The sequence below is a fragment of the Juglans regia genome, chromosome 2 (genome assembly GCF_001411555.2).
Source record: "Juglans regia cultivar Chandler chromosome 2, Walnut 2.0, whole genome shotgun sequence".
Classification (NCBI taxonomy): domain Eukaryota; kingdom Viridiplantae; phylum Streptophyta; class Magnoliopsida; order Fagales; family Juglandaceae; genus Juglans; species Juglans regia.
This window is the reverse complement of record NC_049902.1, coordinates 2333998-2406086: the sequence shown is the minus strand read 5'-3', so window position 1 is coordinate 2406086 and position 72089 is coordinate 2333998. Positions and strand designations below refer to the sequence as shown.

At 35.1% G+C, this 72089-nt stretch overlaps 5 protein-coding genes and 1 pseudogene across 6 annotated transcripts; 1 reads left to right on the top strand and 5 right to left on the bottom strand.

Annotated features, from left to right (window-relative positions):
- Positions 1 to 2258: 2258 nt before the first annotated feature.
- LOC109003843 (probable polyamine aminopropyl transferase) lies at positions 2259 to 3444 on the bottom strand. Its single transcript, XM_018982156.2, has one exon. It carries the CDS (start codon positions 3400 to 3402, stop codon positions 2371 to 2373), a length of 1032 nt encoding a protein of 343 aa, XP_018837701.2. The 5' UTR covers positions 3403 to 3444; the 3' UTR covers positions 2259 to 2370.
- Positions 3445 to 5496: 2052 nt separating this feature from the next.
- LOC109003842 (histone deacetylase 6-like) lies at positions 5497 to 9223 on the bottom strand. Its single transcript, XM_018982155.2, has 6 exons — positions 8622 to 9223; positions 7691 to 8131; positions 7440 to 7582; positions 6752 to 6842; positions 6540 to 6655; positions 5497 to 5858 (listed from the first exon to the last, which is right to left on the bottom strand). The coding sequence occupies exons 1-6, from the start codon at positions 9165 to 9167 to the stop codon at positions 5804 to 5806; spliced, it is 1392 nt and encodes a 463-aa protein (XP_018837700.1). The 5' UTR covers positions 9168 to 9223; the 3' UTR covers positions 5497 to 5803.
- A 25840-nt stretch (positions 9224 to 35063) lies between these two features.
- Positions 35064 to 36886, top strand: LOC108979273 (transcription factor MYB86-like). The gene is made up of 3 exons (XM_018949924.2): positions 35064 to 35431; positions 35539 to 35668; positions 35792 to 36886. Exons 1-3 carry the CDS (start codon positions 35299 to 35301, stop codon positions 36639 to 36641), a joined length of 1113 nt encoding a protein of 370 aa, XP_018805469.2. The 5' UTR covers positions 35064 to 35298; the 3' UTR covers positions 36642 to 36886.
- A 12074-nt stretch (positions 36887 to 48960) lies between these two features.
- On the bottom strand, positions 48961 to 51198 carry LOC109020632. Its single transcript, XM_019003139.2, has one exon. The coding sequence runs from the start codon at positions 51097 to 51099 to the stop codon at positions 49234 to 49236; it is 1866 nt and encodes a 621-aa protein (XP_018858684.2). The 5' UTR covers positions 51100 to 51198; the 3' UTR covers positions 48961 to 49233.
- Positions 51199 to 52295: 1097 nt separating this feature from the next.
- LOC109020720 lies at positions 52296 to 59675 on the bottom strand (annotated as a pseudogene).
- A 9550-nt stretch (positions 59676 to 69225) lies between these two features.
- Positions 69226 to 71466, bottom strand: LOC108982168 (U-box domain-containing protein 54-like). 2 transcript variants are annotated; one of them, XM_018953463.2, is made up of 5 exons: positions 71348 to 71466; positions 70937 to 71252; positions 69980 to 70098; positions 69741 to 69862; positions 69226 to 69612 (listed from the first exon to the last, which is right to left on the bottom strand). In XM_018953463.2, exons 2-5 carry the CDS (start codon positions 71211 to 71213, stop codon positions 69372 to 69374), a joined length of 759 nt encoding a protein of 252 aa, XP_018809008.1. In that variant the 5' UTR covers positions 71214 to 71252; positions 71348 to 71466; the 3' UTR covers positions 69226 to 69371. The 2 variants fall into 2 exon arrangements, with proteins under 2 accessions (XP_018809008.1, XP_018809007.1); XM_018953462.2 differs by lacking the exon at positions 71348 to 71466 and having other exon boundaries at positions 69230 to 69612; positions 70937 to 71340.
- Positions 71467 to 72089: the final 623 nt, after the last annotated feature.

Here is a 72089-nt window from a genome sequence, read left to right as displayed (position 1 = left end):
GCACCTCAAATGAAGGAGGAATGACACTACAGGAATTTTGCCTTATCGCAGGGAGTGAGATCGCTGCATTTCCCCTGTTTTCTTGCAGAAACAATTCACAAACTACGATTTTCACTATTCGCTAATCGGTCGAAAATAAAGCGTCTGCTCAGAGGAATTTCGGTGATAAATCATAGGCCCCCGCAATTGTTGCAGCTAACTCAGCGGACATTTCTCGCAGCAAAATCGCCTAGGCAATTTGGTCTGAAAGGCAATTACGGTGAGGAGACGTCGCAAATTTGGGTAATTTACGGCGATTTTGCAGCTCCATAAAATCCTAATATTCGGCAATTTATGAGGTTGGTCGTAAGAAGCTTTGTCCCCATTTGCGGTGAATTCATAGACGCCACAAACTCAAACTCTTCATATGGTGATTTTGGGCCTGGCGGTAAGAAGCTTTGTTCCCATTTACGGTGAATTCATAGACGCCACAATTTTAGACTCTTCATACGGTGAATTCGTAGATGTCGCAATTTCAAAGATTCGGTGAATTCCTAGACGCCTCAATTTCAAAGATTCAGTGAATTCCTAGACGCCGCAATTTCTTCTATTCTACAGGCGGTGAGGATGTATGGCGCACGAAATGCCAAAACCACCACTTTCTAAAATTTAGAGTTATTGGGTTGGATATGTGGTGAATAAATGAAGAAACCCACTTGATGAATTAAATCTATGGGTTTTTCGAACGCTGGCTTCAAACAATAATTGAGCAAATTTATGGGTTTCTTGGAATGTTGCGTAGCAACGTTAACGTTATTTGAAAGCTCATTTTTTGAACCCAGGTACGTTTGCAAATCAATCGATATATGCAATTAATTGAAATAACATGATCTATCGTAATTCCCCTGGATATCATCTTGGCATATTGATTCTCCCCCAAGCATAACTTAAATGTTTAAAATATTGATTATTTGCCAATCTAGCCGCCCAGTATATGTTTCATGAATTAATGACCAGTCATAAAAAATTGCTGGCAAGCAAATGATCATTTCAAAAACATTAATATGCTCATCAGGAAATTAGATAGATGTCGATGCATCTAATTTAATTGAACCCAATAGCTCAGTACGTCCTCTATGTTCATCATGAGTGCCTTATAGCTACCTAGCTCAGTACACTTCTGATTACATGCGGTGATAAACATGTCGCCGCATTAAGAAATAACTTGCTATTTTTGCATCTTACAGGGCAATATTATTTGTGAAGAGACTCAGTCGCCGCAAAAGATATCGTGTCGTCGCAAAAAATATGTTTTATGGCGACTTTCACAGTCGCCACTACAAAAACGCGACTACAGTAAGATATGGTCTGTTGCGGCCAAAAATTACTCTCCCCTTTAGTTTTTGGCAGCAAAAGCTGCTTTTTCTTGTAGTGTGAGAGGAAGATCAAGAAGCAGGAACATGCATCAAAACGAAGGAGAAGGAAATTGAAGAGTAGAGTGATATAGCTTTTTTTCTCTCAGTGACCAGGGGGAATTCTCTTTGGTGGGTTTTTTCTTTTCTGCTACACACTATTTCAACACTAGTTACTTAACGTTGTATTTCACTAAACACGATAAATGTCGTGCACGAGGCTACACCGTTGTGCCTGTGTTTAGAGTTAAGACGCATTGGGCAATGAAAGACATTTGAGAGCAGATTCAAATACTATCAGTACAGGTGTCTCAATTATGCGTGTATAGAAAAATCATTCAAGTGGCTGATTGGCATGCGTTGGGTAAAAGCGATTTTTGGAAAAAAAGTGCAGCAAGGAACAATATAGATCTTTCGAGTGTAGATTGCACAAATTAGCCATCCCACATAAATGTTCTAGCTAGAGTGAAATTTGGCAATTAGTGATGATTAGTTTATATCCACTGCGCAATATCTGTCTTAAAAGTTATGCCTAAGGACTACTAACTCATCAACGTAAAACCTTGGTTACCATATCAAATGGCATTTTAATGGATATTTAAACCTTCCAAATGATTCAGTAAGATTCTGTGGTGCTTAGTTGTTATGCCTCCTTTAAAGTCAAGTAAAAAGGCTCAATTTGAATAAATCTCAAAGTCCCAATATTTTTTAAAGCCATATTAATCATATTCATGCATTCCAATGCTCTATCAGAATCACATGATTGGTATACAGCTAATCCTGATATTTCATAGTTTGCCAAAAGAAGGCATTCTATAGCTCAACTTCATGAATAATCTTTCCTGCTATGAGTTCCCATTTCCTACAAATAGCTAAACAAGATGCCATAAATAAATATTTTAATTCCGCAACTTTGTGAAGCTTGTCTACATACACAAAAGCCATAAGCCAAACACAAACAGTGCCAGCACATACCATATTAACTATGAAATGCTGTCCACATATCAACATAGCACCTCAAAGAACGAGGAAGCGATGTCTTCCAAGCATCAAGATCCGGCAACTCACCGGTGAGAGCTATGGAGCTATCGTCCTTCCGATTCCCAAGATTCATAACGTAAAGCTTGTCGCCGAAAACCAGCCGCATTGCCTTCAAAGACTCTTCCATGACTACCTTCCCATCTCTCCGCGAATCCTCAGCTTCCACACAACTACCCCCAACATTAACCATAACTCTCCCGCCTTTTCTCAAACACTTGGTCAGCAGCCGCCAAGTATTCGGATCCTGAAGTTCTGGAATCAAACTACCTTTACTAAACAAATCAACAAAGATTCCAGAAAACCCATTTGGAACTGTAGCTTTCAATGCATTACCAACGTAGACAAAAAGCCTTTGTTTGTATTGTCTCTCGAGCTTTGCCAGGCCAAAATACTCTCTCCCCACAGCAATCACAGACGGGTCAAGCTCCCATCCGTGGATAACCAATTCCGGGTACAACTCAAGGCACAAACGAGCAGCCGAACCCGCTCCGAACCCGAGAATTCCCAAAGGCCCGGGCGGCAAGATCGGCGGCAAGGTGGCGAAGACATCAAAGTAAGTGTTGGTGAGCGATTGGTTGAATAGGAACGAGATGCTGTGGATGTTTCCAGGGCCATCGAGGAGCAGGAGCCTAGAGCCGGCAAAAGGGTGGTCAGCTTTTCTGGAAACTTGGAGAACGCGAATGTAATTGTGCCTGGACTTGAACTTGACGAGAATCTTGACGTCTTCAATGGGAATGCCGTCGTCTTGGGTCTTGGTTATGGGGGAGGAGGAGTGGTTGTTTTGTTGGGATTTGGGTGTTGCTAATTGCTTGTGGGAGAGAATGAGATTTGGATAAGTGAATCGGAGAAGATGAGGAGGGTTGGATGTTTGAAATGGGGGGCTGTAGCAGATTAAGGAAGGGAATTGGTGGGAAATTAGGCCGAATAATGAAATTTGCTGAGTATAGAGCAGAGTTGGCACCGAAGCCATTCGGGCATTCGCTAGTTCGTTCCTTTGTAGACACGCTTTATATACTTGACAGCCATGGAGATAAAAGATGAATGTTTCGTCAAAATTATAAATAAGTAAATAAATTATTCAGTTCTATTTTATAATTTGTTCTTGATTTTATACGACAAGTTACAAGTTTTTTAGTACAAGGTCAATATGAGTTTAAAATTTTTCTAGATTGAATATTTTTAATTTTTTTAATATAATTTTGTGAGTAGTGATATTTGAATATTTGTATATCACATATTATCCATATGACATAATTTAATCTGTCAGATTTAAATTTTAAAATTTATCTTCTAAATTAAATTATACCATGTGGATGGTGTGTGATGTAAATGTTTTTAAATATAATTTTTTTAATACCACATCATTTCTTTAAATTTCTTTTTAAAGTGGGTTTACGTGCCTTGGGTAAAATCCCTCAAAATTAAACAAAAAATGCCCTTCCAACTTCTTGAAGAAAAAGTCGTGTAACTATTTAAAACGAAGTCAGGAGCTAGGGTTCACAGTTAAAAGTGCTTAGTTCTTCAAAGGAGCCAAGAAAAACCTAAGCAAGAGAGGATGTTCTAACACGAGAACAAAATAAATTATGGAAGCATATTTGGATGCAAACAATCTCTAACAAAATCAATATACTCGCGTGGAGGGTGTGCAAGAAGATTGTTAGGAACAGATTTACCTGACTGTGATTTACTATTCTTAAGTCACTATTCACCCCCACTCCACACTTCACAATTTTTTTTTTTTTTTTTTTCTTCGATGTAAAATTTGAGGTGAATAGTGACTTATGAAAAGAATTATTCTACCTGAGGAAAGACAACAATTGGAGAATGAAAATGGTGAGAATTTAGAGTTCTTTCTTACCATTGCACGAGGGATTTGGAACAGAATAAATCATTATTTTCATAATCGATTCATAAATCATTATTGAGAGGTGAGTTGAGGTCATCTAAACTCATCTCACTATTATTTACTACTATTCACAAATTTTAACTCACAAATCTTACTACTATTCACAAATCATCTCATATTTCTGAATCCAAACGGAAAATGATCTGAGAAAGACATCTGAAGGGGAGATGCACTTTCTTCTTCTTCTTCTTCTTCTTTATTTATTTTTTTTATTTTTTATTTTTATTATTTTGAAGGAATTAATGGAGCTTTGTGCATTAAAAAACAAAAGAAACTCAGATCTGATGGTGGCTATATCATGGAATCCACCTCTAATAGGAGTTTTTAAGCTAAATTTTGATGGAGCCTTTTTTGAAGAGCATGTAAAAGCAAGGATAGGAGCAATTGTTGGAAATTATAAGCTCAGTGCAATCATGGTTATGAGCAAAAATGAGATGTTATTGAATGATGCAGGTGAATCCAAATGGCCAAAAACATTGATTTAGGTATATTATTATTATTAATTTTTTTTTTATAAGTTGATTTAGGCATATCATTATTAATGAGATTCTCACATTCTGGATGAAGTAAAGCAGATAAAATTGTCTCAACTGTTTTGTATATGCAGATAAATACAGTACTCTACAAGTTATCTAGAAATATCAAACTCAATGATAGTATGAAGAGGTGGAGCAGATAATTTGCAACCTTTGTTAAGATCTAACCCCTACGATTGTGATAAGTATCCTATTTCCTTGACCAATTTTGCATGATCAATGCAATGTATTATGATAAATGCACCAAGCAATAAATCACATGTATAATTTTCGAAGAAGGAACTTTGTTCTTATTAAGCCACCTGTCCAGTCTTGCATATTTAAATGACCATGAATTTGGTCATTCAAGTTTAAAACAATTTGAATGATCAAGTCAATAAATATTAGGAAATATAAAAATTTAAAAGCTAGGAATATTTCATGTTCTATCATAACATTTCGGCTTCTTTCCACTATATCTAATTTATTACTGTTAGTAATTAAACAAGGCTACATTCTAGAAAACTTTACAGTCATCTTATATATAAAGTTGAAAAATTAAAAATCTCCCGTGCATCGCAGGCGCACGACTAGTCTAGATAATATAATTATGCACATAACAAGGGTCCTAGACAAAGTAGCATGGGTAATCAAAAAAATATATATTGAGTTATCCTCAAGATGAATGTCATATGATTATGCACAGTGCAAGTATTCAACCTAATAACTGTGACTCTGATACAATTTTTTTTTTTAATAAGTAAACTGACTCTGATACATTGAAATTCCCAAAACAAAAATGGTAGAGGAGCAAGAAGAAAAGGGAGGGTGGGGCAGGGACTTCACCATTTGTACAGTGCCATTTCCAATGCTTCATGCCCAAATGATACGATCTCAGCTAAATCACCCAAAGGCAACAGAAATATAGAAGCTATGAAAGTTCATCAATGTCAAGATGGTGGATGCCCTTCCCTTTTATCTTCATCCATTTCATCAACTACATCTCTGCAGACACATTCACATAACATTAGCATAAGGGGACAGTCAGACCAGCCAACTCAATAAATTTTCTTACTATTTTTTTCTTTTTTGTTATGGAATAAGAGAGAAGGTTGAATATCCACCTCGTGCTTCTTCACATCTGCATGGGCCACAAACAACCCCTACACCTTTCCTCTCTCCCTCTCTGTGTATGTGGAGGTGTCTGTTCTAGGGCTCAGCCACAAGGCCAACCTCCAAAAATAAACCTTAAGCTGATAATGGAACTCTACTTTTTAGTTGAACTTGTATACTACCTGTTTGTATCTTGGCAACTAACGCTAACCTGCATAGAGAGAGATCTATGCTTGCATAGGTACAGCTACTTCTTTCCACTACCAACATTTTTTTTTTTTTTTTTGTAAGTAAACAATAATGTTATTAATAAAGATAGGCTTCTTTCCACTACCAACATGAGGGCATCAGTTGGTGAGGTTTCAAAAGGTACCACTTAAACTATTATAAGATCTGAGTTTCATTATGCCTGACACTAGGAAAGGAATTCAAGTTTCAAATAAACTACTAGAGGTTGGCATAGCTATCCTAATCAAAAGGTGCAAATCAAAATGGCGTTCCAAACAGGGTCATAATTTCATGGACAAAAGAGAATACGAAATCTCACACAGTATGATGAGAAATCAAGCTTACCTCATCTCAGAATTTGGTTCAGTATGCCGAGGCTTCTCGTCTTCATCAGGATCAGAGTCATAGTCCTCACCATTCCATATGCGACATTTTGGTCTCCGATCCATGTCTTCCTCCACCTGCGTCCAACCAGACCTCCAGTTATATCAAAACAAGGAGATAGTGAAGAGTAAGACTGAGAAATATAATTGAAAGATTTGCTAAAGGCTGCCAACCTCTTCTGGAACTTGTGTGGTGGGTGGTGTTGTCTGGAAAGGTACACTAGGTACATGTGGTATTCTGGAAAGTTGCTCTAGCAGCATATTCCTGAAAACTTACAAAGATCAAATACTTGCCAAACAAAGGGGTATACGAAAGCAGAGCATAGACACACAAATAACGGCAATGTCAGACTGAAACCAGTACAAAATACTGGACAATCGATAACCTTACAGAAAGATGATCCATCAGAAACAGACACACACCCATGCATGAATGCACGCAAAAACACAAACACATATTTTTATTGATTGGCACTGGGTGTCCAGGAACAGCGTCCCGACTAATCCCGAGGTGCACAGGCCCTCGGCAAAGAGTTTCCTGCAAATGCACCTCGGCTAATTCAAGGGAAAAATCCCTCAGTCCAATGGCCCCTATAGATTGTTTGCACCCAAGGGGATTTGAACATTAGACCTAGGGGGGAGCATACCCCCAAGCCCAAGACCTTTACCACATAAGCATACCCCCAAACACATATTATTCCAGTCAAAAGTATGACTTTTATTAATTGGTGCCACCACCCAAAGGTTTAACTTCAACTGTAAAAAAAATTCTATGAATTCAATCACTAGCACCAGCTACAGCCGGGCGAGTAAGCAAAGGGCTTATTTTGGTCTAAAAGCAAATAACACTACATAAACACACCTAATTTTCTCCATATCTTTGGGAGTATTTAGATTCTCCATGTTGCATGGTTCTATGTGAAGAGTATAATCTGGACCAAAATACTCATAATATTCGTTGTAAGGCAATTTATTATCAGGCTCCACTCCAACTGCAACTGCTGTCTGTGACAAAGCAACAAAGTAACTGATAAAGACGTTGCATATCACCTATAGAGTTTTTAACGAGTGTGCCATCAAGGTAGAGAGATAGATGGAAATGCAGAGGAAAACCTCGTAGCACCAGCAACGGGCAACATTGCGGATTGTATACCCTCCCCCACCCAGGACCATCAGAGGCACATTAAAAGATCTAAGAAAACGAAGACAATCTGCATGGCCCTTCACAGACAAGTTGAAGCACCCCAACCTGTCACCAGACAGTGAATCCGCTCCACATTGAAGAACAACTGCATCCGGCTGGTAAACCTCCATTACTTTCTGAATGATGGGCCTAAACAGACCACGAAAACTCTCATCATCCATTCCATCGTTTAATGGGACATTCAGGGCATAGTTCTTCCCAGGCCCCCATCCTGTATCTTTAATGTGCCCGGTACCCGGAAAGAAATCCCCAAATTTATGGAACGACACAGTCATGACTCTGTCTGTGGCATAAAATGCCTCCTCAACCCCATCTCCATGGTGGACATCGATATCAACATAAAGAACACGCTGTCAGATAACAACAAATAGAGTGTTCAAAAAAATATAACATATAAGTCCAGTAACATTAAAATCTAATGCCCAAACGGCAATTAAGATCGAAATTCGAAACACAACAGGAAAATGGAAACAACAAGAAAATGTTTTCAAGGAATGTCTACGTGCGAGAAACTACACCTAAAAGTCAAAGTAAAAGGGAGCACGATTCATACTGCTTGATCACAATATCAAAAGCTCTACACAGAAACCAATCAAGCTCAGAACTTTTTTTTTAACGGTAAATATTTATTTATTTATTTTTGATAATTTTATAGGTAAATAAATTTTTATTGATCAAAAGAATAGGATCAAGCCCAAAACATGATCACAACTACCTCCAAAATTTCAAATAAGAACACGCAGCTCAAAATCTGAAGTAAATGTAACCCAGCGCACATATAACACGTAGCTCAACAATGATTAGTAGTAAAAACTACTAGAACAGAGAAGCAAAATATACCCTGTGAACTTTGAGAAGCTCAAGAATACCGAGCACGATATCATTGACGTAGCAGAAACCGGAGGCTTCGGACTTCTTGGCGTGGTGGAGACCACCGGCCCAATTAAGGGCGATATCGGCGTCGCCGCGGTTGAGCTTGACGGCGGCGCCGATGGATCCACCGGCGGAGGCTTGACAGAATCCAAAGAGGCCGTCGAAGACAGGGCAGTCCTCGCCGACATTGAAGCGTTTGGTGTGGCGGGAGAAGGCGTTCTCGGAGAGGGTATCAGGAGTGACGGAGGCAAGGAAGTCGACATAATCTTCGGAGTGGAAGCGGCGAATGTCAGCGGGACCGGCGGGGAAGGGACGGTTGATCTCCATACGACGATGGAGGGAGTAGTGGACGATGAGATTGTGAGCCATGCGGATGCGGTGGGGCTTCATGGGGTGGCCCTGACCGTAGTAGTAGTCACCGATGCTGGGCTCGTAGAAGTAGGTTACTCGCCGCCTCCTAGCGTCTGGCCCCGCCGCGGCTGGGAGCGACACGCCCTCTATGCTATCCCCCATAGCCCTCTCTCCGGGGATCGACTGCGAATGGATGGGACAGGGATGGGCAAATTGAATTTTTTTAGAATATTGAGCTTAATTCATTAGTTTTTTTTAAAACAAGCTTAATTCATTAATTAATTGAATTAAAAGAAAGTAAAATTATTTTTTAAAAAAAAAGAAAGAAAGTAAAATTCTACATTTTTATTATATTTTATTTCATAAAAATAAATAAAGAAAAAGATTACTTTGCTCATTCTATTTACCTCTTCATTTTGACACATCATGTATTTTAATTTTTTTTAATTTTTTTCTTTGTTTAATAGTTAAAGAAGTGATTCTTAGTGTAAAAAACAGCAAAGTAGCACCGCTCATAAATAAATTGTCTTTAGTTTTAGGTTTCATGTAATTTAGGAGTGTGGATCGCAACCCTAGACGGGGTGCCCCTGACCCGACCCCCTGCCCTCGCAAGGGCGAGGGATAAGGGTGTACAGGAACAGGCTGGACCGACCTTCATTGATGAAGACCGGCCGCCAGATTCAGAACCGACCAAAACCAGTGGAGAACCGGTTGGCCAATGGGAGAAAATTAACAAAACTGACATCGGCCTGTTCAATCCTGGTTTAATTCATTAGTTTTTTTTAAAACAAGCTTAATTCATTAATTAATTGAATTAAAAGAAAGTAAAATTATTTTTTTAAAAAAAAGAAAGAAAGTAAAATTCTACATTCTTATTATATTTTATTTTATAAAAATAAATAAAGAAAAATATTACTTTGCTCATTCTATTTGCCTCTTCATTTTGACACATCATGTATTTTAATTTTTTTTCTTTGTTTAATAGTTAAAGAAGTGATTCTTAGTGTAAAAAACAGCAAAGTAGCACCGCTCATAAATAAATTGTCTTTAGTTTTAGGTTTCATGTAATTTAGGAGTGTGGATCGCATCCCTATACGGGGTGCCCCTGACCCGACCCCCTGCCCCTGCAAGGGCGAGGGATAAGGGTGTATAGGAACAGGCCGGACCGACCTTCATTGATGAAGACCGGCCGCTAGATTCAGAACTAACCAAAACCAGTGGAGAACCGGTTGCCCAATGGGAGAAAATTAACAAAACTGACGTCGGCCAGTTCAATCCTGGTTTAAATTTGGTTCAAACCGCCAAACCGACCAATATAATATATATTTCTTATACAAAACGACGTTGTTTCATGTGAAACGGTGTCATTTTATTCTCAACCCTATGAAAAGAAAATTAAACAAAACAACGCTAAACGGCGTCGTTTCTTGGCTAGGGTTAAGAATCGTTTAATTCCCCCCCCCCCCTTCTTCCTTCTTCGTCGTTTCACAATTCACTCTCATATCCCTCTCCCTCTTGTGACCTCGTCTCATCTCACTCTCAGACTCTCTCATCTCTCATTGTCGACGACTCCCACACCCCACGGTGGCCGTGGCATGGCCAACGCCTCTCTCCTCTCTCAGACTCCCCAGTTGGCCAGTTCTCCCATCTCCGTCTCCCCCCCGCATCTGACGTCGTGGAACGCCGGTTCCCAAATCCCCACTATGAGTTTTCTTTGTATTTTATGTTTTTGCTAGGTCCTATTTTAGTTAAATGTTAATTTCTTTACTGGCCAGTTCTCCCGTCTTATACTTGGGATTCTTTTTTCTTATAAAGAAGTCCCAGTTCTTCCATGTTTATATATCTCTATGTATATGAATTCGATCTTTTCCTTTGCTTTGATGAGCACTGGTTTTATTGATTAACATTTGAGATTTACTTAGGAGTATGTTCTTATGCATTTTTTATGAGCACTGGTTTTATTGATTAAGACCAAAATCAACTTTTCTTTGAAAATTCAAAATATGCAGTAAATGAGATTGAGATGAATGAAAAATTAATGCTAATTTTTTATGGTACTAGCTCATGAATTATACCCTATTATATAAACTATCTGGGTTTGGGATATTTTACTATTTTTGAATTTTAAGATAGATTTATTTTATAACAGGAGTTATGTAAACGAAAGAAAAAGCTTCATGAATTCTTGATTTTTGCATAAATTACAAGAAGCATGCTACTCCTACATACATTCATATTGTGTGTGATAATTTGTGTGAAATAATATGATATAAATTGAGAAAAGATGAGTGAACTAAACCTAGATTAGAGCCTTAGACTTGTGATGTTTGTCATGTTACAAACTAGTTGTTGTGTAATTATAATGTGTTATGCACTATGTATAATGTACATGTAATATTTATGTTTTGTTTTATAAATTAGATGGATTCTTCATCGACTTCGATTGATATTAATTCAAATGAACAAACCATTAACTTGAGAGATGATTTAAGGGAGACCTAAACATCAAAACCCCCTAGTGTCCTTACTGGTAGTACTTGTCCACTACCTAAGAAATGGAAAGGGAATAATCAATCGATTGTTTGAGACCATTTTACGAAACTGGAAGGATGTCCTGTAAATGATCTGAAAGGTAAATGTAATTATTGTGACAAGATGTACGTTTGCCACTCAAAGAGAAATGAAACTTCAACAATGCAAAACCTTTTACCTTCATGTCCTAAAAATTTTCATAAACGTGGGCATTTGGATAGGTACCAAAAAACATTGATAGGTAAAGCAATACCTGAGGAGGGAGTTGGAGAGAGTGATGGTGGTATATTAAGGAGTCATGTAGCCCACAAATATAGTGAAGAGGCTGTGAGGTTAGCAATTGCAGAGATACTAACTATCAATGAGATATCATTTAGAGTTGTTGAATGACAAGGATTTAGGAAAGTGTGTTGGTCTCTTGAACCTCAGTTTAAAGTGTCATGTCGTGTCACAGTTGCAAGAGATTGTTTAAAATTGTATGAATTAGAAAAGGGGAAACTTAAAAAAGTGTTTAAAGATGGTGGCATAAGGATTTCGTTGACGACCAATACATGGACATTGGTACAGAATTTGAATTATATGTGTTTAACTACACACTTCATTGATAAGGATTGGAAATTGCAAAAAAAAAAAATATTAATTTTTGTTTAATCCTTAATCATCGAGGAGATATTATTGGCAGATATGTTGAGTCATGATTGATTGATTGGAGCATTGATAGAATATATACTGTGACTATTGATAATATAAATTTAAATGATACTGCAATCAATTTCATTTTTGAAACAGTTTTTGGCTGAGAATTTGTTATGGGGTAAGTATATGCACATGAGATATTGCGCTCATATATTGAATCTTATTATAAATGAGAGTTTGAATGAGTGCAATGACACCATCACAATGATTAGAAATGTAGTTAAATATGTGTGTTCATCCCCAACAAGATTAGAAAAGTTTAAGAGATGTACAGAAAAAAAATTGATTGTAAGAAATGTTATGTCTTGATGTACATACACGAATGAACTCAACTTATATGATGTTGGAGGCGCTGAGAAGTTTGAGAAGGCTTTCAAGCGGATGGAGAGTAGAGATTATAATTAATTCTCTTACTTTGATGATGGTCTTGGGCCTGGGCATATGGGGCCTCCTAAAGCTAGGGAGTGGGAGACAGTACGGGTGTCTGTTAAGTTTTTTGAGAATGTTTTATGATACTACTGATAGATTTTATGGGTCTTTATACGTGACAATCAACACCAGTTTTCTAGAGATTTTTATCTCCAAAATGAGTTGATTATGTTGAGTAAGAGTACTAATAGTTGCTTGAGGAGTATGACCATAAACATGATAACAAAATATGATAAGTATTGGGGGTTATTAGACAGAATGAACTTGTTAATGTTAATTGCAGTTGTGTTTGATCCACGAATCAAGTTAGGAACTTCTTACTTTCTACCTAAAGAAAGTTCATGATGAGTTTCATGCTAAGGAGTTGGTGTCGAGTGTGACGCCCCGACCCCCACGTACGGCAACGTGAATCGTGACATCGAGATGATGACAACACGGGTTACACATTTCAAAGATAAGTGCCAAGTGTGTGTACATGCAAAAAGTGTACAATAGAAACATAGCGGATAATTTAAAAGTAGTCAACTAAGTACCATAATTGTTTAATACAAATATTCAAAATAAATTGCTTTCAAAACGTTATACAATTATCCGTAAAATAAAGTAGAAAGCTAAATACATATACAAAAGGGAAACAAATCCCATAATCCAAAAGCAACCACATGTCATTCCCTTCACAAGCGGGACTCTACCACCATCCTTGCTTACTATCATCCCTATCGCGTGCACCATAGGCCGGAATCACAGGCGAGACTCTACCCCCATCCCTGCTTACCAGCATCCCTACAGTCTCTTTGCTTTCTCATATGAAAATCTAATTTTCAATAAACACATGAACATGAATGCAATTACACAAAAAACCCAATTTCTATTTACAAACATGAACATGCGTGTAAACATGCAATGTACAAGACATGATATCAATATCCAACAACCAACAAATCCCAATACAAACCAATCACACAAACAACTCCTTCCACCAATCCAACCAACCCCCTTACTCCTCGGACTCAGTCCGGCATAACGAACCAATCATAGTAAATAAATGAGTTAGCACAAAAATACATTTAAATCTGAAAAGTTATTTGGAAAAATACTTACAGTGCTATAATATATTTTTTGAAGGATCACGGAGGTGCAAGAGGTGGCGGCATAGCAAGGTAACAGTGCAAAATGCACTATGGCCGTGGGTTTCAAAATGCAAGATTTTGAATGGGAACAAACGAAGACTTGAGATTACAAGGAAATGGCTTAGGGATATCGGTGAAGCTAATGGTGGTGGTGGTTGGCTGTGGGTGGCGGCGTAAAGGACGGTTGAAAGCCAAAATGCTCAAAACGAAAATGGAGTTGGTGGAGCTTCACCAGTGGCGGATCGAAGCTGGGGATGGGTGGTTTAGGTTGCTAGGAGGTCAATGAAGATGTGGGGAAAAGATGGTGGCTTGAGGTGGCGCGACGGCGGCGCTAGAGCGAAGAGAAGGTTGTGGCTTCAAGCCGTGCGTGGAGGAGAATGGGAGTGAGGGAGGAGCTGAAAACCGGAAGGGGAGGTCGCCGGCCGGAGAGGAAGAGAATGGGTGGGGCGGTGAGGCACACGGCGGCGCATGGCGGCAATGGCTAGAGGACGACGCACAGAGAGGGAGGGCATCGCGCGCGGGAGAGAGAGAGAGAGAGAGAGAGAGAGAGAGAGAGGTGAGAAAGAAAAATGAAGGAAAAAGAAAAGAAAAGAAGAAAAGAAAAATACAAAAAAGAAAATGGATGGAAAGAAATGAGGTCCAATCCTCACATCTTGGGTCACAAAAACGATCCAACGAAAAAGATTTCAAAATAGCAAGTCAATTAAAATAATTTAAACATAGTGCTTAAATGAAAATAAAATAATTAAATCCAATAATAACTAATTTAAAATAAAGAGCAATTTAAATAATGAACAATAATTAATAACAAGAAAACACATTGAATAAATAATTAAAATAATCTTAAAATAATATAATGTAAATCATCTAAAATTTAAAACAAGAAAGCTCATAATCTTAATAAATGTAATAATTTACTTAGTTAAAATAAACGTAAATACAGGGTATCAAATCCTCCCCCCTTAGAAACAAATTTCGTCCTCAAAATTTGTAAGGTCAAACATTAACGCCAAAGTAGGATACAAGATACCACTCAGAACACGCTCGAGACAAACATACCATCAAAATCTCTCGAACAGGCATGAGTAATACCCTCTCAAGTTTACTCCCATAGGCATTCCATCATACTCGCATTAGTCTCCCAATGGCACCTCAGGTCTAGTTCTCCTAGGGCAGCCACGCAATCCATAATCTTCATTTTCCACAAGAACCTTAATACAACCTCTAGTAATTTATAATGATTAATAGCTCCATATAATAATCTATGCCAACCTCAATCGACTCCTATGCTATAACTTCCAAACCTTCCTTGTATTCTACAAGTTGATAACCTATTAGCCACTTCCAAAGTTAACCATCAATAAGCATTTCCATCATCCAGACCTATTCCCTCAAAATCAACAAGAATCATATCCTAAATCTGCACTACCAAAAGTTTAATCTCTAATTACAAGTATCATCTCAACTTTTCAAATCACCACTAATTCCTTAAGATCAACACAAGATTTGAATCCTTAATTATATCACAACATAACACTATTGAGTACGAGGTAGCTCAACACCTACTAACCAGAAAACTCTCACCACGTTTGGTAGAGAATTCTTGATCTCTCAAAACCATGAACTATTACACACTTTCCACAAACTCACCAAGAATTCATTCCTGAATCTGCACCAACTATTATCCTTAAATCTGATATGGATCAAATCCCAAAACCTGCCTCTAAAACCTTGAACTAATAACAATTATTTCCCCAATTCGAACCAAATCTTCAATCCTCATAGAAATACACGAACTAAATTAATACATTCAATCCCCAAAGAAATATTCTCCTTGAAAATCCATATATCAACAACTCAACTATGATTAACCCCATTTAATGGTCACAGACTAATCAGTCTCCAAAATAAATCAAGCTAGCACACCAAGTCTGCAGAATTAAAAACTTAAATCTTATTACAAATCAGTCTTTCAAATCTGCAATTCTAAAACCTTAAATTATATAAGACTCATTTTCCAAAATCTATAAGATCGATGAACTTATATCCAATAATAAAACAATCGACTCCCGAAACTTTCAAAATCTAAAACATTAAATGATAACAAATCATTTCCTAAAGTTTGCAAAACCTTAAACCTTTGGTGAAATTCACGTAAATCTATCCTTAAAAGTTTGTTCAACTTACAACCTCCTATTCTAAACCCTCATGTCATATCTTCACGAAATCTAAAACCTCAATTATCCTACTCCCCAAGAGATCACCCAAACCAAGCCGTTCCCTTCCTGCCACAAGATTACAAAAGCAAACAAAGTCGATAAAAGTTCAAGCCTACTACATTAATATTTATACCTAACAATGACATTCTTGATCGTACCATCTTCCTGCCATAGTGTAATCCTTAATCCCACTTTCAACTCAAAACAAATTAAAATATAACTATAACAAAATAAATTTTAAGATACAACGAGATAACATGAAATAAAATAAAATAAAACCAACAAAACATAAAAACATATAATAAATTAAACCATTAAAATAACATACTTCAAACAAAATAATTTCAAATCACAACTTTAAAACTTTATGGTACTGCACCTATGAGACATGTGGTTTTACCCAGAGTCGAACTGCTCTGATACCACCTGTGAAGCTTAGACCCCCTCATACGGCAACGCGGGAATCATCACGTCGGGATAATGACAACACGGGTCATAAATCCCAACAATAAGTGACAAGTGTGTGTACATGCAGAAAGTGTACAACAGAAACGCATCGGATAATTTAAAAGTAGTCAACTAAGTACCATAATTGTTTAATACAAATATTCAAAATAAATTACCTTCAAAAAGTTATACAGTTATTCTTAAAATAAAGTAGAAAGCTGAATACATAAACAAAAGGGAAACAAATCCCATAATCCCTTAGGCTCTTCGTCCTCATATGCATCAAAATCTACGATACCATAAAACGGTACTGCAGGTAAGTAATAATCTAAATAACCCACGAGATAAAAGTGCATTAATGCAACCAACATGCATGCATATGATTAAATATGCATTAGACCCAAATTATCATTTCTCCAAAAATGAATGTTTTCCAACACACGCCAAAATCTCAATTTGACCCAAAAATATAATCCCTCATTTTCCCAGAAAATGATTCACACAAAATCCAACCATTTATCGGACACTGTAGGTGGGAATCGCAGGCGAGACTATACCACCATCCCAACCGCGTGCACCGTAGGCGGGAATCACAGGCGGGACTCTATCACCATCCCTACAGTTCCTTTCCACACAATGAGTACATATCAAAGCACTATAGGCTGGAATCACAAGCGAGACTATACCACCATCCCTACCGCATGCACCGTAGGCGAGAATCACAAGCGGGACTCTACCACCATCCATACTTACCACCATCCCTACCACGTGCACCGAAGACAGGAATCACAGGCGAGACTCTACCACCATCCTTGCTTACCACCATCCCTACAGTCTCTTTCCTTTCTCTCACATGAAAATTCAATTTTCAATAAACACGTGAATATGAATGCAATTACACGAAAACCCAGTTTCTATTTACAAATATGAACATGCATGCAAACATGCAATGTACAAGACACGACATCAATATCCAACAACCAACAAATTCCAATATAAACCAATCACACAAAAAACTCCATCCACCAATCCAACCGACCCCCTTACTACTCAGACTCAGTCTGGCATAACCAACCAATCACAGTAAATAAATAAGTTAGCACAAAAATACATTTAAATCTCAAAACATATTTGGAAAAATACTTACAGTGTTATAATATACTTTTCGAATGATCATGGAGGTGCAAGAGGTGGCAGCACAACAACGTAACAGTGCAAAATGCACTATGGTCGTAGGTCTCAAAATGCAATATTCTGAACGGGGACAAACGAAGACTTGAGATTATAAGGGAATGACTTAGGGATGTCGGTAAAGCTAATGGTGGTAGTGGTTGGCCGTGGGTGGCGGCATAGAGGACGGTTGAAGGTCAAAATGCTCAAAACGGAAATGGAGTTGGTGGAGCTTCACCGGTGGCGAATTGGAGCTGGAGATGGGTGGTTTAGGTTGCTAGGAGGTCAAGGAAGATGTGGTGAAAAGATGGTGGCCTGAGGTGGCGCGACGGCGGCGCTGGAGCGAAGAGAAAGCTGCTGCTTCAAGCCGTGCGTGGAGGAGAATGGCGGCGAGGGAGGAGCTGAAAACTAGAGGGGGGGTTGCCGGCCGGAGAGGAAGAGAATGGGTGGGGCGGTGAGGCACACGGTGGCAATGGCTGGAGGACGATGCATGGAGAGAAAGGAGAGGGAGGGCGTCTCGCGCGGGAGAGAGAGAGAGAGAGAGGTGAGAAAGAAAAATGAAGGAAAAAGAAAAGAGAAGAAGAAATGAAAAAGAGGAAAAAGAAAAATGGAGGGAAAGAAATAAGATCCAATCCTCACATCTTGGGTCACAAAAATGATCCAGCAAAGAAGATTTTAAAACAGCAAATCAATTAAAATAATTTAAACGTAGTGCTTAAATGAAAATAAAATAATTAAATCCAACAATAACTAATTTAAAATAAAAAGCAATTTAAATAATGAATAATAATTAATAACAATAACACACATTGAATAAACAATTAAAATAATCTTAAAATAATATAACGTAAATCATCTAAAATTTAAAACAAGAAAGCTCATAATCTTAATAAATGTAATAATTTACTTAGTCAAAATATACGTAAATATGGGGTATCAAATTGAGTGTGAGACAGGTATTGACAGATATTTATGCGGAATTCGGTTCCACCACGAGTACCAAAGAACATGAGCCCCCTCCTGCATCTAAAACCATGAATGATGGTGATGACAAACATGAGACCAAATGGTTGTACGAGTGGTATAAAACATCTTCTGCCATGAGATCTACTATTGCCAAAACAGAAGATGATCGATATTTATCAAATGGTTGTGAGACACTCAGTACATCGTTTGACTTATTGACTAGGTGAAAAATTAATGAGCCTAACTATATTATACTCGCGAGGATTGCAAGAGACTTATTAGACATGCTTGTTTCCACGGTTGCGTTTGAGTTAGCATTTAGTACAAGAGGTCGTGCGCTTGATTCTTTTCAAAGTTTGTTGGCTCCAAAAATCGTTGAGGTACTTATTTGTAATCAAAATTGGTTAAAACATCCAGCAACAACTATTGATATCCGGGAGGCTATGGATAATGGGGAGAGTCTCATAGTAGAATCAGATAATATGTTCTTTGTTTTTATTGTAATTTAATGTTAGTATTTTTTATAATCTAAATTTACTAACATTTGATATTGTATTCTTATTATTAATAGTTATTAATGTTTGTATATAGAGTTGGGCGTTCAATCACACGTGACAACTATTGAAGATTGAAGGTTGAAGCAGTAAATATGAAGATCACTCCTAATTTGTTGTCATTTATCAATGTTATATATATATATATATATATATATATATTGCATTGTTGCTATGTTTAAGACAATTTATTTTTATTTATTTATGTTATGTTTTTTAGTTGCGTTTTGCTATGCTTAAGACAATTTTTTTTTTTTTTTTTGTCATATGTATTATGTAATACTAAACATCTAGTGAAGTTATTTTTATTTATTTTTAATTATATAATAAGTAGTAAGTAATATAGTTAGTGATAGTAGAAATTTATAAATGACATTAAAATTAAAATGAAATTAACTATTAAAATGAAATCAATTAAAAAAAAGCTCAAAAAGAACTTAGATAATGAATTGAGAATAAAAACAAAAACCCAAAAAATGGCCCAAACCGACCAGTAACTGGCCAGAACTGATCCGGCCGATTTCACTCCCCTACACTGGCCTATTTCGGCCTATTTCTAGGCATAAAATGCATCGGTTGGTCGGTCTCGATTTTGGACCAACACCGAACCGTTTTCATCCCTAGTGGGGGATAGTTTGGACTCCCGTAGGCAGTTGTCCCCGTCCGGACATTGGGAGATGGATTGGCCCCATGACTGTCTGCCCCACCCTGCTCACCACCACCCACAATGAATTAAACAACTGGAAAACATCAAAAATATCCAAAACAACAAAAAAACAAGAATAAATTCACAAAATCACAAATCCATCCTCAACAAATTGAAAAAAAAAAAAGAAAAAAATTCAAAACAACAAAAAATCTGAGCAAAGAACCACAACTACAAATGGTCGTGGGTCTCTTTGCAAACCCACAACCACACTTCAAGAAGAAGAATAAGAAAAAGTGGCGGAGGAGGAGGAGAAGAAGAGGAGAGGAGTCTCAGAAGAGAATGGGGGCACTATCGCACCGATGGGAGGGAGACAAAGGCAGCAATGAGAGAGAGAGAGAGAGAGGGGGGGAGGTTTAGGTTTTACGTTAAACCTAATTCTAAAATGATGTCATTTACGTCATTTTGTTTAAAAAATAATAAAATTTAAGATAAAATGATTTTTTTATTAAAGAAAATTATTTTTTTAATATATATATGTTTATATATATGGGCTGGGTCGGGCGGATGGGATAAACCTCGGGTGGGATTGGGCCTAGCTTCTGCCCTAGCCTCAGCCGCCGCGACACCCAGTTGCATGCAAGCATTCACCCGCACGCTCCCCGTCTACGAACATTAAAATTGCAACATTCAAAACATAAGCATATTTGTTATTGTTGATATTGTAATTTTGTAGGTATGCTCATATTTGTTATTGATGAGTTTGTAATACTGGTTTTATTATATGTTAAAATCTGAAAAATATTGATACTTATTGTTAGTAGGTAGTCTTATTATTATTTGTTTTTGAAATATTGTGATTTTAACTTTTATATAAAATTATATTTATCATGTCAAATGGGTTACGCAGGTTAGTTCAACTTATTTACATTAAACGGATTAAAACGGATTGAAATGAGTTATGTTATGTTAATATATTTCTAATTAATTAATAACAAGTCACGTTATGTCACCCATTATTTAAATGGGTTATGTTAGGATTTGAAGGTCTGATCTGTTTAGCTTAATACGTTTTTTCGTGTTAACCCATATAATCGAATGTCCATAACTTGACCTAACACAAAAATGACCTGACACAAATTGCCACCCCTAACATAGAGAAGATAGAATCATTATATTATAAACGACTACTTCAAAATCCCAAACAAACCGCTTAAGAGGAAAAAGAAAAGGAAAATGATTTACACAATATTTTTCACAATACTTTACACAACTATATTTTAAATGGAAGTATTTTATAAAACATTTTATAAAAGTAACATCATTTTATAAAAATACTCTTATTTTATAATATTATTGTATAATGTATTATATAATGTATTGTGTGTATATCATTGATGAAAAAAAAATATAATTGAAAAATCATTGGAGGAAAGTAATGTTATTTTCTTAGTTAAATGTTGCTTATCAAATGGATCTTTGCGCTTTTACGAAAAAGATGAACTCCTAATTTGCAAAGGAAAACAACATTAGATGAAATCTTGATTTAATGGTGTTAAAAAAATCTTGCTTGTAAGTCAGTGTAGAAGGCATACATCTCATATTGCTTACGTATTATAATTTGATTTGTAAGAAAAATTATAAAATTTAAAATTTTGCAAAATGAAATATTATCATGTAAAGAGAAAAAAAAATTGAATAAAAATATTATTTTTGTAAAATATTATCATTATAATATTATTTTTTTAATATTATTTTTATTTTGAGATTTAAAAAAATTAAATTATCTTTTATATTTTGTTTGGAAGTTGAAAAAATTATAATAATTAGATAAAAAATTTAAAAATTTAAAATTAAAAAATATATATTTATGATATATATTTAGATATTAAAATGAGATAGGATAAAAAGATATGAGTTAGGAAGGCTTTAGTATCCAAACCATACCTTGTAGTTTTATCCTACCAATTTTGTAGGCCCAAGACGTGACAAACCTGGTAAACCTAGCAAAAGAGAGCACTAGTTCGAGCCCCACTAGAGCATTGTTGGGTACAGATTGGGCCCTTTCAATGTTAAATTCAGATAAAATAGAAGAGAATTATAAAGTGTAAGCTAAAAAACCAAAAGTTTGAAAGACATGAGACCTTTTGTCATTTAATAGCATCTTTAATGGATTAATTAAAAGTTAAATTTATTGAAGATTTAGCTATTAGAATATAAAATGACATTATAATAGATTAGTTAAATTCTAAATAATTGAAATTTAGTTACAGTCACTTTTAAAATAATTTCTAAATTTGAAAATAATTATTCATACATCAAATACATTTTATATAAATTATTTATCTCTTCCTTTTAAATAACAATTGAAAAAATATAATTAGAATATGATTACTAATTAATATATAATATTATGAATAGTAACATATGATAAAATAAAATAAATTCATAAATTAAAAATATTAAAATATTTTTGAAATTATTAATTACTTATTACAACATAATGAATAAATGGATAATCTAATGTAGAGGTTTGATGCAAAACCAAATTCATCTTATATTATTTTATTGTCATATAATGAAAAAATGACTATTATAATGTAGAGACTTATGTGAATAGAATAGCCATGAGTTAAATTCATCTTACATTCATAAAAAATATACTTTAATTTTAACTAATTCATTGAGAGTGCTCTTAAAGCAAGCATTCCAACATTATCCAACACCAAAAATATCAACTGAGCATTGCTACACAACCTCCACCACACTCCACACTCCACACTTTTTTAAATTTTTAATATTTTTTCTAAATTTTTTTTAAGTTTATTCTTTTTAAATTATTTATTCATTATTCATATAATAAATATTTAATAAAAGAAAAAAATAATAAAAATTAAAAATAATGTGGAGTGTAGAGTGTTAGGAGGTTGTGAAGATTTTTTGTTGTTTCCTACCCAGAATTGACTATTCTATCTGCCAGAGCTTTGATCAATCAAAATCTCTTCTCAAACTGTACAAGCTTTTTCTAAAGCATACGATTTTATGGATGTAGACGATGATATCTAGGGCTGCAACCCGACCAAACCGCCTAACGTATTGGGCCGACCCGACCCTACCCGCATAAGCATCAGAAACACCGCAACTCGACCTGACCTAATATCGGGTCACTCGTTTTTATATATGCGATGAATATGCCTAGCATAATGGATCGCTCTCAGAGTCAAAAGCAGCTAACCATATCCCTAACCTTCTCAGCCGCTTGCTCTTCTCCTTTTCTATTCGTATTGGCCTTTGGCGAAGAGTTGGTCGAACAGGCACGGTCCTGATCGATGTTATCGTCAACCACAGGAGCCAACGACTGTAAGAGTCTATGGACCCGTTGGTTGGGATCTCAGGCACCGGGATCGTCTTCCCGAAGAGCTTGATCGCATCATCAGGTCGAGTCCGAGGGACCAACGCGATGATCTTGGGCTTTTTCCACCCGACTTCGATCTTCGGTAGTTTGTGTGGATCTGTGTTTTTTTCCATGCCTTCTTTATTTGCAAAAGTAGAAGTGGAAGACTAGTTAATTTTGAGTGACATTGCGGGTTGCTGAGATTTAGCGGGTTGGACGGGTCGAATTCGTGCATCATTCAAACCCATGTTTTTCGGTGCGGGTCAATTCGGGTCAACGGACGGATCAGGTTAGGCTGTTTCTTGCACAGGCCTAATGATATCTATACAAATGGGAGGGGTGACCCCCCGCGAACCCACACCATCATCATTCCTTGACTCATCAAGAGAAGGTGGTAATAACGATCCTAGTTTGTTTCCTTATGGAAATACGTAACTCAACAAAGAAAAATATAAGAGAAGATGGGAAAAAAAAGAAGAAAACATTCTCTATCCAATTTATAATCAACAAAGAAATCTAGGTAAGCAAGACCTGATTTTACCATCTACATTAATCTGGCCTTTTTCATGTTTTTTCCTATGTTAATTTATTGTTAATAGGGAAATGCTAGCATGATGTTTTTTTTTTTCAACACTCAATACATTAGTGTGCAGCGGTTATAGGCTGATGCAAATATTTTTCCTTGTTAATATTTTGTAAAGCTGCCTATAAAAGACAAACCCAATACAATTTGTATTAATTTGAACATAAGCCCATGAATAAAAACTCTCATGGGTTAGTAAGAATAGTAGTCATAAGTCCAAAGCCCAGTCAAAAACGCCCGAAGCTTGACTTTGTGCTATATGATCATGAACCCATTGAGTTCGGAGAGACGCTGATCATTACTTCGGTTCGGAAACTGAGCTGAACAATTAAGGTCCCCTTTGGTTTCGAAAATTTTATCATCTCCTCTCATCATTATAATTTTTCTAAATTCTCACATAAAATATAATAAATAATTCAACTTTTAAAAATCTCAATTCAACTTTTTCAAATCTCAAAATAATAATAATATTAAAAAATAATATTCTAACAATATTTTTTTTCACTTTCATATTTCTTCTAAAACTATCTCATCTAATCTCTGAATTAGAACAAGCCCTAAAATTAGTAGCACCATGGGGGCATGCAATAAAAATAGAAAGAAATTCTTCATATTTGCTATGTATATTCTTGATTATAATTTTGGCTTATTTTGTTTGTTTCAACAAGCTAGGAATATATATATATATATATATATATATATATATATGTAACTATATATGAGTAGAATTATGACTCTTAAATCACGATCCAATTATATATAGAAGAAAGTTAGAGATCTCCCAAATTTCAAGCGTATATACCAACCCCCTCTCCCCCCAGTAAAAAGAAAACTTGTTAAACAAATATCATGGTGGTTGTTGCAGACTTAATTGTAGTAGGCAATCTTTGACTTTGAATATAGAGCTGAAGAAAAAATGAAACACCAATTTGAAGATAGATTGAATTCTACGTACAAAATGGTACACAACTACTAGATGATGGAATTTCAAAAAAAAAAATCTTGGTTTTCATTCACATGTTGGTTGAGCGCGCAAGACATGGAGGTCATGCAGAATCAAACTTTTCCAGACAACAAAATATTCTGATATCACTATCTAAGGCTGCAATGATCGACCCACTAAAGGAGTAGTTTTTCGTGGGAAAGCGATGTCGGTCATGTGTATTCTCATTAATTATACCAGTTTTTTTCTTTTTCTTCCCTCCCCTCCTCAGATTATAAAGTTATCATAATGAACCCTTTCGTCCGTCATTATAAGAAAATTATTTATTTATAATCAGTTATTTTTCTTATAATTATCGTTATAAATAATACATCGTAAATGTTTATTTTTCTTATTGTGCATTAATTTTGTGTCTTTCAAGGGTCCCTTCCAACGTTAAACCATGAAAATATTTTAAACCTTCTCCAACTTTATATGACTTTTGATGTCGGCTAGTAATCGTATCAGTAGTATTTTTTCGATCTGCAACAAAAGGTGAGATCATCGATTACAGAGTAGGAGAATGAGGACTAGAGTTGGATAAGAAATAATGGTACATAATTAATTATATATGGAGTTTAATTTACATTGGTGTCAAATCAAACTTTGTTATCAATTGCAGACATGAAACTTTAATCAGGGTTATCCCTTTAGCTTTATGATTAGACATGGAAGGTGTTTTGTTCTCAAGGCATTTTAATTGCAACTTTTGACTTGATTACTAGTGGATTGGGTGCATGGATATGGACTCAAGAGGGACCAAGGAATCTCGACACTTTCTGTACTGTACACAGCTCAGTAGCTAGAGGAGGGGTTGAGACAAGTTAATGACCCCATTTTGAAGTTAACTTGGGGCAATTATGTTTGATAAATATATTCCACCAAAGCAACCTGGCAAAGGAGATTAACGTGCCGGTTATTAAATTCATCTCAACTCATCATTATAATTTTTTTAAATTTTAATACAAAATATAATAAATAATTTAACTTTTTTAAATATTAAAATAATAATAATATTAAAAAATAATATTTTATCATCTCATCTCAACTTAACTCAACTCAGTTCAACATCTAAATACAACGATCCAAATATATAAAATGACCTTCTGATGCATGCTTCTTTTTTTTCTTTTTTTTTCTTCATCATGTCACTCATATCATGTTGTTGCTTTTTTTGGTTTTCAAGGATCGATTCCCAAAATGGTAAAATAGTCTCATGTAACTCTGCATGCTGCATGCATGCCTGAGATTTACTGATCTTCCAACTTTTCCTAATTCACATGATAAGTGCCATATATTTCCAACAGCCCATATGCATCTTCCGACTTCTTGGCTCCATGTGTCATTGTATGACAGAGGTAGTAGGAGAGTTCCATGCCCTTGGTCGTTAAGGAAGTAATTATCATGGCGACAAGAAATGTTCTTTCTTGTTTTCTATGTAGACAAACAAAAGTTTCAGACCCAGGCAAAGGGCCTAATCATTAGGGGGAAGGATGAAGGAAAAGAAATGGGGGTTTCCAAAGCTTTACTTTCACTATCATTTTGTGATCATCATCTCTTGAAAAGGAAGCTTTATTGTTGGTTGATTGAGACTGCTCGAAAAGGACATTAATGCCTTTAGAGGAAAATACCAGTAGTTTCCCTACCTTATATATAAAACTCATGTACATGTCATACGGCCATTTGTATAGAATCCACGTACATCATAAAAATACAAATTAATCACGAGATTATTCCAATTCATTAACATGGCTGATCTTTTTGAGTAAAGGCATTTGAGTATATGCTTACGTAGATATTGCCACTGCCTGGATATATATATGCATTTGAGTATCATCAGACAGACAATAAGCCCGAAGGAAAGCCACACCAGATCATGAAATCGATCGATGATCTGCAGAATATTTTATATTCTAGATGATGCCAGACAACACCTGAAAAGAAGAAAAACACGTAAATAATGCATGCAGCTTGTTTAAGGAATCAGAGTTCATATATTATAATTTGATATCAATCAATTAAAGCTTGTTTAGTACTGATCACGTTTCTTTATCTTTATCTTTTCTTTTCTTTTTTCTGAGGTATCTGATATTCTATATTATTTCTCGTGTGAAGTTGGACGGAAAGATAGATCTCTTTTTCTTACTTTTCAAACTGCTGTTTCGAAATTTAAGTTTAGAACACGTTGTTTTGGCACTGATTCAAAGGAGAAAGTTAAAAACAGATGGGGCGGGCATAGAAGTACTACTGCTCCGTGATCTAAATAAGTCCCTACATGAATAGCTATTTATAGATCAAAAAGTTCTGCATAATCTTTTTTTTGCTTATTTTATACTCTGCCAAAAACACATAATATCCATAAATCTCTAGTGAGTTGTATTCTGATCAGGTCTATTTGGGTGGCTTGGACTCATGCCTTTTTTTGGGTAGAAAAAATCAGTTTTGAATGCTTTTCCAAATGACATTAGTACTACACCTGGGTCCTGTTCATGATCATCTTCCATCGATGCAGTGTTTGGACGACCAGGCCTCGTTAATTTGCCTTCCACCAATTCTTGTATTTTTCTTTGTGCAGAGAGAGAGAGAGAGAGAGATGGCCAGGTTGGGTGGGTGTGGGCCATGAGGGAGATGGAGCATGTCTGGGACATCATGGTGACGTAGCCACACGATCGAGGACTGACTTTAGGTGGCTTCAACATGGAACAGTAACTGCAGTATGGCCTTCCCGAGGATTAGGAGTGTAAACTCAAATCAAAAAATTAGAAAATTGATCCGAACAGATTGAATTAGATCGATTCTTATTTCCATTTTAAGATTTTTTAAACCGGTCCGGATCCGTTGATTAAAAAAAAATAAAAAATAATATTTTTATATATAATTTTTATATATATAAAATATTAATATATATAAATTTTATATATAATGTATAATTATAAATTTTTATGTGAAATTTTTATATATAATATAATTATATATATTCATATATGAAATAATTTCTTATTATAATTTATAAATTATTATATAAAATGTTAATATTAAATCACTAAAAATTTATAACTAATATTAATATATAACTTATAACTATACCAATAGTCTAATATTAATATTATTATATAGGCTAATATATTAAAAAATATAAAATCATTTTTTTTTATAAACAAATTTTTAATGACAAATTGTGGAACTTACATTTAAAAAAAATCAAAAAATCGGACCGGACCGAACCGGAAACCGGTAAAACCGGAAGTACCAGTTTGAGAGGGTAACCGGTGCGTAATCGGTTTTGAAAAATATAAAACCGATACATACCGGTTCAATCCTAGATTTTATCTAAAATCAGACCGGACCGGTTACACTCCTAACGGGCATAAATAGAACATGTTGGACATCAAACATGACACACATACGATCGAGGACTTGTACGTGCATAGATATAGTTTTGGGGGGTTCAAAATTTTTAAAATTTGATAAAAATTAAGTTTTAGATTGTATTTTTATAAAATAGATTATAAAAATTAATATTTAGTTACTTGAAATTATTTTTTCTTAACTTAGCTCTCAAACTAGATCATTTTCTGATTCCTCCCCTGTGACTATCTATATTTTTTGTTGTCATTTGAAATATATAAAAAATAAATGAATTATCGCTTTATTTTGTTCTTTTATTTTGACTGCTCATATATTTAATTTTTTTTTACTTAATACTGATTAAAGAAGTGACTATTAGTATATTTGTGTATTTTTTTATTTTTAAAAAATATTGAAATATGTTTTAAAAAATTAATGTAAAAAAAAAGAAAAAAATTAAAATAAAAAATGAAATTTATACTAGTGGGCACGCCAAGAGGTCAAAGTTGGGCGCGCTACAAGAAAAAGAGGCTTTTGTGGCCATTTAATTGTAGTGAAAAGATTATTTGTGACCAAAACAGACTCATTTTAGCTGTAAATAGTCATTTCGCTGGAATTAATTGACCATAAATAAGCAGTTTTCTTGTAGTGACGGCATACTAGAGCACTACCAAAAATAGTTGCATGAAGAATTAATTTAATGTACTGATACACATGTCAGATTATAAAATTATTTTTATTTATATATAATAAATTAAATATAGTCAATTTGTTTTTATAATTGCAGTATTTCTAATAAAAAAAAAATATCAAGCATGCTTGCAATTAATATTACGTACAAATTATCATGTCTAGATGATCAGTACGTAAATGGTTTGGTCGATCGTTGTATAATATTCTCATGAATCATTAATTTAGAGCCAATTAAACGTAAAGTTCAAGTTATGATTTAATTAATCCTAGCTACTTGCCAAACAAATTTTGAAAGAAACAGGTTTGGAATTACTTTGATCATCATCAAATTGAATAATGGGTATGCATGGATGGTCGTTTTCTGCCTTTTTCTTGACTGATCTTATATTGTGAACAAAATCCTACTCTATATATAATCGTCTTAATTAATAAAGCAAATTACATGAAGAACAAGAAAAATCCCATCCATTCCTATCAGGCTAGCTAGCTAGCTAGGAGGCATCAGCTCGTTAATCCAGTCTCCACTAGTTCCATATATATATATACATATACATGACCTGATGATGATCTGGCAGAAAGTGATCGTGGGACACATGAATAGACCTGATCAATTTATAAAGACAATTAATCCTTCCTAGGAAGTTATAATAGAGATCATATACATATATATATATGTATGCCATACACACAATGACATGCACAAGGCTACAAAAGTCAAATGCTAATCAATTAATTAAGCGAATGTAAATGCAAATTAACATGAGTTTCATAAACATGCATGTGGGAAAATTGTCATTTACTAAAATATCCAAATTATTAAAGAACAATGATTTATGAAGAGGACCTAAAAGAACTGATCGATGATCTTACGTTTCCTAGCTAGCTACTTAATTGTTTTTTGAAGGAAATTATATAGAGTAAATTCGTCATTTCAAAATCTTTTAACCCCGGCCAATGGTCTTGGAGTTTGGTGCATGCGTTGAAAAACTTGCAAAAGCAGATCAAAATGAGTAATGCGAAGGAATTAATTTAAGAAAAGAAGTCTCTAATGTAGTCCGTTTGGATAAAATGAAAGCGTTTCATCTTATCTCATCGTTATAATTTTTTTAAATTTTTATAAAAAATTTAATAAATAATTTAATTTTTTTAAATTTTAAAATAATATTATAATAATATTTTATTTAATTTTAACTCAACTCATTATCCAAACCATATCTTAATGGTTTTGATTAGACTTTACTAACACCCTTCAAACAAGAGATTATTAAAAGCGGATTATTATTATTATGTAATTATGTTAAGAGATACCAAGTACTTGATCGGCCTATTCCTCACGAACATCTCTACTCTCCAACTATAATATTTTTGTCAATCATATTATATATATATATATATATATAAGCTTTCTTTCAAATCAAACAATGATCAACTAGATAACATTAATTAATGTATTGTAGAAATGACAACTACTCATCGCCATGAATTAATATTAATTTAATTTCCATTTTAAATTAATTAGCCAATATTATTGCCGACGGTCGATAGGATGTTTTCTTTCACACCCCGACAAGTTAGTTTTCACGTGCGATACAAGATCTTCATGGCCCAACAGTGTTTGTTGTATGGTAATATATTTCCAAATAATAATAATACAAATATATAGTTTAATAAGCAGCTCCCTCCAGTCCTCGATCCATAATTTGGTCAAATAAGCAATCTCAGCCGTGCAACTCAAGTCTTGATGATCCCCTCGAACTTTCATTGGCATCGAACAACCATACGCCAGACGTCAAATCAGTTGAAATCAAAGCCAATGATGCATGCATGAGGACTGAGAAGGCAAATAAATTCATTAACTAAAAAAATATTATTCAGAATTTGATTGAGTATATTAATTGATCTTATAGCTGTCAGCTCCCTGCATTAATAATCTTTCTTTTTTATTTTTTTAAATCTTGTTTAAATTTAAAAATAAATTAAAATAATTTTATATGAGTTAAATAAAATATTAATTTAATATTATTATTATTTAAAAATTTAAAAATTTAAAAAATTAAATTATTTATTATATTTTATGTAAAAATTTAAAAAAATGTAATAATTAATTGATATGAATTAAGGTGAATTATAATCTTTTACATTACAACTTTAAAGGAAAACTTATAATTTAATAATTACTTTTATATATGTATATAGATCATACTAGTGGGCTGCCTAGCCTTTAACGCTAAGTATATCGCTAGTTATAACTGTTAATAAATATATTTTTATTAACATTTTTATTAAGGTTGTATTTATATGTTAAGTTAGTTGAGTTACGATGATAAAATATTATTAAAATATTATTTTTTAATATTATTATTATTTTAAAATTTTAAAAAATTAAATTATTTATTATATTTTATATTAAAATTTAAAAAAATTATAATAATAAAATAAAATAAATTAACATAAATTTAAAAAGCAAACGAAGCCTAACTCTCCTTCTCCAAACTCTCATATCTTAATAAAAACTAGAAAATTATAGAAAATCCAGATAGGTTGGCGGTGTGCCAGAATACAGTATGTGTATATATATATATATATATATATATATATATATATATATATATTATATGATATTGGGATTATAAAAATTAAAAAGACAGACAAAAAATGTTAGCCAAGAACTGTACGAATTGGACGTATGTGGAGGTGGGGGGGTGTGATTTGGCATGTCAAGCTGGCGGCGTATTTTCCAAGACTATTCTGCATTTAATGACAGCCTACGTGTAACTGTCGGTTCTTCAGTTCTCTGGTTACGTCCATCAAAACCCTCCAATCATTGACACTTCATTCATTTTTGGGGTTTAACCAGAAATTCATTATTTACTACTCACAGATGACAATGGGGGGAATGTGTTCGCCCACGTGCTACCAAGCACTTAGGTTACATTATTCATTAATAGAATATATATATATATATATTTTTTTAAAAATAAGTTTATTTTAATGATTGATCATAGGTCCCCATGACCCATGTCTAGATAAAAATATATAAATAATCTTTAAATATCTCAATATGGATCTTAATCGATATGTATATATAGTGAGATAATGATATTGAAAAGGTGATCAATCAGCAATCGAATTTAAACTAATTAGATATTAAATAATAAACAAATACTTTATCTACAAAGGAATATACAAAATTAAAACCTTAAAGTGACGTATTTTGATATGATATATTAGATTGTAAGATTATTTTTTATCGTAAAGTAGATATAACAGATTACATGAAATTACGTCACTTTATAAGTTTATTTTTATATAATTCATTTGTGTCTATAATACTTCTCTAAATAATATAATATTTATGAGCAATATTTTTTTTATTAGAATAAATAATTTTTTGTCTAATAATTTTTACAAAAAATTACTTCTTTTGTAAATAAGAACTCTATGTATGTTGAATATAAAAACTAATAAGTAAATTTCTTTCTTTTTTGTGACGGATTATTTATGATAATAATGATTATTTGTGACAAAAACAGACTACTTTTAATAGAAAATAATAATTTTTGTAAGATCATTTTCTTGTAGTAACGCTTGGATGTCCATGGACAGCTCTCTCAAAATAGTCATTTCCTTTTAAATTTTTTATCTCATCCTACTTGAATAAAAAATAATAAAAAAGGTCCCAAATCTTCAAATCGAACGTTGAGGTTTTCAAAGAAAAGAACACTCGATCATGAACTACTTAAAAATGAGTACTTAGTAATATTTTGACGTTGCAACCTAACCTTCATTTTACATTCAATGAAACATTAAGTTTGGAGCTCGTATTTATATATATGGTACTTGAGAGTAGCTAGGTAGCTAGCTAGCATGCAGCTCGATTTGAGTTGTAGATCAGATAGGTGGTGGACAACTTATTGTTTATGTTGATGATGACTTGGTGGAAATTTTAGGAATTAAGGTTTAAGCAACATTTAAGAGCATTTCAGACTTATATATGGTCCTGTCTTCGAGCATTCATGATCTGCTCGATTCAAACCTATATATTCCACGTCAATTCAAAATGCAGTTGCAAAATCATCTTACAAAAGTTGTTATGGACTACGGAGTCATTTAATTAAATATGTAAAATGTAGAGTCAGAGTTCGAATTCAGTACATTTACTTCGATAACATGTGAAATCATCACTAATCTTAAAAATTTAAACTGACATGCAAGAAAAATTAGATTTACTCATTTATATTTGCATTAACATGGAGATCAGCCCATCCTTTGAGAAAAGCTAAATCAACCCAATACATGCATTAAGTTTATATTTGGTATAATCTATTCCTTTCTTATCGTGTTTAAGAAAAACATTATTTATAATTATTTTAATTATCATCGTCTCAATCTCTCTTAATATGACATTAAATTATTGATAGATAAGTGAACATAACAAATAGTTTTCTAATTATTTAATATCACATTAAAAAATAATAAATAAAAGAACGATGATCAGTAACATTACTATGAAACTAATGATCATAGAGTACTACTCGTGCAATGCACATAAGAACAATTAAAATTATTTAATTGAAGTAAGTTATTTAATAAAGTCTCGTCATGTTCTTAAAAGTATATATTTTTTCAACCCTATGATAAGATGATGATCTCTTTTAGAGTGCCACTTCGTACTTGGTTTAACATTAATTACATATATATATATATATATGATTATGATTATCTTTAATCATTTTATAAACACGTTTAGCCACATGATCATGTTATAAGGAAACTAATCTGTTAAAGTGAGAAGTAGAACCAACCAACTATTTTATGGTACTCGATCCCAAAAGGAAAGTACCAAAAACAGAAAACAAAAGCTTTCCAATCCTCTCTTTATTTAGTTTCCTCTCTCTTCCCATTAAATATTTTTTTGTATTTTTCAATGGAACCTTAAGGTCGCACAGGCAGTCGTAGTCCTAGCTAGCTCCTTATCTTAATTAAAGAGTCAAAACATATATGCATGCATGGAGCCCACACGCTCTTCGTCGACGTCGCACTATGTCGGTCGACCCTGTACTTGCTTTTGATTAGGAAAATTAATCTGTAGCAGAGAAAACTCTACGTTTAATACTATCATTTTATTTTTATTTTATTAAATAAGTTATGGACATATTTTTTATTATTAAATGATTATTTATTACATCTTTATTTATTATTTAATGATAATAAATATAATTAATATGATTAAAATATGATGAAAGTGTGGTGTAAAGTATTATTTTAATAATATATATCCGTTGCATTTTGTACAGTGCATGGCTGCCAAGCGAAGGCATGAAACACACTATACTTGTATTATACGCCGCCCCAACAACTCGTGGAAAATAAAAAAATATGGTCGTTACCTCTCAAAACGAGTGATTTTTTTCTTTCTGTCCGTTCACTTTGGAGTAAACTTCACCCGACATCAAGATTCTTTCAAGTTTTTTTAATTGTGTCTTAAACGAAAGAGATATATAGACATAAAAAAAAATTATATAAAGTAAATTCATAAATTGATGTGGTTTTATAGAATATATTAGATCTACTTTATAATAAAAATAATTTTATAATCTGACATATCACATCAAGCTATATCAGTTTGTGAGTTTACTTTTATCTAATTTGTTAAAATATTTTCTTAATAATATTGGTCCAAGAGTTTATACCGACAACAATAAATACTATAACGCTTTGTTCATGTAGCTATCTCTTTTTACTTTAGTTGGCAAGTTTACTTTGAGAGATACTACCAGCCATCGAAGAAGATTCATGGCGAGGCTAACTAATTTAGAGGTTCTTATATATAAAGAAATATTAATAGGGGGCATGCATGATTAAATTAATTTTTTAGAATTATTTTGACTTAAGTGATGAAGGGGTAAATTTCTCCGACCTAAGATATATAAAAAGTTAAAGAAAGATGGGTTCCATATATGCCAGATGACCCCATGCATGAATCACAGAGCTTTTTTTTTATTGAAAATAGTGCTAACACAACGACAACAGGGAGAAAAAAGGTGCTATATTTTTTTGTTTAGTTCCAAATACAAGAGACCTGTACTGTTTAATTTAATAGTTTATATTATCAATTAATGTTAAAAAAATAAACATATAACTGTATTCTTACTCATAAGTACACGTTTATGGAGTTGTTTTTGTTTTATTATCACCTTTTTATTAATTTTCTAGAGATAGAGATATCTTAAAAACCAATCCAGTCCAATGCAAAAGCAGCACCGGATTTGCTTAAAACCCACTTGATTACTTCACCTTCCTCAGCTCTCTCTCTCTCTCCATAACTTGAACTCTAAGTATGATTTATTCCTGTTCCCTTTAAATCATCAGAAATTAGTCCTGGTTTTCCCACTCTTACAACATAGACATATATTCTCGTCCACCTCTCAAACATTCCATGTCCGAGTGATCACGCTTGCAGCTGCATAATATACCATTGTCCCTCACAATAGCCTTTGCAGAATGGGACGTCATTCGTGCTGTTTAAAGCAGAAATTAAGGAAAGGTTTATGGTCTCCTGAAGAAGATGAGAAACTGTACAATTACATAACGAGGTTTGGTGTTGGCTGCTGGAGTTCAGTTCCTAAACTAGCTGGTATATATATCCATCACTGTTTGTAATTTCTTTTTGAGAGTACTAGTGCCATATCATGTCAAGGTTCATGGTATCCACAAATTTTTAAGTGTTTTTGATTCTTGCAGGATTGCAAAGGTGTGGGAAGAGCTGCAGATTGAGATGGATAAACTATTTGAGACCCGATTTAAAGAGAGGAATGTTCTCACAAAAGGAGGAGGATCTCATTATCAGCCTTCATGAAGTTCTTGGCAACAGGTAATGATCATAATTTCATTAAGGCAATATATCGGAATTTTGATCTTTGATTTGAAAATGGAAATGAATATTCATTGGGCTCGAGTTGATCTGATCTTTTTCCTTCATTTGTCTAAATCTCAGGTGGGCTCAAATTGCTGCACAGTTACCGGGTAGAACAGACAATGAGATTAAAAACTTCTGGAATTCATGTTTGAAGAAGAAGCTGATGAAGCAAGGAATTGACCCAACTACCCACAAGCTACTAAGCGAAATTGAACCAAAAGATGAGAAAAAATGTACAGAAATGGCATCTTTGCACATACCAGAGTCTCAAGAATTTCCAACAATATCATCAGCCTTGGCTTCTCAGGGTCCAACATTTTTAGTTGAAGACATGAATTACTATGATGGTGAAGTAACAGATGCTTCAAGAGAGCTTCTCATGTACAAGCCTGCCTTTGATCCAATGGCCTACTTTGAGTTCCAAGCGGGTAGTGTCGGATCAAACGGCTATAATTCAAGTTTCCTACTTCAGAATCAGACAACTATCAAAACCCCAAATGATCAAAGCCATTTCCAGACGAATTCCAACTATGGATTCGCTTCAATGCCAAGTCTGACCAATTCTGATCATGGAAACTTGTCCGGGACAGAGTTCTCTGATAATTCAGCTTCGAGAATGAGCTCCTTTTTCTTGAATGAGGTGAAGGAAAGTTCAAGCAACAGCTCAAACATGAGTAGCTACGCCGGTTTCCAGATGAACAACATGGTAGAAAATGCAGCCTTTTCATGGGATGCCGACAACAAGTTAGAATCTTTGTTTCAGTTTCAGGTAAACGGGATAAAATCCGATGAACCAAAGCCAAGTTCCTGGCAACATGAACAGGGTCAGCTTCATGCTCGCAGTTCAGTAGATTTCAGTAGCTATCCGTTGACGTCGCTATCAGAAGATCTAACGGGAGCAAATTTTGATGTCTTCCAGCAGATATGAACTGTAAATTCCCCTTTTTTTTTTGAATTATTTTCTCTCTTCATAAACGAATACAGAGATGTTGATAGTACAGGGAATTTCAACTGAACGTTTGAGATGAATTCCTTATTTTCTTTTTGGTTTCCTAGCCGGTAATAACAATTTAGCTAATCTTTGTTTGAGCTTTGATTTGTATTTTCCCCTTCTTCTTTCTTTCTTTTGTATTTGTTTCCAGAAAGTTGAAATAATGTATTTCTGAAATTAATTAACTTTGTGGTCCTAATCTTTCCAAGCTGTCTAACTAATTATCATTATTAGATGCAGTTGTAGTGCTCTTTTCATGCCTTTTTATTTGTTTTTCCTGCTTAACCTAAACCACCTTTAAGAGCCGACAAAACATATCTGAAAGAAACAAAGTCCTCCATTGGCAATTTTCTTTTCCAGTGAATTCAACCTTAAACCTTCCCATGATCTGAATTTGATCACTGTTATTTTAAACAAACTACAGTATGTCTGTCTTATGTACAAAATAAATATGTTAAGATAAATGGGATAGGTTCAGATTGTGATCTATTGATCAAGCGCTGGCAGAGCTTTAATAAGAAGATTACCGGGACCTACAGTATATAAGAGATGCTGATTTCCTAACATATGATCCAGCTGCGGGCTCCAGCCTCATCCATGCATTTCTGAGTCACTCCAAAAGGCCAAATTTTGGTTGTCCTCTGCATTATTGGCCAGAGAGAGAGAGATTCCAGGGGTCATCCTCTCCCAGTCCATGTCCTGGCAACAATGCTTTAGGTTCAGGTTTCCAAAACTTGGTGTCCTTTTTCTTTCTTTTACTTTTTTGTGGGTGCAAAGATATCCAAGACAGAAAGATTGGAGGGGGTATCAGATCGTGTTAGCGGGTCGTGTTAAGACATGTATATTATATTATATAGATTAATCAGAATACGATTCGTTAAGCTTATCGTATTAAAATCTTAAATCCTAACACAACCTATTAACATAACGGGTTGACACGTAACAACCCATTAGTAAATATTACGAAATAGGTTAACACAATATGACCTGTTTCAACCCGTTTATGTAAATAGATTGAACAGACTCAAAATTAACTCGTTTGACCTGATTAAATTTAGAATAATTTTATATAAATGTTAAAATCACAATATCTATAAAAAATATAAAACTATCTACAAATCTAAAATTACAATCTAAATAATAAAAATATTAAAATTAAAATTTCAATAATTTTACTTTTAGGTATAATGGTATAATTGTGTAACTTTAACTGCTTTCTTAACGGGTCATAATAGATTGACCTATTATCAATCCGTTAAGTAATCGTGTCTTAACGAATTAATCCATTTTGACCCAAACTCATCAAGACTAAACTCAAATCCACAATTATCATATCGTGTTCGTATTGGATTAACAAGTCATGTCATGTATTACCACGCTTAAAAACGGACTAAAACATATTTAGAACCAAAAACGACACTCTCAACCTTCATCACGGGTAACTTCTATTTAGTAGCTATAGACCCAATTACCTAGTTTTGAGTCGGTGCGAGTGACAAAAGGCAGCCAACATTTCGCACCCAAGACGTCCAAAAACTTGGAACAACCAACTAAATTTACAGGTTGTAGTCTTCCAATGCTCCTAATTACCTTGTGCTCAAGACCATCAACAGCTCCCTAACCATTTTCTTAATACCAAGTTATCGTCATTAGCAACTCATTTTAGAGAACTTACACGCATGCCGACTTACTATAAAGCAAGGTCTAGCATAATTATGGTTACAAAAAAAAAAAAAATTAAGGAAAAGATACAAAGAGGAGCAAGCAATCTGCTACCCTTCTTTGGTCAAAGTGACGGTGTCCCACAAGTGACTGCATTTGCCATGGATTTTCCTAATGATAGGTCTCCCTCTGAGAAAGTCAGACTATATATATATATATATATATATATACACACACACACACGCACATCTCTTCACCGACAGGGCGGCTGGTATTACATTCAAGGTATTGACAAGGAATAAGGCTCAGTAAATATAATTATCAAGTAAAAATGAGGGAAAACAGCGATGATGAAGGTATGTGCCTGGCATTCATGCCTCTTAACTGGCCCACTTATATATGAAACAAATCTTGTGTTACTTACATCCAAGCCCTACAAAAAGCTTTGCCTTTGACTCTCATCAGGAAAGTTTCAATTAGCTCTTATGGTGCCAAAGCTTGTGAAAACATGAGAAGATATCCCCACCTGAGTACTGAAATATATTCTAACATGATGATCTCGATCCAAAGGTGTTAATTTTCATGAAAGTTGATGTTTAAACAGCGAGATATATATCGGTTGAGCAAACATCCCACGAGATGATGTTAGGTAGTAATTACTTAAAGGTCAGAAGGAAAAAGGCTTTGCTACTCATTAGATTTGATGTGGACCTAAATCTGAGGAATAATGGATGTGAATATAATTGGACCAACACTGCAAAGTTCAAGCACGCTAGTTATGGTTTAGACTTTAGAGCCCTGAATAGCAAGTATCATGTACATGTACCAGCTTTGGTATATTCGGTCAAAGTTATACCGACATACCAAACTGAGTCCTAGGTTTCAAAAGTAGCTTGTAATTAGGAATGATTTTAGTACTGCATACTGTCCAAATTTCCAAGATAGGAAGGACTACATGACCTATGGTTTTAGGGTCCCTACAAAAGCAGTCTCTACCAGATTTGCAGATTGACAATTTGGGTTTGGAGTAATGATGAGCTTAAACGTGAAAGTGCAGAGAAACTTCGAGTACTTAAAATTAATAGGATCTTTCTTAGGTTGAAAGTTTTATTATAGCGTCTCATTAAAGATAAGTTACTTAGTGTGACAACTCAGGAAAAGTGCTTTCATGTCTTAATCGATTGATTTCCTCTATCGTCATCTCAGCAGAAAAAACTACTGATTACTTAGTTAGTGTTTGTCTGCTCTGCATTGTTAACAGTTGGGATTCGTTTTCTGCTCCATTGCACGTCTACTTTATTACTTGGTTTAACGAAGTTAGGTGGGATGGGACTGTGCTTCCAATTTTCAATAGCTCTGTTCCTAGGCCCTTGCTTATGGTTGAGGCATGCGCAGAACACTGAAAAAGCCTCCAAATTAGCAATAGGAAAATTCATTTCAACGTAGATTCTAAGTTTTCAGCAATGGATCTAACCTCTATGCATCTCTTTAAATTCTATAATATGAATGGTTCCAGCAATGGATAATACTGGGAGATAAACAAATTGCTTTTAAACTCTACAATCTCCATAGCTTCCCTGCAGCCAGGATTGCCATTTAAAATGAACCCCAGCCACAGAATTCCACAAGAATATGAAACGCAACATAGCATGAGAAAAACAAATTGAGTTTTGTGGGAAGATTGTCAACAAAAATTGTACTAGTTTTAGCTTTTGAATATTTTCTATAGAAGCTGCACTATCTAAAACTCACATCAGTATTACCCAACAGTAACTCCATTCTGCAGCTTGCACACCCATGATGACAGCCTTTGTTGCTTCCTAACAAGTAGAAACTAAATGCTCATTGAATGGCATCCCACGTATATATCTCTCTGCAGCTTTAGTTTTCAAGATTTTCTTGATCTTTTTTCTTTATCGGCCTTCTCTTTCTTTAGTTAGGTGTATCGATCTGATGTTTTACATAATGCCTTCGTTTCTTTTTCTTGATCATTAATAAAACTGATAGAAAAAGTTGGCTACAAACAGAAGCGGGGTCGTGCTCCGGGCTGAAGGTCTCCTCCAAATCAAATTCTTAGAGAACGGAGACGTACGCCTCTTCAACCCCAACTGTAACACTCAAGGATTGATTACATAACGGAAAGATTATACAAGGATGGTTTATATATACATGGTTAAGTAAAAACACTATGTCATGTCTAATGAGTGATACTATGATGGTTTGAGAAGTTAAGCTTATTCAAGGAACGCAATTGAGGCATGCCCATGATGCTCAAGTTAAAATGCTACGTTTTTCTCAAATAAATTTCATGATATATGCGCACATGACATGATGTTAAATGTGTTGTATGTCAAAGAAATCCAGGTTTACCACATATGTTCCGCGCCTATTATGTATTCAACTCATTTTGTGTTTTTATGTTTTAAACTGTGTCCTAGGTTACGATGAGGACGACGAATCTATAGGCCAAAGTCGAAGAAAAGATACTGACTTTGCGAGGAAATTATATTTTTGGGATTTTAATTAGACTTATTTATGACATTATGTTTTAATTTCATTAAGTCAGGATATATTGGATTTTCTTGCATTAATTTACTATTTTAAGGTTTACTAAAGTGACAGTGGTTTTGTAATGTATATGGTGAGTGTGAACTGTGAAGCAACATTCCTAGACTCACTGGGAAGTTCTGTGATTTTACAACAAGATTTAAGATTTTGTATAATTTATGCTGACTATCTATCAACCCCCCAAACCCAACTATTCTGGGCTTAGAACCAGCTACCGAAATGTTAGTCATGGACAGGCCTGCATTGACCTTTGATATAAAGGATGAGCCTAGTCTGCCTTTCCTACACTCTTAAATTTGCCTGCTCTGTGGCTAACTCAATCCTAAGCTTCCTAGGCCTAGCAAACAACAGAATCCAGAGGAGACGAGGTTGGAAATGTTTAATTTACTCAACTTTAAATTTCGAGTCAGGGTATGATGGTTACAAGATCATTGAATTGAAGTTCATAGTCATTCTGACTCGCTTTATCTTCAGATTACAGATTTTTCTTTTTTCTTTTTTTTCCCCCTTTTTTTTTTTACTTTTCTCTGTAAATTAGATGGTTCTTCTACTTGGCCTCAAATGAGTAGCATGACTTGCACTGGTCCCTGGGCAAAATCCATGAATCAGGAACTCCAATGTAGATTTCATAGAACCTTTTTTCTATAGCCATGCTGCATGAAACTAAAGACTTCCCCCCCCCCTGGCCCCCCCGGGTGCCGGGCACATCACCGAAAGCAAGAGAGAGAAAACTTCGAGCTGAATCCACATAAGGCGTGACTAGGGTTGATCAAACCGGCTTTCTTTGAGCTGGTCAGTGAAATTACAAGATAATGACAAATCATTTTTTTTTAAGATATATAATGTATGACAAAATATTTACAAGTCCAGAAGGAAAAAGAAGAACCTTGGCGAATAAGGATAGCCTCCATCAGTGTAAGTATTCTTCTGATGAAGGCCTAGTTTATTTTCATAACTCTTCTTAACTCATCTAATCATTACAATTTTTTTAAATTTTTATACAAAATAAAATAAACAATTCAATTTTTTTCAAATCCTAAAACAAAAATAATATTAAAAAATATATTCTAATAATATTTTATTCAACTTTTAACTTTAATCTCAAGCCAACTCATCTCATCTGAAACAAACAAGGCCTTAAAGTTGGATAGTGTAAATGAAGCCAAACAAGCTATATTGGGCTCTGCTTGCTGACGTGGCCTCGTTTTTCGATCGCTTTCTCCTTTTGTGTGGTTAGCCGCATGGCTGCTCAAGAGGACCCGTCGGATTCTCAAGCGCCGACGGGACGCCATTTGTTTGCTAACATTGTTGTGGAATCCCCGAAACCTCTTCCTGAAGTTGCAATTCCTATGCGTCGCCCAGGTTTTAAAGATCTAGAAATGTTTTTCCACTTCTCAAAAGAGGAAATCGATCGGTCTGCCTCTCCTTTCCGATTCACCATTGTTATGAAATTCTTGCGAAAACGTCCATCTCTTAATCTGATTTGAAAATTTATCAAACAAAGATGGGGTTTGAAGGTGCAACCAGTGGTGGGTGGGATGAGGAAATCGGCCAATGTTATGGTTCGCTTGACAAATGAGGATGCTTTTTGCACGGCTATGGCAAGAGAATTTTTTGACATCGAAGGTGTGCCCTATCGCATTTTTCATTAGTCTCCTGATTTTGATGAAAATATTGAACCTGTGAATGCCCTGGTGTGGTTGTTTTTACCGGGGTTACCCCCAAAGTTTTATCACATCTCCATGTTGAAGATTCTAACTGGAGCTTATGGAAGATTTTTTAGGAGAGACAACCCCACTACGTATGTTTCACGTCCGAAAGGAGCAAGATGTTGTATTGAAATGGACATCTCTCAACCTCTGTGGAAACGGTTCTGGATTGGGTCCCCTGGTGAACCTAGTAGCTGATTCCAGGAGGTCGTTTTTTAGACCCTGTTGCATTTTGTCATCACTATCATGTTCAAGGACACACTGATAAAATTTGTTTATTACGGAGGAAAGAAATTAAGGGAGGAGAGAATATAGTGAATTCAAAACTGAAAGCTTTAAAAAAGGTATGGTGTCATGTTGAGCAGCGAAAAAAAAAAAAAGATTCTTAATAAGATCTAGGAGAGGCAAAATTTTAGTGAGAAAGATGATCGGGTTCTTTATGTTTCTAGAGAAGGTATTATGAGGAATATAGAGGAGTATAATAGGCAGAGTCCTTTTGTGAAATCTGACAATTTAGTGAATCTAGATGAGAAATTTGTGGAGGAGTTAGAGGAGATTGTTACTCCTTGTGAAGCTTATCTGAATCTAGTTGTAAATTTGCATTCTCCATGTAGTTCTTTAAAGATGGTGGATGAAATTTCGGAGTATGAATTGAGATGTGTAGCGCAACATGTTATTGACGGTATGGAGAGGGAAAATGAAGAGGAGACAAATGTGATTAAGAGGCAGAGTGTTGTTGTTGTGTCGGATTCTAAAAGGTTGTTAGAGGTTGAAACCATTGCTAGAAAGGATTATGAATCTGATCCGAAGATGGGTCTTACAATTCAGGAAATTTTGGATTAAAAAAAAATGAATTTTGGGGGTGATTTGCAAAGTCACCACTTGCTCCAAAACACATCATTAATTATGTTTAACATCCTTAGTGGAATATTAGGGGTGTGCGTACTTCTCGTAGTCGGTTATTTCGTATTATGAAGAATTTTAAATCACGTATTGTTGTGATCATGGAGCCTTTCTTAGATGACAATAATATGTAGTTTTGGGCACGGCAATTAAAACTCCACAATTTTGTTTCGAATTCGGAAGAGGGTGGAAAAGTTTGGCTTTTTTAGAATGATGATATACGATTTCATCAAGTTTGTCTACAAATCAACTCTTATCGAGTTGGTTCTCGCATGGTGATGATAGAATATTTGTTACTTTTGTTTATGCCAGTTATTTTAGGCGGGTGCGGTTGGAGTTGTGGGATGATATTAGAAGTTTAGATAGTGAATGAAAGCCATGGTTCTTGGTGGGTGATTTTAATATTATTCGGGATGACGGTGAAAAGGTGGGGGGGTGTTCATCGGGCTGCTAGGGCAAAGCAGGATTTTTATAATTTCATTCATGATTGTGGTTTACTAGAGGATCCTTTTAAGGGATCTAAATTTTTTTTTGTGTAATGGTCAAAATGGACGTCGTCGAATTTGGGCTAGATTGGATAGGATTCTTGTTAATCCATCGTTTGTGAGCAGATTTCAGCATGTAAAAATGAACTATCTTCCTCGTACTTCATTTGATCATAGTCCAATGTGCCCTGAGTTATTGTAGGATAGAAGTTTTTCAGGTCCAAGTCAATTTCGTTTCCAAAGAATATGGACATCTCATGACGATTTCCTTCCTCTACTAAGTAGAGTATGAGACTCTAATATGAATTGCAATGCTTTGAATATGGTGGCCAAAAAAATTATATAAGCTCAAATCAACTCTTAAATTGTGGAATGTTTCAACTTTTGGTCATGTAGAGAATGAGTTACAATTGGTGGAGGATCAATTGATTGGTTTGGAGAAAGAGGTGGCTGGAAATTATTCTGAGATGGCAGAAAATAAAATGTTACAGCTTAAGACGAAGCATCAGTTATGGTTGGACAGAGAGGAGATTTTGTGGAAAAAAAAATCGTGCATTCAATGGTTGAAGGAGGGTGATGCGAATACTCGATTCTTCCATGTGAGTATCATGAACAAAACGAGAAGAAATATTCTAACTTCTTTAACCTTGCAAAATGGGTCTTCTTTAAAGTCTCTTGAGGAGATTTATGTTGGAGCTATTAATTTTTATTAGAAGCTTTTGTCCTCTGAACAAGTTGTTAGAGATGAAGATGTATTTTCTCTCATTCCTAAGTTGGTTTCGGAGGAGGAAAATGCGGCTCTTCTTCAGCCTCCATCTTTGAAGGAAGTTAAAGAAGCTCTTGATTCAATTCCAGATGATAGTTGTCCTGGACTAGATGGGTTTTCTGCAGCTTTTTTCAAAGTTGCTTAGAATATTGTTCAAGATGATGTGTGCGGCGATGGATTTCTTTAATGGTTATCCTTTACCCACTTTTTATGGTGCTACAAACTTAGTCCTTATTCCAAAAGTGGATAAACCAGATAGTTTCACTAAATTCAAGCCTATTAGTTTGTGTTGTGTGGTATATAAGATTTTCTCCAAGATTATGGTGAATCGTTTGGCTCGTATTTTAGGTAAGTTGATCTCACCTGCTCAATTAGCTTTTGTAAGCAATTGTAACATTTTTTAAAATATCTCAATTACTCAAGAACTGGTCACTGGATTGGATATAAAAGTTCATGGAGGGAATGTGATTTGTAAGATTGATATGGAGAAGGCATATGATCGTGTTAATTGTTGTTTTCTTCTTTGAGTTTGAAGGGATTCAGCTTCTCCATAGGCTGGTGTGACATTATTCTTCAGTGTATCTCCTCTCCTTCCTTTTCGATTATGCTGAATGGAATATCTAAAAGATTCTTCAAGGCTTCGCGTGGGATAAGGCAAGGTGATCCTCTTTCACCTTATCTTCTTATTTTATTGGAAGATATCCTTTCTAGATTACTGGATTCAAAATTTGCTTTGGGCACTATTAAGTCATATAATTTTTTGAATTCTTGTTTGAGGATTTTGCAGCTTCTCTATGTGGATGATTTGCTGATTTTCTCAAGAGGAGATAAGCGATCCATGTGGGGTCTTTTGAAAACTTTGAAAATATATGAATCTATTTTGGGACAAAGGATTACTGCAAAAAAAAATAAAGTTTATTTTGCCAAAAAATAAAATAAAATAATATATACTAGAAAACAAAAGATGCTAGAGGTTTCGGGATTTATTGTGGGTAAATTTCCTTGACTTACCTTGGTGTGCTGCTACATACTAGTATACTTATATCTTTTATGTTAAAGCCGCTTGTTGAGAAAATCAGGAAGAAAGTTGCTGGTTGGAAAATAAGTCTTCTTTCTTCCAATGAAAGATTGGTGTTATTGAAGCATATCCTTAATAGAGTGCTGATTCATGTTCTATCTATGCTAAAAATTCTTCTGATAGTGTTTAGAGATATTCAACGTATGCTATCAGAAATTTGTGGGGTTCCAAGGAAGGGAGAAAGAAAAAAGCCTGGGTTTTATGGAGGAAAGTTTGCTGACCGATTCAAGAAGATGGTTTGGGGGTGGGGTACCTTAAGGAAGTGCATAATTCGTTTTTACTAAAGTTTGCATGGAAATTGATTGGGAGTGATTCTCTTTGGGAAATTTTTTTTAAGAGCCAATATTTGAGGAATATGTCACCTTTAGAAGCTGCTTAGTCTCCTCGTGGTCTGGAGAAGTGTGCTTGATAGAGTTCCTTTGATTTTCAAACATGGTTTATGGAAGATATGGGAAGGTAAGGTAAATTTTTGGTTTGAGCTTTGGCTTCCATCTGGTGTGCTAGCTAATCGGATTCAAGAGATTGACTCTCATTTGCTCTAGATTTGTGATTTGCTATATTCAGTCGGTTGGAATATTCCTTGTCTTTCAACTTTGGTCGGGGAAGATTTATATAATGAAATTCTGCAATCTAATATTCGGTTGAAGCAATGTCCAGATATTTTCATTTGGGCACCTTCGTCTAATGGTAAATTTTCGACTAATGGGACATGAAATATTTTAAGGCTTCAATCGGAACCTCCCCCATTGGGCAAAATGGACCTGGTTTAGAGGTATTTTTAGTAAAATCTCTTATATTAGTTGGAAATTCTAGAATCATGCGCTGCCTGTTGATGCGAATGTTAAAAAAATTGGTATTCATTTACCATCTCGCTGCTATTGTTGTGTGGATAAAGGTGCTATTGAAATGGAATAACATTTGTTTGGGAATGGTTTTCTAGCTGAAAAAAATTTAGAAATTTTTTTCCAACAGGTTAGAGGTGAGATATAGAAGAGGTCAAAGTATTTTTTATTGTGCTTTACTTTGGTGGTCGAAAGCCAAAAGTTCTTCTCAGCAGGGGATAGTGCGTGGCCTTATTCTGACTATAATTATTTGGGAACTTTGGTTTTTTCAGTGTAAGATTTGCATGGAGGATAGCAAATTCACTTGGGAGCATATTGTGTAAGCTATTCTGATGCAGATTCAGAATGTGTTTGTGATGCCTATGAAGTTCAAATCTTGTTCTGTTTGGGACCAAGAGATGCTGCGGAGCATTAGATGTCTTGTCCTTATGCTGCAGTGTACTAAAGCTAGAGCTTTTGCTTGGCAACTTCCAGATCGTGGTTATTGGAAGTTAAATATAGATGGTTGTTTGCTTGGTAATCATGGCTTATCTGGTGGAGGTGGTGTGATTCGAGATCATATATGAGATTTATTTGCAGGTTTTTCTCATCACTATCAAATCCAGACTAATATTGTAGTTGAATTTTGGACTTTAAGAGATAAACTTCAACTTTATAAAGACCTGTGATTATCGGATATTATAGTTAAGACAAATTCTATGATGTTGCTTTCATGGATTCATCATGGTGAATGTTCCCACTAATATTTATGAGATTTTTGGAAAGAGGTGATTGAGCTTATTCGGACTCTTAATTGTTGCATGTGTCATGTTTTTCAAGACTTTTTTGCTTATTTTTTTGCCAAATAAAGAGCTCGTAATTCTTGTTTGGATTTTCGTGCTCATAGTCTTATTCCTAGAAGACTTAAAAGCTTGTTGCACCTTGACAAATGCTCCTTATCTTATCTGCTGATGAGGGATATTTAATGCGTGCAGGTTGTAGTTCCTTATTTCTGGGTTGGTTTTGAGATTCTTTGTTACCACGCTGTCTTCTTATTCTTTATTTCTATTAGAGGTATTTTTGGTTTAATAAGTATTGTGGTGGTTTTTTAGTTCTTTTTTATTCTTTGGTTGGTTTTCTTGTTTATTTGGAAGCGATCCATAATATTCTTCCGCCATAAATGAGGATTTTTTAATAAATTTGGAATTCAAAAAATAAATAAATAAGTTGGATAGTGTAAACCCCAGTGCAAACAAGTGGGGATAGTGGAGGACCGCAAATGGTGACAACAGAAAATGGCCAGTGGCAACAATGAAAATACTAACAGAGAAAATACTAAGTTTGATAATTGATAGTATTATTTTATTTTTATTTTTTTGGTGAAGTGAGAATTTAAGATAGTATTCTTGTTATGAATGAGAGATACTTGGAATGACACAAAAAAGCGGTTGGTCCATTTCCTGCCCAAACCCAAATGATATTGTGGTTTGGGAAAGACATCATTGTCATGATAGAAATGCTTAAAGACCATAACCAGTACTAGAGGTGAAAGAGGCTAAACAGTCAAAGTAATTATTGCACATTATATTCACAAGAACAATTACTAGAAACATGGCTAACTAAAATATGAAGCTTGCAGCAATATAATACACTCAAAAAAAGAGTCATAACTTGCAGCCTTTGTAACCTGAAGTTAAAGTAAGATATGCTTCGAACCTTCCATGTGACCGATTCAAACAATCAGAAAGCTTGCAATGAACATTGCCCAAAAGATGCAACGGAAGTTGCAATCTGAGACAAGCTCATCCAAATCAGTCTGCAAATAGAACAAAATAGAACCACAACCATAGAAGAAACTTGATCACTCTTGCTTCAGAAAAAAGTTTCCACTCACTAAATAAAATCGATGTTACTTCAGTAGATCCTTTCCATAGTGGCATATTAGAAAGTTGTTTTTTAAGTAAATATTTTTTTTGATAACCGTGGGTGTCCAGGCCAGCTTGCATGCACCTCGACTAATCCCAGGGATCTTGAAGTTGGTAAACTTCCAGTAGCCCTAAAGGGACTTAAACTGGTGACCATTGGGGAGCAAACCTAAAGCCAGACCAGCTGAGCTATCCCTCAGGGTAAATATTGTGCCATAGAGGCGTATTAAAAATCTAAAACATATCAAAGAAATGTTAGTACTTCTAAAAATAAAAATTATTCATTAGGGAATAATAAAACCGGGAGAAAGATCGAAACATATCGATTGTTAGATAACATAGGGGAAACAAGAATTGATAATTCCTCAGAAATACAACAATAAAATTCTGTCAAAGTTATGTGCAAACAGTTACAAGTACATATTAAAACGTTCACTCTTAAAAGCTAAACTCAACCAATCAACACAAGTACTTGGAAAGACAATGCAATCACGTGAACAATCAGATCCTCTATGGTCAAATATTGTTTACCTTACACCAATCCGTTTTTGGTATGTTACAATCTAAGACACTCACATGGAGGAATAGTTCTGGCTAGTAAGACTCCGGCATTTAAGTTGCTGAAGGTTGTCTGTGCGGATAAGCTGCATCCTGATAAACAGTGAGTTGGTGTATGGCCTTGGCAAACAGATCCCTCAAACCAGGATTTTGAGCAATAACAGGACGGGCAGCATCCTCAAGAGCCTTCAACGCCTCTGCTTGTTCAAGAGCTTTGTTGTTGCTAACTTGCAAAGCAAGGTAACACAACAACACGACTCCGTGCATACGAGGCCCCTGTTCTTGAATTTCCAACAACTTCATTAGGGGTGGAATCCCATCAAACTCTATAACCGCCTTCGAATGCTCTACACAATTGAAGTTCTCTGGGGACACGAATTTCCCCAATGCAACAGCAGCCTCCGTTGCCACGTCCACATTATTGTTACCAAGCTGCACAACCAAAGGCCTAATTATCCGTCTCTCCCAGCTTGCAGGGAAAGTCCGAGCCAAAAACCCAATTGCTCTGATGGCAGGAACTTGCAATCTGGGACTACTCCCTTCTTGAGTTACCCTCAAAAGCTGATCGAATACAGCTTTTGCAGGTGGCGAATTAGTCTTGAAAGCCGCTCGCCTGAGGTCAGAATTGGATGCCGCCACTGCCGCTATCTCCATCACGGTCATCAAGCAATTGAGTTGCAAATCTCCTCTCTCAACCTCAATAATCTTCGCCAAGCAAAGCAACCCTTTTGTCTCCGCAATTTTCTTGCTATTTACCAAACTCCCTTTGGACAATTTCCACAAAGCCTCGGCGCAATTGACCTTGACCTTAAGTTTCACCTCGGGTGATTCAGTCTCCCACTCCCTCTCCTTCCTATTATAATGCCCGCCTCTGCTACTCCCATCGTAGTGAGTAGAACTCGATTGAGAGCGACCCAACAATGATGAAGAATTATTATGATCGTTTATTGATGGTGCTTTGCCATTTTTAGTTAACTCTTTGTTAATTTGAACAAGGGAGTGGAAGGTGGTCTTACCCAAATGAAGCTTCGGATCATCCAGAACCGCACCCATCGACAGCGTCGACACAAGCGGCCTCGTCGCGTTTTCCCGCGCAAACTCCTCCTGCGCCTCCGGGTACAGTTCGGCCATCCGCGCCACCAGATTCGCCACCGGAATCTGAACCCTCGTCGACGAGTCACCGAGGACATGCACAATGATCGGAACCCCGGGGTTCTGGACAATGGAAATGACCCTCTCCTTGTCCGTGGCGATGTTGGAGAGAGCGGTGGCGGCAGCGATTTGGGCCTCGGCGGACGCGCCCTCCTTGAGGAGTTTGAGCAAGGGGGCAATCCCTCCCTCTTCCACGATCATCTTCTTGTTGCGGTCGTTGTCGTCGGCCAGCGAAGCGAGCTCTTTGGCGGCGTCGGTACGATCCTTGAGCTGGCCCATCTGGATGGTGGCGATGTAGGACCAGACCCAGGCGAGAATAGGGTCGTTGCTTGCGATGGGAGGGAGCGAGAGATTGGTCCCGTCGGAGTCAAATATCGATAAGAGCCATTTCATGTCTCCGATGGAAGACTCCAAAAGGTTGGAGACCTTCCGGAAGTCGGCGGTGGTGGTGATGGAGAACACCTGGCGGAGAACCCCGCTGTGCTTGCACTTGCGGATGAGAGTGAGGGCTCGCTCAAGATTCTTGGCCACGTCGGCGACGATCCGACGGACGGGTCGCTCGTATAGTGGATGGGTGGACACGGCGGCGAGTCGGACGGTGGAGCGGAGCATACTGGAGAGGCGTTCGACTTGCATGGCGAGGTCGGAGCATTCCTGCTTGGAGGATTCTGCTTCTTGGGCGGACTTGATGACTCGGGCCGCAAGCAGAATTGGAAAAGAGAGCTCATCTTGGAAATTGAGCGTCTTGTCGTCAGCAGGGACAGCCATGAAGTAGCGGAGAGACCAAAATCTGAAGTACTAGAACTGCAACGATGTTTCAGCGTCCCTGTTGCTTGCTTAATTGTATGCCGGCCAGGAAGAAAGCACTAGCATAAAAAAAAATATATATATATATATATATATATATATATATATAAAGCATTTAATTATTTTTACTATTTTGTTTTATTTTGGGATAAAGCTGTAATAAAAGCCTGTAACGTATTATTGATTTGGGTCCTCTTTTCCTGTGGGAAAGAGGACTTTTTTGGTCTCGCAGGTCAAATTAAATAAATAAATTCGATATGGAGGGGAGAGAAATGACGTGGCAAAGCAGTAGGAGGGTCCTACCAGTGAATCAATCGGACAAAGCATCAAAGGATTTGATGAAGTGAGACCAACTAAAAAACGCCACGTATATTCACAGTGTTGGACTAATTTCAAATTTTAAAAAGAAAATTCCACAAGTCTTTGGACTCCATTGACCAAACATTATCTCTACAGAAGAGAAAGCAATAGAACGTGGAAAACAGATAGAAATGCAGCGTTAAAATCCAATATGACACGTATCAGCTCACTCCACTTTATGGGCCTTCGCAGAGCTTTCACCTCTCCATTTCTAAGAATATAATATTATTCAATAATCAAACTTGCCTAGAAGAAAAAACGAAATTCTCAAGCTTATGCCCCCGGAAATGAGATTATACGAATAATAATAAAATAATTTATATATAATATTAAAATAATTAAAATTATGATATTTTATTATGTTTTGAAAAATAAAAAAGAAATATTAAATAAAAATATTATAAAATAAAATACTTTTAAAATATAAATTTTTTAATTTGAAATTTTAAGAAAAGTGGAATTATTTTTTATATTTTTTTGTAAGTCTGATAAAGTTATAATAATTATATAATGATTAGATGAAAAAGTAAAATATTTCAATTTGAAAATTAGATGAAATGAAATAAGATAGATAATGAGTTCAGATGAGATGAATTGAGATAAAAATTTAATAAAATATTGTTAAAATATTATTTTTTAATATTATTATCGTTTTAAGATTTGAAAAAGTTGAATTGTTTATTATATTTTGTGTAAAAATTAAAAAAAATTATAATGATTAAATTAGATGAGATGAGTTCAAATCAACTCAGCAAATAAACAAGAAATGTGTTTTATAGATGCAGTGATCAACATTCGAATCCGTGATAGCCATAAAGCAATAAAAGAAATTCCAATCACAGAATCAGAATAAAGCTCCATTTATAGAGATTGAAGAACTCCCCACATATTGCTTGCTTGAATTGAAAGCAACAGAATGTCACCTTTCTTTTACATATAAAAGACATTCACATGAAAGCAATATCTCTTCACATCTTCGCCAGCAATGCAGGCTGAATTGTCTTGGCTATCCCATTGTCCTTGACATCATTTCCTTTGGCATCCAATTCATAGGAGTTGGGAGGAACATCTACAGCAGGAGAACAGTTGAAGAACCCATGAGGCTGCATACACACGCACATCCATCATCAGAATCAGTATCACATATGAGACACATAACAAATATATATAAATATATATATATATATATATATTTATGACGATTCAGGAGGAGTCAATTTACACAAAATATCCACTTATATGAACAGATAAAGCCAACTCTATGGTCACTACATGTTCAAACTGCTAAGTGACCATTCAAACAAACTTAGTTGAAGAATGGTCTTGGGTGATGATAAGGGTTGTAGTTCTTGCCTAAGGTACAGATTGGCACTTGTTGCATTCTCTCTATCAAGCAAGTGGCATACAAACATCAGATACAAGATGTTGAATTTACACCTCGGGCCAATTCTCCCAAATACAGGCCGATCACCGATGTCTTTTCATTACTAATGCCACAATCAAGATGTGCAAACAACATATGATTTTTTTATTTATTTACAAGTACATATGCAGGTTAAGATTAACCAGTGATTACCATAAGCATAAAGCCAATGCGCTCCACTGGCTTAACAGGCCAATCTTCCAATCGAGGGACGAGTTGGATTTCAAATACGTACCTGCATTTCACAAGATTACTTACTAATTATTCATCAAAATAATTCCAACCAAGAGGTGATAGAGAAATGGAGCTAGCAGCAATAAGAATAATCGTGATCAAAATAAGATGACACCACGCAATCATAATTTTAAAAAATAGTCAAAAGGAAATCTGGATCATGTGAAAAGTCATGAGGGAGAATTTGTATATGATGAGAAAAAGTGTACTTTATAATCAGAAACAGAATTTCCGGCTTATTTATATAGAGAGAGCTGCTTCAGTATATAAGTTGCAGGGAATAAACCAAAGGAGAAGTGACCAACCAAAGAACTATATCTGTTTCTTCTAGAGATCGATCCTTCTGAACCCATGTAGCCAATCCTTCACCAACACGTGGATTTTGATTAGGGAACTCTCCTCCAGGAAACATTTCATCATGAGCATATTGTGTAACCCAGAGATTATGCTTCAAGAAAGCAGCTCTTCTCATAAACTTAGCCTCCAAACCAGCTAATGGCAAACAGTTTGAACCAGGTACAAGTTTGTAGCCTGTTAACTGTCCAGTGCGATTGACGGTTCTTGTATTCCTCACCTGGAGTGCAAAATTGTGCAAATTCTCAACCATAGGAAACAAGTAAATCTAAGATCAGCCCGTACTTATAGCTGTGGTGTAAAAGCTTCAAAAGCCCACATAAGCTCTGGTTAGAGCCAGAAGCTCCAACCTCAAATTATGTGTATTGATGGTATCAACTAGCAGGATGTTTCTTCACAAACTCTTGCTATGACAATATTTGCAACTGAGACACCACTGACATATGCTGCTACTTAGAATCTAATTGCTGAAATCTATCAGCAGGGCCAATTTTACAAGCATTAGTTATAACAATATTTGCACCTGATGATGACATGCTGTTATAGGCTACTACTTACAAGAAGTTAAAGGCCAAAATCAATTAGCCAGACTAAAAAGCTTTACAAAAATTAGTTATGACAATATATAAGATACTGTAAGCTATTACCTAAAGCGGAAATCGATTGCTTTAGGTTGGTTGACTGGGCCTTCACCTGGTCTTGCCACCAAACTAGATGTGGTTAAGCCCAATCAGTTTTCAGGGAATATGGGAAGTCTTCTGTCTGCTCAACATAGCTCACAAAATGCGTTTAAGGAAATTACATAAACCAGAAATGAGATGAAGTCATTTCAAAATTCCGACTGATTATAAAATACTACAACACAATTGAAAATAACTTCATTTGAAATCGAGAAACGAAAAAAGATTTGACTTTATCTAAAGTTGTGTTAAACAACATAAATAATTCCATATAGAGTCCAAAAAAAGTGCTTGATACAACTAAAGGAACTCAAGAAAAAGAACATATGCATACTACAATATAGTAATAAAAAATGTTTTATCGCTAAAAGAAGGATAGGATGCCTTACAATCCAATGTCGAGCAGTGAAAGGATCACAATCACTCATTGCTTCCATCTCAGATTTGAGCAGTCTCTCTTCAGCATAGAAAGCATTATTGTGAACATTGTTCTCTCCAGGTTCCTCAACTCTAACATTAACCTCTACAACCTACAAAATGAGGGGATGAAAGATCTGATATTGTTAAGTAAACAACAATGTAGAAGCATTGTTCTCGATAACAGCAACTTACAAGAGCATAAAATCTACTAGCGATGCTTTGATTTCAGGGAAGCAAGCCTGGTTACTTACAACCATTTTTACCCGTATTAAAGTCTTTTATAGATTGCCAAGATTTGTTTCTCAGCTGACCAACGGAAAATAACCCACAAGCATTCCCCATTAAGGTTCTGAATCTTTAAGGACCAAATCAATACTCTGTAGACTACTTAAAAAAGATTGCTGGAAAGGTTCTACATTACTTTTAGATATCATCAGGCACATAGAAAACAGTAATTTAAAAGCTGCCTTCCTAATGTCTCCAAGCACAAAGACGGCCTCAGGGATATTTTTTTCAAGAAAAAAAAAGGAAAGATGATCGCCTGCTGAATTGTTAAGCATATTAAGGATCCAAAGCATACCTATGCAGAAGAATTTGAGTACATATAGAGCAATACCATAATCTTAATAAGTACAACTAATGTCATAGCTCATGCCAATTACTCCCAGCAGGAACTTTAATTGTCAGTATCGTGCAACTCCCAGCTGGCTCTTATTTTGACACATCATGATAATAAGGCACGAGATAACCAATAAAAAGAGTCCCTGAAGTTCAAAGCAGGGCACCTGATTGAAAGCTTCACCAGGTTTGCAATCTACAGCCATGTCCATACGAGCAACAAAAAAGTGCTGATGAACTGGTGCATATAAAGCCGGTGTTATCATTGTACCATACTTTTGTACTTCTCCAGGTTGCAATGCTCCTAAGCTGAGAATTCCTGTAAGTTTAACTTCAGCTTCAATTTTTCCATCCTGTAACAGCGTATAACTTGCACATTAAAGAGAACTGCCACTCATTTTACCATCATCTAGAGAACATGTTACGCGCTCTTAGTTTACTTTTGCACCACTTGTATTACAATTTTACAGAACTTCCTTCAGTTCAAAGATGACATACAGGTCTAATCAACATTTATAGAAACGCAAGCATACTAGATTTTGCATTCAAGCAATCTGATATTTAACTTGCCTGATAAAAGTTCCAGAAAAATCCATACTCATAATTAGCCACAGTGCATACAAAAGACACTGACAGCCGTCTAGATCTTCGTACTTCTGCCAAGCCTGTTCTCCAATCTTGATGCTTCCATAGAATTCCATGATCCTCTTCATGCAAACATACACAATTTTCAATTGTTTCAACACCTCCGGTGAAGTTTGTGAAGTGGGCATCAAAGTATTTGATATATCCCAAACAATCACATCCCTGTACATGGTAGTTTTGTTTCAAACCAATCAAGTTCCACCGGTAGAAATTGTAAGTTGTCACAAACAAATATAATGAGTAACAATTATAAACCTTCTTAAGAGAGTGTGCATTCTTTCCGAGGCCATCTTCCCCTGCATCAAAGGCATTTTTCCTGTAGTGTGGATTATTTGGATCTCCATAAGGCACAACTATCTCCACGAAACTCAACCTGTGGGCCACAGATCTTCGTCCTCGACTACCATCAATGTATGCAACAGAATATATAACCAAACCCTCTCTAGGAGAGAAACCAATACGAAAATTCCACTGACAACCATAACAAAATATAGATATTCTGAATAATTTTCTGAACTTAGAACAACAAAAATTACTCAACCTAGTCTGGCAAAATAACATCTACCTTCTGCCATTCTACAAAGTAGCCATTAACGCGGAAGCTCGGACCTTCAGGCTGGGTAATTTGTAAAGGCTTTACATCACTTCGATCAACACCCCCTCTGCTTTCACCAGCAGTATAATTCCTTAGTGGATCAGCTGGAGGTAGGGGCACGAATTTACAGTCTTCAAACTCAATCACCACCATTTTTTGCATATCAAAAGTACATAGACACCCTCAACTGGGCGTGCATATCCATTTTCCATAGGGCAGTCACTCTCAGTTCTACAGAATATAAGTGGTTTGGAAAGTCTTCGGCAAGGAGCATCAGCTTCACCATGATAACCAACACACCTACATGGAGAATGTGTAAAAGCAAAGTTAACAACAGATTTTGCAAAAATCAATTACTTATAGAACATGCAGAAACCACTGGCTTTAGAAATAATTACCATATATCAACCATCACAAGATCCATGTCCTCAATACCCCGCCTCTTCATTGCCTCTCTAAATGGGGGGAAGTCTTTCACGGCAGCTTCACATTCAGCATATTCTACAGCATCCTGAATGATATCAAGAAAAACAACATCACAGAATAAGTAGGTCAAAAACAAAGCACTACATGTCTTCTAGAAAATTACAGTTGTATATCAAGGAAAGAGAATTTTTCAGAGAAAACTTGAATCTAGAGCCAGCAGTTCAGACCAAAACCCGGTAAAACAAAACCCAACCAAAATTGGCTTTCTTTTATCCTTTTCTGTGGATTTGTTTGTCAGATTTGTATCAGGAAAGAATAAAATTATGAAAATCCAATTCCTGCACATTGGTTGACCTTAAATATTAAAATTTACCAGCAGGTTGTGAGGCATGAGTTATATATGAAAAAGAACAATCCATTCTCAAACTGCAACTCATGTTTAGATAAAATAAACTTCAATTTTAAGGCAAGCTTTTATGGTTTTCATGGTTTTTTATTTTTATTTTTTACTTTTAGATAGGATTTTCATCCAATCTATAGTAATTACAGTACAAGAAAGAAAGTAAATTTGCTTGTCATTTCCTAGTCCACAATATAATTCACAAGCATTATTTGAGGAGAAAAGTTATAGCTTATATGAGGAAAATAGTTTGGATCAGGCTCATCCATAACTTGGCAAGTTATGTTTGGTTGTTGAAATCAACTGAACCCATCTCAAACCAATCATTGATGGGACCCACTAATTTTTAACTTTCCATAAAAAAGTTAAACCCATTTCAACCTACTTCATACATTCAAATACATATATTAACATATTTACATTCAAATACATCTCAATGAGACTTAAAAAACACTACTATTCACATATCAACTCAGATCATCAGATCACCTCAGCATCCAAATGCACTCTGCCCACTAGTTAAACAAGTTGTGGTTAGAATGAGCTTATATGTAGCGCATGCTAAGCTTGAAGTAACCTAAGGCAGGCCAAACCATCGTTACCCCACCTTAGAACCAATCTTCAGTATATCAACCAACAAAACCTCATACCCCCTCCCTCTCCCCGACACCCCTTCCCCAGATGTCCAAAATCCCCCCAGAAAAGAATCCGCAAAAGTTACTTGCCTCTAACTGAACCATACAAAAGCAAAATGATATGTTGAAAGTTTACCACCACAATGCAAAGAAGACATGCCGCAGTTTTCACATAAATCTAAAACCGGCATTTATGTTAAATCAACATTGCTCTTCCATTTTTAACTCACGTAAAACAGCATCAAAAGTTGTAATGACCAGAAGAGGAAGGGGAAAAACCAACAATTGCAATACTTTTGCTCCATGTTCCTCAGAGGCATAAGAGTTTAGTTGAAAGTAAGTAATACAGAATTTCAAACTCCAGTCCTATGTTAATAATCTTACCCAAAGTGAACAAAGAATACAGGTATATACTACAGGCTCAAATGTGGTGAAAGAAAATTACCATTGGAGGCTGAACATTTGGAACAAATCGTGATGAAATAACTTTACCCCTATGATGTCCACTGCGGGTTACAGCATGTACTTCTGATAACTCAACAACCCATACACTTGTCTCATTTGACTTTCTGTTGTAGACAATTAGTCTAGCTCGCCTTGGTGGGAGCTTGCTAGGGACCACTGGTCCGCCTTTGGTTTTTGGAACTAAAGACGGTTGGAAAGGAGGGAAGAAATATGCATCTGCCAGAGCAACAACGTGTTTATCTGGCTCAAACAGAACCACTTCTATGAAGCGCATGCTATCTCTGACCTGAAAGGACCAAAATCGATGAGTTCACCACGTTCAAAGTAAACATTACAGATTATTATACCCAAAAAAAAAAAAAAAAGATGTCTTCCTAAGAAACAATCAATGGTGCAATCACAACCTCTGGTGTGGCTCCAGCTGCCCTGACAGTTGCCACTGCCACTGAGATCTCAGTGGCAGATAAAGGATCCAAAGGATGTCTTGTTTGAGCCCTCAGCATAGTCGGAATCCCTACACATCAAATGCAACAAACTTGAGTGATCAGTAAATTGGAAAATATCATATTAGCAGTTTGCGTGAGAATAAAACAAAGGGATACAGTCAAGCAGTGCAAAATTCATCAAGAACATCCAGAAGAAATAGATAGGGATGCATCATTTACCAGCTTTGCATTTGCATTAGTTATAATTTGGGATATAATCAGGAACATTCTGGTTCAGAATAGAAAATATCTGCATATTTTTTTAAAATATGCTAGAAGCAAGCAACAAACAGAGCATCAAGATTGGAACTGAACTAGAGCTGAGAGGATAACAGAAAACGAATAATAACAGAGAGAGAGGGGACCTTTGGAAGAGGTATTGGCGGAAGGTTCTGGAAGTGAATCTACGGCGTCGATCACTGACGCCATGGCAACCTTCTTACCGAGCTGATCGTTGCTGCGATCGGTGGAGGCTACGCTACAATCTTGCTCGGCATTGGCTGCGGAGGCCGAGACCGAAGCCGAAGCGGTGGCGTCCTGGAAAATGGAGGAAGACGAAGAAGAAGAAGAAATATCGTCGGCGAGAAAGGAAGAAGCAGAGGCCGTCGTTTTTTGCGGAGTTGAGGCCATTGCAAGGGGTTAACAAGCTCTTCAAATCCACCGCAGTTGGTCTCAATGCAATCGTGTGACATGCAGCACTCAAAGCTTTAGTCTCCGAACTCACACTGCCTGTCCCTCTCCCCCCCTCTGTCTTGCTCAGTCAGTCCTCCACAACAGAGACTCCCACGCTCGCAGAAACATACAAGGTCTTGTTTGGAGTCCAATAATGAGTTTCATAACCAAGAAGGAATGGATATATATAGATAGAAAGAACAGAGGCCACCACGTGCATCGCTCCCATTTATTTATTCATTTATTTATTTTAATTTCTTAAGCGTGGAGTTCGTGGGGCCTTGCCAGGTGGTGGACCCGATACGATAAGTATATGCACGTGGGACTGTTAGAGCATTCTCATTGGATTAGTTAAAAGTTAAATCTAATGAGAATTTAGTTATTAAGTCAGTAAATTGCTCACATTGAATTAGCTATATTTCAAATATTTAGAATATAGCTACAGTAATATCCAAACTAATTTCTAAATTTAGAACACACTATTCATTCATCAAATTCCTTTTATATTATTTCTTTCTTTCTCCTTTTAATATCAATTATTTCTCTCTTCATTTTAAATGACAATTGAAAAAATATAATTAGAATACAATTACTAATTAATATATAATATTATGAATAGTACAATATGATAAAATAAAATAAATTCATAATTAAAAAAATTAAAAAATTTTCAAAATTATTAATTACTCATTACTATATAATGAATAAATAGATAATCCAATTTAGAGATTTGATGTGAATAGTCAAAGTTAAATTCATCTTATATTATTTTATTGTCATATAATGAAAAAATAGCTATTCCAATGTAGAAACTTATGTGAATGTAATAGTTAAATGTTAAATTCATCTTACATTTAAATTTTAACTAATCCAATGAAAGTGCTCTTAGGGCGATCTGCTACTGTTTTTTATGCCTCCTCAGCAATGCCGCGCCGCTAGCACAAATTTAGTTTTTTATTTTATTTTATTTTTTAATTTTTTAATATATTTAAAAAATAAAAAAATATATAAATATGTGAGTAGTTTATATTTATTGACAAGGACAAACAAAGATTCTTGTCATTTTCTTGCCAGGTCGTTGTTTTGGTAATATTTACATCAGTCTATTATTGACTGCAACCAAATGGCACTTAATGTTTTGAATTAAAAAAAGAAAAAAAAGATGCAACGTGAGGTATATGAAGAGTGTAGGCTGATGTATAATTAGCCTCTTTGCTGATTTCCCAATATTTTCGCTCAATTTTTCCTTTTGTTACTGTAGGATTTGCAGAACTTGGTTTTATTGGTGTGTCCATTTGATTTGATGATCCAATTTGAGAAAAATACATTATGATTTTTTGGCTTGGATTATGGAGCATAGGCTTGGATTGGGAAAAATTTTTTGGCACTGTTTTAACTCGAGAAGCCAAATAAAAAGTTTGCTCGACGTTTACACAACAGGTAGCTCAAGTAAGTCTTTAATAGAGAGTTTGCTTGACTCTTGCTTGACATATCATTCAAGCGAACATCGGACATATAATTCACTTGAGACGCACTCAACATTCCATTCAAATGAATAATGTAAAAAAATAAAAATTAATATTCCTACTGTACGACACTATAAATATATATATTTAATGAACAATTTAACGGGTTCTGAGTGTTCTGAACAGTAAAATTTGATCCCAAAATATATTTTGTGATTCTTTAATATAATAAAATCTTATACAACTCGTTAGACATAGGCAAACCATATTAATTTTATATCGAATGATTAATTTATTTGTATTTATTTTATTTTATCTGTCATCGTTTTTCACAATAGTTACATGTTTGGACTTTAGGATCATTTTAAGGAGAGAAATGCTTGGCCTCAGTCCGAGCATCCTACCTGGCTACCTGCAGTTGTGAAGTGAATCAAATACAAACTGAGGAAGTAATATTTTGACTTATCCAAACTCAGAACTTCGGTGGAATTATTCATACATTGGATCCGATCCAACTGAAGGCGATGTTAATTAGTGTACGATGTGATAGATTGGGATCAGTCGCTAGATCTCTATGATGATGATACGAGAGATAGCGAATGAGCCTGGATTGTAGACTAGTAGATCTAGGCCCTTCCTATCAAAGGAGAGTTCTCTATTTAAATGATGTCGCGCGAGCAATATTCAAAGCATCAATGATGCTGCATCATGAGTGAGGAACCTCGTACGTAGATCAGCGAGCACACACATATATATATATATATATATATATATATATATATATATATATATATACATGGTGGCTGAAAGTTGTCAACGTGCATGGTTGAATGATACATCAACATTAAGCTTAAGACCGGGAGCTGGTATCCATCGATGATCGAGGCTGAGCGCGCGCAGTAGTCCAAGCAATGGTGGAAAAAGATATATATATAGTCATATAGACATCCACTTTGATAAAGATGTGCGTTTTCCTTTAATCCAATCGGAGTGATCATTACCTCCCTCGATCGATCGATCTGCACCTACCTCCACTAACCATTATTATTTATGGCAGATTAGTTCATTACTGTTACTGTATACTTTATATTAATTCCTACATATATATTATTATTATTGTTCAAACATTAATATTTTATATTTTATATTAATATATACATATATATTTGTATGTGTTTGTTTAATTCTTGTGGTCCTGCATGCACTATGCAACAGCTCGACTGCGTTTGATTGCGAAAATGATCTCAAATGATTTGAGTTTATTTGTAAAAAATAATATTTTATGAGTCCTATTTAAACATATTTGAATATATAAAATAGATTGAGATATGTATTTAAATGTAATAAATAGGTTGATATATCATGTTTAACATTTTAAGAAAAGTTGAAAAAGTAATATTGAGTCTAGTCATAATAATTAATTTGAGATAGATTGAGATGAGTTTTACACAAAACATAGCCTAAGTTGATCGATGCAACAAGAATTATACATGCTTTATTTATTGGCGTTTTAAATCTAGGTGCTGTTTGGATAGTGAGTTGAGATGAAAGTTAAAAGTTAAATAAAATATTTTTAGAATATTATTTTTTAATATTATTATTATTATTGAATTTAAAAAAATTAAATTATTTATTATATTTTGTATAAAAATTTAAAAAAATTGTAATAATAAAATAAGATGAAATGAAATGAAACACTTTCACTATCTAACATGCATACGTAATTCATAGAGAAATGCTAAATACTATTCATTTTTATTTTAACTACCATCTTATATTATAAAATCAATATCAAATAATTAATATATATATATATATATATATATTAGTTAGGTTATTTTACTCTCTTTTTTTAAGCAAAAAGCTATATATATAATAAAACGACAATATTCATGAAGTGGATGATCCATCTACAGAGGGAATAAAAACATATATAATTGGACATATACAAAAAAAACAATGAAAGATTTGTAGACTGGAATTAGCGGCCTATTTGATTTGCACTGTAATAATCTTTAGCATCCTCGCTGGAAAGTGGGCGACAGGTCGTTTCCATATCAACAAGAACTACTTTATTTTTTGATATTGTGAATATGAAGTGTGTCTATACTATTGTAATGGTCGAATAACCAACTAACAGAATGTTCAGTACTACTGGATATATGGATTATTGATATGGAAATTGATTCATATTAAATAAATAAATAAATAAATCATAATTAGTGTAATATGATTATTTAATCAATATTAGTAGTGAGTCTAACGTATATGAATATTAAAAGTGGAAAAGGAAAAATGAATATATATTAAAAGAACTGGGTCTACTCATTTTGCATGACCAGGGAGGATCAGTAGTGAGTGTTTTGCTTCCACCGAAACGGTAGTCGTGTCATGTGTGTTTAATTTATATGCAAATGAACTTGATATGTTTGTTTCAATTTCTAAGTAAACTCCAAATTTCCTTTTTTATTAATACCAAATCAGAGAAGTGGATATACGCCAAATTAATCCGGGAGCTAAGAAACTTCAATCAGCGTGATCTTCACACATAAAACTATTATATATTGAAATATATTTTATTGATCAGAATATCATTTCACATAAGTAAATTTACAATTTAATATAATTTTATGTAGTAGTACGTTAGACTATGAAGTTATTTTTATCATAAAAAATATATATACATACATATATATATATATATATATATATATATATATATATAACGTATCATATGAAATCATGTGTCATCTTATGAGTTTTTTTTTTTATAAAATTTATTTATGATTGTAGCTATGTGTTGAGAGAGAGAGAGAGAGATAATGGAAAGGAAATCCTCTACCCATTTTTTTTTAAATAATTTTTACTTAGAGATTAGCAATTAAGTAAGTATTTTTAAATAAATATGTGATTTTTTTTTATTTTTAAAAAATATCTAAATAGTTTAAAAAAAGGTGAAAGAAAAAGTAAAAAATTAAAAAAAAAAAAAACGATTTTAACTATCGGTAGAGGATTGTGGACGTAGAAACGTCCGGAAAACATCCATTTCATTTTCAAGAGTACAATGAGGAAAGCTTGGCATCTTGTGATGGGGGTGAAGTTTAGAGATCTCAATTCATCTCTTCTACTTGTTGAGTTCGAAGATAGGAGGGATAAGGAGAAGGTCCTTCTCGAGGGCCCTTGGTCTTTTGATAAGCTACTAGTCTTGATGAAGGAAGTTGATGGCAGGAAACAGGTGCAGTAGATCCAATTAACGACGGAAATGTTTTGGGTAAAGATCCATGATCTACCACTGATGGCTAGGAATGAATATGTGGGTCGTTTACTAGGTAAAAAGATTGGCATAGTCGAAGAAGTGGACCTGGATGAAGGGGAGATGGCATGGGGGGAGTATATGAGGGTCCGGGTTACTTTGCTTGTTTATGAACCTTTGCTAAGGGGCACTAAGTTCTCAATTTGGAGTGGTGATTCTGTTTGGGTCAGTTTCTCTTATGAGAGACTCCCAAATTTTTACTATTGGTGTGGTCATTTGGGACATGGAGAGAATTAGTGTGGTAGTGTTCCTCAGTATGCTGAGTTGCCTTCCATGAAGGATTATCCTTATGAGGTATGGCTCCGTGTTGGTGTGTATGGTGATTGGTTCTCAGCAATGAAAAACAAAGCAAAGGAATCTACAAAATCTTCTCCCTCCTCTTCTTCTCAGGGTGTGCAGTCGCCGGAGATTCAGGGAAATGATTCAAAGGCCATTTTGGGGATGGACAATACTGTAGAGGATGGTGGTGGGGGTATTGCGCTGTTATGGGTTAGAGATATTGATTTGTCTATTCTTAATTATTCTTCCTACCATATTGATGCTATTATTAAAGATGTTAATTTGAGTGTAGGGCAATGGTTTTTAACTGCTGTGTATGGCTATCCTGAAACACATTTGCGATATAGAACATGGAATCTAATTAGTTCATTATGTAAAACTAATGGGGACGCATGGTTGGTTATGAGGGATTTTAATGAGTTGTTGTTTCATCATGAGAAAAGGGGAGGGAGACCAACGCCTGAGAGGCAACTAGCTACTTTTAGGGAGGTGATTGGAGAGTGTGATTTGAGAGATTTGGGATATTCTGGTCATAAGTTCACTTGGTGCAATAGGAGAGTAGGCAACTATTGTATTAGTGAAAGGATTGACAGGTTCTTAGCTAATTCTGCTTGGTGGAATTGTTTTCCTAATGCAAGAGTTACACATGGTCTGGTGGCTTATTATGATCACTTGCCCATTTGGGTTGACTTGGAGGGAGAAGTTGAGTCTTGTAAGGTGAAGAAACCTTTTAAATTTGAGGTTATGTGGGTAGGTGAGAAAGACTGTGAGGAGATCAAAGGTGTTTGGAACTTTGGAGTATGAGTACTAGCCAGTCTAATATGGGAGAGGTAGCTACAATGATCAAGGACCGTGGAGCACAATTGGGGGTTTGGAATAAACAGGTCTTTGGCCATGTTCAAAAGCAACTTAGTAAAGCTCAATTGAATATGCAAAGATTGCATGAGAGGCTTCCAGCAGGAGTCAATATAGATGCTATGAATTTGGCAAGAGAAGAGGTTCAGATTTGGATGGAAAGAAATGAGGTAATGTGGAGGTAAAGATCAAAAGCTTTATAGCTTAAAGATGGTGATCTCAATACTAAGTATTTCCACATGAAAGCTTCTCAAAAGAGGAAGAAGAACAATATTTTAAAGATTCAAATGAGAATGGGCAATGCCAAGAAGTGGTTGGAAGAGATAGGATCATTTTAGACTATTTTCAGAATCTGTTTACAAGTTCTAATTCGAGTGGCTCTTTGGATTTTTTGGAACCTCTAGTTGGTAAAGTCTCTTATCAAATGAATGTGGATCTGACTAAGGAGTATAATGCTGATGATGTGAAGGAAGCTTTGCAACAAATGAATCCTACGAAGGCCCCTGGTCCTGAAGTCACCAATATGTTTTTCCAAAAGTATTGGCATGTGGTTGGAAATTTTGTTACCTCAACAGTTCTACAACCTTTAAATTCATGTGTTTTTCCTTCTTCTCTAAACCATACTCATATACCCTTACTCCTAAAAGAAGTGTCATGTTAAAGCTAGTGACTATAGGCCCATTAGCTTGTGTAATGTCATTTATAAACTCATTTCCAAGGTTCTTTCTAATAGGTTGAAAACTGTCTTATCAAGTGTTATTAGTGAGAGTCAAAGTGCTTTTGTTCCTGGTCTCATTTATGATAATGTATTAATTGCTTATGAATTGATACATTATTTTAAACAAAAAGGAAGGGGGAAAATGGATACATGTCGTTAACGTTAGATATGAGTACGGTCTATGATAGAATTAAGTGAGGGTTTATAACATATGTTATGGAGGTGATGGGTTTTCATCAGAGTTTTATAGAGTTGATTATGTGTTGTGTTAGGTCTGTCTCTTTTTCTTTTTTGATCAATGGAGAGCCTAAGGGTCCTCTCACCGTTACTAGGGATTTGAGACAAGGAGACCCTCTGTCCCCTTATCTATTTCTCATTTGTATTGAGGGTTTGATCTCCCTTTTGAGGACTTCTGGGTTGAGGAAGGATATTGCTGGTATAAAAATCTGTAGAGAGGCTCCGAATATTAATCATCTGCTCTTTGCTGATGATAGTGTTATTTTCTATAAGGCTAAGGAGGATGAGAATAAAAGAGTGCAAATTTTTTTGGAGAAGTATGAATCTATCTCAGGTCAGAGGATTAATAAGGAAATAACTGCTATTGTATTTGGTGGTAATGTGAGTGTGGAAGCTAAGAATGAGATCAAGAATATATGTAATAATTGTGATATTCAACAATATGAGATGTATCTTGGGCTTTCACCTGTTATTGGGAGGTCAAAAAATAAAGATTTTCAGTCTATAAAACAAAGGGTTTGGCAAAAACTTCAGTCTTGGATAGAAAAGTTTCAATATACACAATGAGTTGTTTTCTTCTTCCTTCTAGTTTGTGTTCTGAGTTGGAGGGTATGATGTCAAAATTCTGGTGGGGCCAAAAGGGTATTGAGAGTAAGATTCACTAGTTGAGCTGAAATAAAATGTGCCAAAGGAAATCTCAAGGAGGGATAGGGTTTAAAGATTTAAGAATTTTTCAACTTGGTTTTGTTAGCAAATCAAGGGTGGAGATTATTCCAAAATGAGAGCTCTTTAATGCACAGATTATTAAAGTCAGAAAATGAGTACCTTCATCATGCTTTGGTGAGCTGTGATTCTCTCTAGAGGTTTTGGCAATATTATTTACCTGGGTTAGTCATTGACAAAAGGATGATGGTATTTGAGTTAGCTCTGAAAATCTGTGAAGGGACAATGAGTGAAAAGATGTCTGTGTTTTTTGCTTTGGTTTAGAGTTTCTGGTATAGAATAAATAAACATGTGCATGATTAGTTGTTGCTTAGTCCTAAACATGTAGCTAATAATGCTTTAATTTTGTTGAGAAGTTATGATCAAGTGAAGCAGAAGAATCGTTTACAGATTAAGCAACATTATAGATGGCAACCTCCTCAATTTGACTGGTTGAAGTTAAATGTTGATGGTGCAACTTTTACAGCTTTGGGAAAAACAGGTGTTGGTGTTGTGTTGAGAGATTATTCAGGACGAGTGCTTATGGTTGCGAGTAAAGCTGAGGTTGAGGTAGAAGAAACATAAATTATAGGATTTTTGGCTATTTTCAGAGGGTTTCAATTAGTATGGGAATTTCACAGCTTATGGTGGAGAGTGACAGTTTGCTAATCTAATCGTGGAAGCCTTGCAGGAAAATAGCATGGATAATTCTGTGTTGGGAGTGTTATATCATGAAATTAAAAAGCTTTCCTCTTGTTTTGGTAGTTGTCTTTTTTCACATGTTTATCGGGAGGATAATATGGCAGCACATACGCTGGCTAAAAATGTTTGTAAGGTGGAAAGTATTAATATGTGGTGGGATTGTATTCTAAACAATATTTCTCAAGTCATATGACTTGATAATTATGTGTAATCGTTTTTTCTTTTTGATTAATGAAGTTATGATTTCTGTAAAAAAAAAAACAAATGACATGTGGAGAAATAAGTTGTTTATAAGTTTTTCTTAAATACATTTAGTATTTTTTCATTCACAAAATATATACGTATTTTAGCGGCCAAAATTTTGGACTTTCTTTTAAACTAATATCTTGAAAATGTAAAAATCTCGGTTTATTAAGTGTTTTAAGTGTTTGTAATCTTCTTAAGGTCTCGATCGGAGGCAAGATTTTTTAATTTTATGAAAATCAAGAAATCACTTTTCATATTTTTATGAAGACTCAAGGATTTAAAATAGAACTGTATGAGTTTTTACTTTTTAAAGAATCTCAAGAGCTTCTTTTTTTTTTTTTTTTTAATTTTTTTAATGCGGTCAGGGGTGTCAAATTTCAATAGTGTGAACTAAATTGGGCCGTGGGCTTTTAATATGTGAACTAAATTGGGCCGTGGGCTTTTGATATGTGAACTAAATCAAGCCCATGAGTTTAATTTTCAACAAGTGGAGCATGTTCATCGCTAACATGCCTTTTACTTTACTTTTTTAACCGCATATTTTTCGTAAAAATTTTATGTACAGTTATTTTTATGTATTTTTTGTGTACTCTATTAATATAATTGACGATATTATTTTTTTTAATATAAATAATTGCTTTTGCCAATAACATCAATAGAACGTATAAAAATTATACAAAAGTGACTATTCGTATCACAACTCTATCTTTGGTTCTTTCAAAATTTTTGAACCTTTACTTTTTATTGACACTTGCATCTCAATTCGCATCTGAAAGCTTCACCCATTAGTGTGACTGTGTTGTTGGAAATGATCAGGGAATACAAAATTTGAAATTTGAAATATGAAAATAAAAAATTAAAATTAAAATCTTTTTAATGAAGTGGAACTATTCTATGGGGTGTTTATAAAATGACTTATAAAATAGTTATATCTGTATTTATTCTTCCTGATCAATTAATTTTGGTGTACCTCGTCGAGATGAGGTAGATAAAAATAAATAAATAAATAAATCACTTAAAAAAAACGTTTGGATGGATCAATGCCTCGCTCCTTTTTTTACCTATTTCTCCTACTGATCGAGTTTTAGTACCTGTACGTAATTGATCATCTACCCACACACACACACAATATATACACAATAAATGGCTTCAAGTCCTGTGCATGCATGCAAGTTGTGTATGCCCAGTTTGTGCAGATATTGTGGAATTTATGCTCGCTTCTATTGATCAATGTACTGCATGCTCTGAAATGTAACCTTCTGCAAATACCATTACATTCAAATACAAGCTAAGGTTTTAGTTTCTATTTTCGATTGAGGTGCTTGCCTGAAAAGCACACACACTCAAAGAAGTTCCAGTCAGATTGGTGGGTGTTATATTTTTCTGCTCTCCCCAGACTGGATGATAGATCAGTAGAACAAGCTGGTTCTTCTATCTCTTGACTTTCCACTACCTTCTTTCCTTCATGAATAATGGTGACCTCACAAAACTCTGGTGCATTCTTCTTTACAAATTCTCCTTTCGCCATTTTTTTCCCCAATCGCCTAAAAAGAATGATAATTTAATTAACTAGTCAAATGCCAAAGTCATTGGTATATATGCAGTTCCTCCTAATTAAGTTCATGATCTAAAAGGTCCAGAGTCATATGCAGCAAGAGAACAGGCATCATACCTTGAGTAATGTGGCGATCGCTTGATTCCCATGACAAGGTTGGTAATGTTAAGGATAGGAATAAGTTCAAGGATTGCTTTGGCTGTGACATTGCTCTCGAGAAGCATTGTTTCCACCGTGACCTGTCAGAGGCGAAAAAAGTGTTTTGATCATCCATGCATTCTCTGGTGTGCTTGGTATGTGATTAACTCATGACATTTGGGTTAGCTAGCTACATATAAAGTAGCACAGTTCTGCACCTTGGCCTCATTACACAAGTGTATATATTTCTGCAACAGATTCCTCCTCCTGTTATGCTCTTCATTTATGTAAACCTTCACCTGTTCCGCGCTCAATTGGCTCCTTGATAATCTTCCAACTATCATTAAAAGGTTCAGAAGACAGTAATATTTGTTATAGTCATGGAGTTAAAGAGTCCAGCAGGGAATTTACAGCTAAACAAATTTCTTTTTATGTGTCTGCATTTCACTTCAGAAGACAGTCACAATGAGGGATCATGTGCACAGAACACTAAATTAAGAAAATCCTGCTCTAGACAATGAATGATGTAAGCTTTGATTGGCTTGCATCTTTTGAGATCCATCCAAACGATTCTTAATATCATGAGAGTAGTCGATTATGAAAACATTGCCAGACTTTCTAATTGGCCTACCTAGATTTGCCACACATACAGTTCAGTCTGTATCTTTTCTTTTATGTTGTTTTTCATGATCCTCAGCTTTATCATCTGTAATTATACTGACTGATGTGTAACATTTTAAGAGGCTTATCAATATTTAAATGGTTAACCTATGAATTCTTCTAAAATATTGTGTCATATCAGTGAGTCATGTGATTGGGAAGATAAAATCAAGGATGAATGAAAAGTGCTCTTTGAGGACAGCATTTCTAAAAAGGGCACTTTTCAACTTTTGAAATCAAAATTCTTGGTAACATTATCAGGATAAGTTTTGATCTTAGGAAAAGTATTTTCAGCGTGCTCATGACTGATAATGTTAGACAGGAAAGCACAACAACGTCAGTTATATATCTATATATATGGAAGAAAATCTTGATGGATGCAGCTTGAATGTACGTGTAGATTATTTGCAGTTTGTTATGCTGCTCTCATGAGCTCAATCCCAAATACAGAAAAAATTTATTAAAAAAAAGGAAAAAGAAAGAGAGATAATAATACCAAACATTAATGGTGTTACCAGGAGTAGGTATGTAGGTAATAGCAGGAAAAACATGGACAAGAAAAACCCGAGCACCGGGGGAAACTGCATGATCAAGAGCCCATTTCAGCACATCCAGATCATCTTTTCCCACAGCAACATAAACATCATGCAGAATTCCTCCGTCTCGGTTACTACTGGCAATACTCTTGCTATCTTCTACTATTTCCACAATCTCAGGTGACATCATTCTCGAACTGCAATACTGTATTTCCTTATCTTCTGCAGTATTTCCATGGTTTGGCGCTTCTTCCATGAATTCCTGATCTCTCACTCTTAAGTGCCTGGCTTCCCTCTGACACATACACAAAGAACAAAAACTATGGGGGTTAAGAGAGCGAAAATAACAAAGATTAGATGCTAGGTAGCAAGTGGATTGACAGTTCCTACAAGAAAAAGAGTCGTTGCTCTCAAAGCCACAAAAGAAAAGGAAAAGAGAGATTCTCTTTTGTCAAGTTTTGCAGGCCAAACGGATATGTCACACAGCACCCTTCCTTCGAGCTCTACCTTTTTTCCTTTATCTTACGTCGATCCCTTTAATTAAGAGGGAAAAAAGAACAAGAAAAAAGAAAACTTCTTGAGCTTTGTGCTCTCTTCTATCCTTTATTATCCTAGTTTTTTTAGTCCATTGTGATATTTGACCTTAGCCTTAGGCTTGTGAATGGAGCATCTTTTCGTCTGGTCCTCATATTTTATAGACAGGGGGACTTTGATGGCCCTTGACCCTATGGTTAGGCATTTGCACTTTGAATGTCATGATCCTAAAAAAAAAAAAGAAAAAAAAAAAACACAATGTGGGTCTTACAATGTGGTAGGAATTTATCACATTTTAATTGATGTACAAGTTTTCCCAACCCTTTGTCAGGATTTGGGGCCTTTTAATATCCAAAAGGCAATTTCTAAGGCCTTCTCCACTCATTTTATATATATTCATAATTAGCCTTCTGAAATTGTGTAGTTCATTTTGGTTAATTCTACCAACAGACAGAAAGAACATAAAATTTTGGCTTACATTTAGTTAAAAACAATTATTAAATATGTCCAGTTATGAAAATGAAGGGACGTGATTCATTGAGATTAAACGAGTAAATCCAATCCGTTCACTTTCCAACGTGATATAACCAGTGAAGAA

Bases quoted from the DNA above. Each gene is read 5' to 3' on its own strand.
- LOC108979273 (XM_018949924.2), top strand. From the start codon at position 35,299: ATGGGACGTCATTCGTGCTGTTTAAAGCAGAAATTAAGGAAAGGTTTA. The intron at 35,432-35,538 runs GTATATATATCC...TGATTCTTGCAG, and splicing joins TTCAGTTCCTAAACTAGCTG to GATTGCAAAGGTGTGGGAAG. The intron at 35,669-35,791 runs GTAATGATCATA...TCTAAATCTCAG, and splicing joins CATGAAGTTCTTGGCAACAG to GTGGGCTCAAATTGCTGCAC.
- LOC109020632 (XM_019003139.2), bottom strand. From the start codon at position 51,099: ATGGCTGTCCCTGCTGACGACAAGACGCTCAATTTCCAAGATGAGCTC.
- LOC109003843 (XM_018982156.2), bottom strand. From the start codon at position 3,402: ATGGCTTCGGTGCCAACTCTGCTCTATACTCAGCAAATTTCATTATTC.
- LOC109003842 (XM_018982155.2), bottom strand. From the start codon at position 9,167: ATGGGGGATAGCATAGAGGGCGTGTCGCTCCCAGCCGCGGCGGGGCCA. The intron at 8,132-8,621 runs GTATATTTTGCT...GTTATCTGACAG, and splicing joins AGCTTCTCAAAGTTCACAGG to CGTGTTCTTTATGTTGATAT. The intron at 6,656-6,751 runs GTTGGCAGCCTT...GGTTGGACGCAG, and splicing joins CCACACAAGTTCCAGAAGAG to GTGGAGGAAGACATGGATCG.
- LOC108982168 (XM_018953462.2), bottom strand. From the start codon at position 71,261: ATGTGTCAGAGGGAAGCCAGGCACTTAAGAGTGAGAGATCAGGAATTC. The intron at 70,099-70,936 runs GTAACACCATTA...TTTTAATGATAG, and splicing joins TACCTACATACCTACTCCTG to TTGGAAGATTATCAAGGAGC. The intron at 69,613-69,740 runs GTATGATGCCTG...CATTCTTTTTAG, and splicing joins CGATCGCCACATTACTCAAG to GCGATTGGGGAAAAAAATGG.